The 72089-nt window shown below is 29.0% G+C and overlaps 3 protein-coding genes across 3 annotated transcripts; 2 read left to right on the forward strand and 1 right to left on the reverse strand.

The window, feature by feature from the left end:
• The first annotated feature begins 34475 nt into the window (after positions 1 to 34475).
• LOC127279588 (uncharacterized) lies at positions 34476 to 36202 on the forward strand. The gene is made up of 5 exons (XM_051302029.1): positions 34476 to 34656; positions 34922 to 35158; positions 35264 to 35392; positions 35555 to 35706; positions 36092 to 36202. The coding sequence occupies exons 1-4, from the start codon at positions 34584 to 34586 to the stop codon at positions 35623 to 35625; spliced, it is 510 nt and encodes a 169-aa protein (XP_051157986.1). The 5' UTR covers positions 34476 to 34583; the 3' UTR covers positions 35626 to 35706; positions 36092 to 36202.
• Positions 36203 to 38842: 2640 nt separating this feature from the next.
• Positions 38843 to 41518, forward strand: LOC127279594 (uncharacterized). Its single transcript, XM_051302033.1, has 4 exons — positions 38843 to 38923; positions 39312 to 39474; positions 40920 to 41019; positions 41422 to 41518. The coding sequence occupies exons 1-4, from the start codon at positions 38843 to 38845 to the stop codon at positions 41516 to 41518; spliced, it is 441 nt and encodes a 146-aa protein (XP_051157990.1).
• Positions 41519 to 52039: 10521 nt separating this feature from the next.
• On the reverse strand, positions 52040 to 53139 carry LOC127279595 (uncharacterized). Its single transcript, XM_051302034.1, has 2 exons — positions 52891 to 53139; positions 52040 to 52720 (listed from the first exon to the last, which is right to left on the reverse strand). Exons 1-2 carry the CDS (start codon positions 53137 to 53139, stop codon positions 52040 to 52042), a joined length of 930 nt encoding a protein of 309 aa, XP_051157991.1.
• Between the last annotated feature and the right edge of the window lie 18950 nt (positions 53140 to 72089).

Here is a 72089-nt window from a genome sequence, read left to right on the forward strand (position 1 = left end):
GTCATTAATTACTATTCCCAAATAAAATTTTAACAATTTCAAAAGATTAGATTTAATATAGCAAAATTGTTTCGAACAATTATTTTATAAGTGAACATTAATTTTTGAAATTTACTGTCTGACATATTGGATCCGCCATTTTGAATTTTTGAAAACTGATCTCAGATTCGTAATCAGCGACCCAATAAACTTTCAAGTACCGTGTTTTATTAAAATCCGTTTACTTTTTAAACTTTCTGTCCGCCATATTGGATCCGCCATTTTGAATTTTTGAAAACTGATCTCAGATTCGTAATCAGCGACCCAAAAAACCTTTAAGTACCGTGTTTCATTAAAATCCGTTAATTTTTTAAACTTTCTGTCCGCCATATTGAATCCGCTATTTTCAATTTTTTAAAACTGACCTCAGATTCGTAATCAGCGACCCAAAAAACCTTCAAGTACCGTGTTTCATTAAAATCCGTTAACTTTTTAAACTTTCTGTCCGCCATATTGGATCCGCCATTTTGAATTTTTGAAAACTGACTTTAGATTTGTAATTATTGACTCTAATAACTCTTAAACAGTAATCAATGTTAGTCTTTAAATTTATTATGGAATGTTTGTACACATTTTTGTATTTTTTAAGCGTTTTCCTCCATTTTGTGTCACTCAATTGAAGTTTCAGAACAAAGTTGCAAAAAGTAGCAGCCAAACTTGCTTTTATATGATTCTGTAACTATTTACCTTCATTTTTATCAAGGGTAGAAAGCGGAGAACCATGGAGCAAAAAACTTTTTGAAATATTACGATAAAATAATTTATCGCTTGCATCGATCTTATCTTAATTCTTGGAAGTATTAAAAATAATTATAAAAACCAATTAAATCTGCTTAAACGAGAAATTCGTTAAGTATATACTTCTAGTAACAACCTCCATTTTACACAAATGCCAAAAAAAATTCCAGACAAAAGTAATGGACCCTTTAACAGAAGTCAATTTTTCTGTGCTTTATACAGTTTTTCCAGTTGTGCTGACATGACAACTTTGACGTTCTGTTACAACGAAAGTATGCAGTTTAGTGATCTGTCCTTTTATAACTAAATGCATCAAGTACCCAACTAACTAATCTTCAAGTAAAAATAGTATTTTTTAAACTTTTTTTTTGAGGTTTTGTCCAGCTAAATCCGGGTTTCAGACCACTGTGGCAATCAAATGAACAAAATTTTTTTTTTCATTTACTAATAAAAACCCAATAACATCACTCAGAGTAGTTAATAATACAATAATTATCAATAAAAAACCAAAACTTTTCACATTAAGGGTGAAAACAACCCTTGATCATATTATGTCTATTGTGAAAAAAAGAATATCCAAATTCAACAATTTAATGTTCGACTTTTTCTCAAAAATACCGCCAAAAATTCTGTAAAAATATATCCAACCAAAATCCATTATCCAGATGCGGCGCTCGCACCCCTAAGAGCCACCCCTATAGATGGTGCAAAATAAAAGTGTCATTTTTCACCCTTTGGTGTTCGGCTTTTTTCTTAAAAATACCGGCAAAAATTCTCTAAAAATAAACCCAACCAAAATCCATTATCCACATGCGGCGCTCCCACCCGTAAAAGCCACCCCTATAGATGGTGAAAAATTTATTTATTATTTATTAAAAATATCTCCAAAAATTCTTTAAAAATATATCCAACCAAAATCCATTATCCAGATGCGGCGCTCGCACCCCTAAGAGCCACCCCTATAGATGGTGCAAAATAAAAGTGTCATTTTTCACCCTTTGGTGTTCGGCTTTTTTCTTAAAAATACCGGCAAAAATTCTCTAAAAATATACCCAACCAAAATCCATTATCCACATGCGGCGCTCCCACCCGTAAAAGCCACCCCTATAGATGGTGAAAAATAAAAGTGTCATTTTTCACCCTTTGGTGTTCGACTTTTTACTCAAAAATATCGCCAAAAATTCTCTAAAAATACATTCAACCAAAATCCATTATCCACACGGAAAAAAATTCTCCTGCAGCAAAAACACTATAAATTTCAGAAAAGATAATTCTATAGATTGTCTTGTAGACTGTAAGAAAATTGCATTTCGAACTCATAAATTGGGAACAGCATAACTTGAGTTGCGTTAGTACGGAGACATAGCGCATGCGAAACGGATTGTACTTTGTCACACTCTAGGAAATTTGTTTGTTTCCCCAAACATCAGCGTTTGCCTTTTTGTGAATACTCTAACCGGGTTTTATAGATGGCGGTAGAGATCCAGTTGATAACACTAGAAATTTTTTTCGTGCACATGCGGCGCTGACACCCCTAAAACCGACCCTTATAGGTGGTGAAAATTAAAAGTGTCAATATTTAACCATTGGTGTTTGGCAATTGCATGCAGTTGCGGATAGATACTGACATTGGCTGCATAGCGTGCGAGTACACATTAAATTAGAATATAACCGACATTATAGTATAATTATAATTATATTATAGTATAACAGTTCTGACTGTTGTACTGGGTCAGCAGTGGGCCAACCCTAGCTGGTAACGCTGTTCAGTACTGATTTTGTCCCGCTCACTAGTACTATTGTAGTACATACTGGAATAATACTAACATAGTACTCATCGGGAGTTAAAATCTCAATTTTTTTTTCAAATTCATATATACATATGAATATAGCCGCGGGGTCTGAACCTCCATAGTGAGAGGTTGTATGGGAAGTGGTTTTTCGTTTGCAATTTTGATTTAACGCGCGTTTTATTGTGTCATTAGTTCATTGTGGTTCCTTTTGAGGCCCATTTCTTTCCATATTTAACTTTATTGGTGTAAATACCAAAATATAGTGAATTCTGCGACAAGGGAAGCAGATCGCCGGCGCGCAAGCGCGCGCTTGGCTCGTTCTCGATTTTTTCGACAAGACATGTCACAGGACGATATTTCCACTGATAAGCAGATTGATTCTGCTCACAGTGATGAATTAAATGATGTCATGGAGACTGAGACTGAAGAGGACGATGCTGCATGTGCTTTACTTGCAATGCAAGATTCCAAAAGACTGAAAACGATTACAACACAAACTTCAAATGCTTTAGGAGAAACAGGATCTGTCTCTCGCATTCCTTCCTCCGAAGTTGAATGAGACAAGAACACAACAAACGAGGCCTTCAATCCAAAAAATCAAACAAAGACTCGCGGACCTAATACGTCCCTCAGATACCCATTATCCGAAAAAGGCCATTGCAAGGTCCTTATCCAACTCCACCCAAACAGCGAAAAAATCCTAAAAAAGGTGAAACTTCATAAGGTTTCTTTCGGTCGTCTTCTGCATGCGCGGGATTCGATCCACAGGAATTCTGTCGTAAATGTTAATTCTAATGGCATTGGTAAGTTGTGCGTTGTAATGAAATCGGGTGCTGAAGCCAACAATTTGCTAAATGATGAGCAAATAAAAAGCAAAGGTTATTTAGCTTTCATTCCTGCCAGTTTTTGCAGATGTCAGGGTGTCATTCGCGATGTCCCTACAAACATCTCAGTCGACGAAATTAAACAAAATCTAGAAATTTTAGGTCACATGAGAGGAAGAACTTCTGTCATAGAGGTTCGACGTCTCAATAGAAAATTGAAAAATAGTGAAACTGGTTCTTTCGAATATAGAGAATCCCTTTCTGACCTCGTTACGTTTGCCGGTACAGAACTACCAGACAAAGTGGCGCTTTATAAAGCCTCGTCGTCAGTTTTTCCTTACACACAGCAAGTAAGAATGTGCCTTAAATGCCTCCGCTACGGCCATATTGCCTCTCAATGCCGCTCAAGTGTTCGCTGTGTCCATTGCACTGAATAACATTCTCACTCTCCTCCCACTCCTTGTCCCAATCTTGAAAAATATCCAATCTGTGTGCACTGTCCTGAACAATCTCGAAAACATCGTTCTGACTGCAAGGACTGCCCCGAACTGATTTTTCAGAAACAGTTTAGAACTTACGCCGCTGTCAACAATGTCACCTTCCCGGAAGCTAAAAAAGCTATCAGACCGAGAAAAGAGAACTCAAAAAATGATCAACCCCAAAATCATATTCCAAAACCAAGTTTCAACTTTTCTCAAAAATCAACTCTCACACCCAATTAATCTTAAACGACTAACGCTCCCTTTCAATTTACTGCATCTGCTAATTAATTTACAGACAAAAGAACTTTTTCTAACGCTACAAAATCATCAAATGATCAAATTGACAGAAAAATTTCACCACAAAATAAACGGAAACACATGAGTCAAAGTAATCCTTTGACCACAAGTTTTTTTTTAACAATGGTAGATCGAACATTGATCTTCCTAATGGTTTTGCTTTAAGTAATTCAAAATCAGTAAATTCTAATCCCATTACAACCTTTTCTCAGAATAAAAACATTCCCAATCTCTCGAATACAGATTTATCCGGAGCAATATCATTCTTAATCCCAACATTGTCGACTAGTCCTCAAACGGCTATTAATGAAAGCCTCAACTTGCTTAGTAACCTCTCATCTGTGATTGCTTCACTATCTGCTTTTTTCAAATTCAAAATCAAAATGAACTTAACGAATAAAATCCGAATTGTGCAATGGAACTGTCAAGGCATTCGAAACAAATCTGGCGAACTACGCAATTTGTCTTCTCATTTTGACATCTTGCTACTGTCAGAAACTTTCTTGAAACCTTCTCAAAGATTTTATTTTAGAAATTATAATATCATTAGAGCTGACAGAATAGCGAATAGAGGCGGCGGTTTAGCAATTTTAATCCGTCAGGGCATAAGATTCTCTAGAATAACTTCCGTATTAAATATTGATAATAGTCTTGAGACACTTTCCATTTCCATCCAATCAACTATAGGAAACATTTTAATTACTACCTTATATAGGGTCCCTTCCAGCGACAATAACATTTCTAAAATTACCTGGTCTAACCTTTTTAATTCTATATTTAACCTTAACGCAAATAATGTTATCATTGCTGGTGACTTCAATTGTCACCATAGCTTATGGGATAGCGCAAACATTTGCCATAACGGTTCAGAGTTATGTGATTCACATGGACTATTGCCAAATTCATATACAACTCTACAGCGTGTAAAAATTTATTTTTTAAAATTGATGGCGAAATAATAGGTCCACGAATCAGTACAGATGGTTTACCGCAGGGAAGTATTCTTAGTCCTTCTCTCTACTCTGTCTACACAAGAAAATTGCAATCACTTTTACCACCTAACTGCATATTAGTTAAATTTGCGGACGACTTATGTGTTATTTGCAGAGGAATTGACCCTGTCTTATGTATTGATATACTTCAGAATTGCCTTAACATTTTCTCAGACTACTTATAAAGTAAAAATCTTGAACTCTGCCCTGAAAAAACTCAACTTTTATTATTTACAAGACAAAATCTGGATCTTGAGAATCGCCAATTCTCTCTGACACTCTCTGACATTCTAAAGGTTTTCACTACCACTTGGTGGAGTGCAGATCCCTCAATACTTTTAAAAGTTTTTGATTCTATGATGAGAAGCAATTTTGACTACGGATCCCACACTTATACTTTTAAACGTTACAAATTTTTCGATAAACTGGAAAAGATCAGGAATGAAGCTCTCAGGAGATCTGTCGGTTACCGAAGAAGCACAGCCATAAATGTCATGCTCGCAGAAACTTGTGAACCTCCTCTAAGGAAACGCTTTTGTTTCTTAGCAAAAAAATATCTCGCTAAAGTTTTTTCCAACGTCAACCACCCTCTTCCAAATATATTACATAGACTTTGGAACTCTATACAAGGAAAAAATCCCTACTCTATCAGAAACACATTTGTTCTTATTACCGCGTTCGAAAAAGTCAAAGACTTTAAGTATCAAATCCGTAGTTCAAATCGTCAACCCTTCTATGAACTTCCATACAAAGATCAAATGTTTACCCCAGAAATTGATATTCAGACAGGAAAGACGATTCAGATTAGTCCACATCCTAATATAAAGTTTCAGGAGCTAACAGTTGAGAAATACTCTGATTATTCACGCTTCTACACCGATGGCTCAAAAGATGAAAAAAATAATACAGCAGGCTGCTCATCAATAAACACGCAAGAAGAATTGGAAATAATAGCTTGGAAACTTTCACAACACGCTTCTAACTTCTCTATCGAGGCAATAGCCATAATACGAACACTGGATATTATTTTACAACGCAATCTCCATAAGAGCGTTATTTTTTCTGACGCGCTAAGTGTCATCATTAGTATTGCTTCAAATAATCCCAATACTATTCAATCATACCTAATATTTCTAATTAGAAATCGTCTGTCTACTATTTTCAACCTGAACCATACAGTCTTGCCTGTTTGGATCCCAGGACATAGGGGTATCATGGGCAATGAATTGGCTGATGCTGCGGCCAAAGATGCGGCAACTAATGGCAACCTCTTAAACCTCCCCTTACCTTGCTCAGATTTTTTCTCCTCAGCACGATTCGAATTAAATATCAGTTGTCAAGAATATTTCAAAGATTTAGGAAGAATAAAAGGAAAACATTATACAGACTTATTTTACAAGAAACAAACAAAACCGTGGTTTAGAACATTTAAAGCAAAAAGAGAATGGATAGTTTCTATCTGTAGGATGAGAAGCAACCACTACTCGCTCAACTGGAGTTTGGCTAGGAAAAATATTGTAAATTCACCCGGTTGCACATGTGACCCTAACATCGATCAGGATATTGATCATATTCTCTGGGCCTGTCTTCTCTACGATCAAGAAAGAATACAGTTACTGAAGTCTTTATCAAGAGCACTTAAGTGTGGCCCACCATTTAGCAGTGTCCAAATTTTGTCAAATCCGTCATTAAGAATATGCTCGCATGTTTTTCGACTTCTCAAAAAGTGCAATCTTAAAATTTGAAACGAATTGAACTATTGAATGAAGTCATATTCAAACTTTAAAATACCAGGTAATGGCTGTATGTACGCACCTTAAAGGACGGTACAGTGTCAATGTAAACCTTGTGTACACGACACAAGGAAATCTAAAGTGAAGTGAAGTGAATATAGCCGCAAGTCCCCCCTCTCATCTCCCCTCCCTTGCAAAAATGACCTAAATTTTTAGGTTATGTTCGTTCAAGACTGTGAATATTGTCGCAAGCCCCCACCTTCCTTACGTTGAAGGGGAGGTTGATTTTTCGCCGAAATGGAACTAAATTTTACAGTTAAGTTATTTTGGCAGGAAACGGCCAAGAAACAAACATAACCTAAAAATTTAGGCCAAAATTTGGCGCAAAAATCCAAGAAACAATCATAACCTCAAAATTTAGGTCAAACTTTGAAGGAAAATTACCAAAAAAACTAACATAACCTTAAATGTAGGTCAAGTTTTAGCATGAAAATTTAAAAAATTAAGTAAATTTTGTTTTAAATATTGAAAATAATAAAAATTATTATTAATAAAAATCATAAATAACATTAAAAAAAATAAATAATAAAATATTAATAATAGTTTTAAATTCCAGAAATTGGCCAAACATTAACTCAAAATAGGTCATAAGGCCATTTACAAAAACAATAAAAAACAGGGGGTTGGCGTGCGAAGCCCCCTAGTATATATATATATATATGTATATATAATAATAATAATGCATTACAATTACATCAAAATTTTTGAGAGATAGTATTGGAAAGAAATTATTAAACATATTTTTTAATAAAAAAAATCATCGTTTTCTACCTATTGGAATAATTGAAAGACTTTTCTATTTAATGTTTTTTACCACCGACATAGTACTAATAAGGTATGAATGACAGTGTCCTGCCAGTACTCGTTTTAATATTTTTTTACCTCCGACAGAATACTGATTCGGTGTATGAGTCAGTACACTGGCAGTACTGAAAGTCAATACCGACGGCCAGTATTGGATCAGTACCATGCCGGTGTTTAATTACGGCGAGCTACGGACATTTATACTTGGTTTGGTAGACAATTTACGGAAAATTAAATTTACCAAAAAAAAGACAATTACAAAATATTTAACTAAAATTGAATTTCCCGCTATAGAGGCTGTTCTTTGGGCTTAAAAGCCCGATTGTCTTTTTTCCGTAAATTGTCTACCAAGTTTAATAATAAGAAAGCGTTATTCAGGAAATTCAAAAATGTTTTCAATATTGAGTTTTTGTTTGTTATTTATATTGCTTCGTGATAAAAAAATATTAATTTCCTAAATGTACTTAATTATGTATAAATAATAATGATAATATAAATAATTTTATTATATTAATATAATTACTGTCATTATTTTTTATAAAATCTATAATGTATTATTCTTATTATCAATTTAATATTTATTAATTAATTATGTAATATATTCTTTATAATTAATTAAATAATAATAATAATTTATTTAAAAAATGATAATAATAATAGATTAATATAATAAAAAACTATTAATATTATTATAATTGTACACTTAAGTACATTAAGAAAATTATTTTTTTTATTAAATAGCAATATAATTAACAAAAATTAAATCAATTTAATAGTAAAAATATTTTCATATTGCTTGATTATCCTTTTCTTATTATTAAGCATTTTTATATAAGCGCGCTTTTTTCGATTTACAAGAGTTGTCGTAACGCAAGCGCAGTAGCCGCCAAGACAGCATGTCTATCGCGCATGCCTGATAAATGGCAGACCTTCCGGCATTGTTTACCGTCCTACGTTCTTCCCTCGCATTCCTGGAATTCCTCATTTTGTGTGCAGCGTGACCGGTTAACCAGCGACAGCCCACGTGAACGAATTCAAAAACATTTTCCTGAAATTATCTAAAGGGAACGATGTCGAACAGTGATTATGAAGGTACCACTAATTTCAAATAAAATGATAATAAGTAATCTATTATTATAATTTAATATCGCCCTTCAATTTATAACCTACAAGCACGTGTTCACAAAAATAATTATGCATTTTTCAAAATTTCTTCTTACATAGACATATATTAATTAAATTTAAACCTATTATTCTATTGTTATTATTATTTCTATTTTAAATAACCCTTCAAAAATTGAGATAGAAAATTTCTGCTTTCTTCTCTTACCCAAGAAGCAAGTAATATTACAGTTACTTTACAATAATATTACTGTAATATTACGTGCTACATGGGTACCATATATTTACATTCTCGAAGGAAGAGTTTAATTAAGATTATTTTCGCAGATAATTATGCCATCAACTTGTGCCGCTGTTGGATGCAAAAATGTACAGGACAAAAGAAACCCTATGTTCAGGTTCTTTAGATTTCAGAAAAATGAGCTGTGTTGTAAAAAGTGGCTAAACGTTTGCAAAAATAAAACATTAAATATAAAGAACGGTGAGTTAAAATAAATTTATTAGATGGAGATAAGTACTATAAATTTGTATATTGAATTAATTTATTTTTCAGCTAGGATTTGTTCAATGCACTTTCGGGCTGATTCTTATAAGCCAATCTCATTCGTGGATGAAATTTTGCAAACATATAAAACAACTGTGAGGACACTTTGTGATGATGCTATTCCCAGTGAAAATCTTTGTTTTCCGGATGCAATTGTTTGTGAAAATAATAATATCAAATCTTCACAAAATGCGAAAAGAACTTCTCCTATCACATCTTCGCCAATAGCATCTTCGATAATAGAATCTTCGCCAATAGCATCTTCGTCAATAGAATCTTCGCCAAAAGCATCTTCGCCAATAGCATCTTCGCAAATAGCATCTTCGATAATAGAAGCTTCGCCAATAGCATCTTTCTCAATAGCATCTTCGCCAATAGCATCTTCTTCTATCACATCTTTGCCAATAGCATCACAACTTCTCGATAATGATTTATTAAATTCATTCCAAATGTTAATAAATGAAATATTTGTAGATTTTCGTAAACCAGAGTATCGCGAAGATTTGCAAAAACATTTGCACATTTAAAAAAAAGACTTTGAAACAGAAATAGAAAACGAATTAAAAAATGAAAGCTTTTTCGAAATGATAGTTCAACGTTTAGATAAGTCAGAAGAGAAAGTAAAAAAAGTTCAAGAAAGTATGGAAAAGATGGAAAAAAAGTTGAAAGTAGAAGCAAATAATTTAAAATTTAAATTAAAAAAACGGGCCGAAGAATATTTTAAAGATTTATCAAAGAGAAAAGAAAAGGAAGGAGTTTCAAAGACACACAGTAATTATTACAAACAAAGAACAAGTTATGCCGAAACCAAATTAAAATTAGCTGCAAAAGAAAAAAGTGACATTATTCATAAATTAAAAAAAATATTCACTCCTGGACAAGTCAGTAAATTTTTGAATCCAGGTAAACGAGTTAATTGGGCTCCTGAGGATATTGCTGAAACAATTTCACTTCGAGCCCTGTTACGATGTAAAAGAGTTTGTTAAACTGGAATATTTAAACATTATTAATCTGCTCTTCGGAGTTTCTCTCGCAACAACCCAAATGATAATAATATCATTTAGTTTATAATTTTATGGGAAGGTATTCCTCTCCAATCGGTATATCTCATCAGGAACAAGGGATTTAAACAAAGGGTAGCAAAATGAATAAGTCTTCTTATTCCGATTAATAGTTAATTTGATAACAATATGTTTATTTACTCGACTTTTAATCTTTCACACAACCAACTACAGTGCATTTAAAAATGTTAACTCAAGTCAAGGCTCGACTTTATTTTATGAAGTTTCATGAATGATAATTTTTGTTCGGTTATTCATTGAAACGATACAATTTTACTTACGTAACCGCCTTAATTCCTACCGCACTGAAGGAGTAGAGAAAAGTCATCTGGTCTTTTTCCTTCCTATCAGAACGGGCTTTTAGTAGATGATTGTTTATTAGAGAACTATATTTGTCCTCTCTGTTATCTGTGTTGTGTCTGTGTATCGAACAACACGACGTGATACGATTCCCTTCGATTATAATGCATTATTATAATTCTACGTATGGAAATTATTCACTTTCGGGTTGTGTTCTTTAAATCACGATTGGTTACTTAATTCGTCAACAACTATATCGAAGTCAACTCCCACGACACCTTGGCACCTTTATGTGAAATATTCGAATATAGTTACGCGTTAACGAAAACACCTCGATCATAAAAGACACGGAAATTCCTGGTAAAATAATTACAATTTGAATTTGATTTAAGTAAAAGGAATTTCTTAAATCGGTATCAGAGATAATTAAGGTAATTATCTCTTTTATATTTAACGTCTGCCTAAATCTAGTTGCCCGTGGCGAACCCTTTTGAATCGGCCGAATCTCACAGACGGTCGACTTCGCGATGAACCGATTAGCACGAAGAACTACCGCGAAGAAGCAAAATGTCAACGGTTCACACAAGTTTTAATACAAACAATTGAGGTCGGGGTGTGGTAAATTTGGAAGAGGTGGAATCGAAAAATGAAGAAATGAATTATAATTTCTTAATCATTTCTGATGAATCCCAGAATTTCTTTAATGCTATTGAACTCTGTTACAGTGCAACAGAGCTTAGCTCATCATTTTAGTTACCAGGTTGGATTGGCAACTTGACTTTTATAAGTAATATTTTTACAGAAACGTTGACGTTTCTTATTTCCTTCAACAAACTCATATTTGGTCATTGACGCAATAAGAGTCTTGAAGCTTCTATTATCAAGCTAATTTATGAGCATTCTTTTAATTCTCTTTTAATTCATCATTTTTGAAATGATTCTATTGTAATGAATGATTCGAATCAATAGGGAATAATAGGAAAGGGATAATACTCTTTGAATGTAGTAAAACCAACGTGAACACAATGCAACTGTATTTTTCGAACCGTATGCTAGATTCTTACCGTTATAATTTAATACTCATAAAAATTTAATACTATTTCTGGAATAGAATTGTAATGATTTTATCAGGAATTAATTAATAATAATTTGGACTAATTAATAATGCTGAACCTGTATTTTTGAAAGAACTTGCGAAATGCTTTTTTTAAAATAAAAGGCCATTCAACAAAAAGGAAATGTTGACGCAATAACTTTTCTCATCCTTATTTCGAAATCACAAATTGGCAATAGTTGAAAAACTTGTTTCAACACTTTCTTAAAACAGCACTTTTTATAACATGAATGGGGTTAATAATTGCGTGATATATATATATATATATATATATTTACAGAAATGAGTACAAATACGTGTACGCAGGTATTCACGCAAAAATTAATGGGGATCCGAATTTCCAAAATATGGGCTTAAAATGAAAAATATTACGGTACCCAAATGGTTCGTAACAGCCCTAAGTGCAAAGAGTTATGAACACATGAGAAAAAATATAGGTATTCCTTTACCAGGATTGGCCTCCATAAGGCGGTGGATCCAAAAATTCGATGTATCACCAGGTATACTCTAAAGCGTTTTAGAAATTATGAAAAAAGGAACACAATTAAGAACGAATGCTAAGCTGACAATACTCAGTTTGGACGAAGTTCATTTAAGTCAACAATTTTGTCTTGACAAAAGTGAGCAAAAAATCATTGGTCCTCATAGAGCGTGCAAAACGGTTATTGCTCGAGGCTTAATTTCGTTAATTTCGTCCATGACGAAAGAAGTCTTGTTAGATATAATACAACAACTAGAAGCAACTGGCTATACAGTTGTCGGAATTGTTTCAGACTTGCATGCCTCCAATACAAAATTGTGGACAAAACTGGGTATTGACACAGAGACATTTGAAAAAGTATATTTTCAGCATTCTTCTCGTCCAGAAATAAAAGTGCACGTATTTGCAGATATTCCTCATTTGATAAAATTAATTAGAAATTGGTTCTTAGATTTATTCTTTGTGTTTGAAAATAAGAAAACAGATGTTTGTTATTTGTATAAACTTTTAAATATTAACAAGGGAGAGCTGAAATGTGCTTTTTCACTAACAGAAGGACATGACCGACCAACATGTTTAGAAGTAAAGCACCGACTTCGATGGTATATTTTGGGCAAACATGCAATGATAGCTCTGTCACAAGGTTGTAATACGGAGAAAGTATTTGATGAAAGTCTTTTAAATACAAGTGACATACCTGAAGCAGGAAAAGAGAGTGATATCATAGGTGAAATAAATATTATTTCAAACGAAGATAACGATCTTGTAACTGTGAGAGAAATTTGTGAATCTCTGTATGATGGTAGCAATGAAGATGTTATTGATAACGAATGTGAATTTAACGACAATGAAGATGATATTATTTTGAATCTTCCGAATCATGTGGTTAATTTTCCAGAACATGAAGAAGAGGAAATATCAGGTTAGTATCTCATAATATATTTTTTCATTCTAATTACAATTAATTTCATTTTTTTGCTTTCTATATATGTCTCATTTTTACAGTTCAATGTCCAATAAATTATCAACCACAGAGGGTGGATATGGATCTCCTTAATGAACTTGAAAAGGAAACAGCGATTGAAAAAATGTCTGAAGAAGGTTTGAAATATATAGCAGGATACGTTGCGTACCGATTTCCAACTGATGACACACTTGGTTGCCACACTTCAATCTTGCCTGAAATATCTGACAACGATTGGATTTGCCATTTATCGAAAGGATATCTAAAATATCCGTCCGATAAATTACTTCAAGCTGCAATTATCATGGAAAAAGAGTTCATGGATTTTCATGGCCCAACTTTTTCAAAGGAAAACATGATTTATGAAAAAGTAGCTACAAGAGTAAACGACAAGTTAGTCAACAAATTGGACGTAAAAGTATTATTATGTCTAGTGCGTACGAGAACACTGAACCTGAAAAAAATATTTTTTAACCTGGAAAACCTGAAATTTTATTTGGCAAAAGCGCTAGACACCTTCATTTCAAAAAACGTTCTTATAACTTCTTTTAGAACGTTCCATGTCCGCCAAATAATGTTCTAAAACATTTTTGAAGTCAGGGAATCTAGAGATTTTGCCAAATAAAATTCCATGTTTTTTAGGTTAAAAATTAACAAATTTTAACAATATTTCAGAGGTTGCTTCCAACGTTACGTCTACTGAACCAAAAAACAAAAAGCTAAAAACATACGCAGAGATGGCTGCGTGTAATTGGGCCTCGGAGGAAGAGGATGAAAATGAATTCTATCATGATGCTGATAAAAGGACAAAAAAATATAAAGGTATTTTAACATTAAATATTTATTAAAGAAAAGTTGGAAAAAGGTTAGGAAAAAGTCTGGGAATTTGTGGGAAAAGTCAGGAAATTTTTTTTGTACTTCTTGCTGGACAACCTGATTGTATACCTGAAAAAAATATTTTTTAACCTGGAAAACCTGGAATTTTATTTGGCAAAAGCGCTAGACACCTTGATTTCAAAAAACGTACTTATAACTTCTTTTAGAACGTTCCATGTCCGCCAAATAATGTTCTAAAACATTTTAAGAACAACGATGTTCAAATAATGTTCTGAAATATTTTTTGGCTAACATGAAACGTTCTAAAAAAGTTATAAGAAGGAGGATGAAAATGAATTCCATCATGTTGCTGATAAGAGGACAAAAAAATACGAAGGTATTTAATTTTTCATAATTTCAGGGAGCAAAAAATGAACATTTTTATAAATTTTTTAAAATTTTTTGGGGAAAGAAAAAGTTTTATAATGCTAATAAATAAAATAAATTTTTATTTTCTTAAAAATACTTTAATATTTGATACTTTTCATTTTTTTTTAATATTAAATATTTATTAAAGAAAAGATAGAAAAAGGTTAGGAAAAAGTCAGGGAATTCGTCGGAGAAGTCAGGAAATTTTTTTTGTACTTCTTGTTTTAAGAATTCTGTAAAATAAAAATTCAATACATAAGAATTCTTTTTAGTAAAAAGTTTAAAAAGAAATTCTGAAAAATGGTAATTCGAAAAATGAAAATTCTATCTCACATAATTCTTTAAAATGAAAATTTTAACAATTAATTTTTATGATATGTGCCCTAAAAAATGTAATTCATGTTATTTGATTTACAGAAGTAAATGACCTCTTGGTGGGAACCTTGTACCGGAGAAGAAAGGAAGCGTGGGACAAACTTAAAAAAATAAATACTTCATTAAAAATGTGTGCTCACTGTCAACAGCTTTTTTCGGAAAGAAAGAAATGGATTAAAACCCGAGACTCAGCTGACAAACAATTGCAAAAAATCAATCGATATTGATATCATTTTCTCTTTTTATATTTAATTTTTTTTTGTAATATACCTGGTATTCCAAACGTTCAAATGAACAAAATCATTCATTAATCTATAAACTTTTTCAAAAAATACATAAGTGTAAAATTAAATAGTATATTAAACATTAAAATATTTTTGAATTTATTTTTAGAACAATAGACAATATTTGAAATAAAAATTTCTTAACAAATTAGTAAAACACATTTTTTGTTCATTTGGACGTTTGGAATACAGGCAAAATTATTTTTTGTTTTATTAAGACTGGAAATGCCGTTGACCAGAAATTGCACAACGCAAATGATATTGATGAGAATATCATTTTCTCCTTTCATATTTAATCTGTTTTGTAATATACCTGAAATTCCAAACGTTCAAATAAACAAAATCATTCATTAATCTATAAACTTTTTCAAAAAAACTACATAAGTGTAAAATCAAATAGCATATTAAACATTAAAAATGTTAGAATTTATTTTTAGAACAATAGACAATATTTGAAATAAAATTTGCTTATCCAATTAGTAAAACACATTTTTTGTTCATTTGAACGTTTGGAATACAGGCACTTTTTCGTAAAAATGTAAAGTTTTTTTCATTACATTGTATTATTTAAAGGTACATTGACTTTTGAATCCTGTCCTTTTTATGCTGACCATTCTGTCCTCTTCCAACTCGTGCATCATTGTATGCGCTAGATAAGGACAGAGCGATCAGCATGAAAAAGTCTATTTTCTTTTTCGCTAACACTCATGTCGCCCCCTTGTCTCATCTTCTCGCTAGCTGGCAGGATGTAGAAGTCAATGTATCTTCTCATTAGACAGCTAATCAAACGCTGCAACACAGTCTGAAGTTGTTAACATTTAATGTGACATTATAATGTGATACTAGTTAATGTAAGAAAATAATTATAACTATAATAATTGTAATTATTAAAGACTGAAGAGACCCCTGTCGATTGGGAAATTAAAATGCGTTTATTTTAATGGCCTACATTTCTTTATATATTTATCAATTTTTCAATCTTTTGTTTCTGGTTTTAACCATACATCAATTTTTTTAATTTGAATTTCCTAAATTCCGTATTTTTTAATTAATTCATTTGTTACATTACTCATTTGCTTGCATCATTCCAAAAGTCTAAATTTTTTCCCATAATTATTTTTTAAAATTTAATTTTTTTGGTGCAATTTTCTATTTTTCCAAGTTCGCTTTTTTAGTTATTTTTAAAATTTTCAATTTTTTTCTTAAATTTTTGGTCTTAACATTTCTTTGAATATTTTCATATTTTTTCATTCTTAAAAAAATTGCTATCCCAATTTTGAAATAGAAAAAAAAATGAAATTGCCCTGGTGCCCCAATTGGTATCCGGTCTAATTCGTCTCAGGTGCGCAAGTCCTCTACGGTCGGTTTGTTCGGCCAAGGTCGACTTTCTTCGTTAAAGCCATTTTTATTGCAACTTGAGCCTCGAGTTGACTGTTGTGCGCTTCTTTATATTTTTTACTAAAAATAACACAGGCACACAAAAAATAAAAAGCTGTTTGGCCGAGACACTACAGTAGTCTATTTCAATGTATTTTTTCACGCTGAATACGAATCCTAAGTCAAAATTATCAGATTGGCTTTTATTTTTGAGATAAACTCAAAAAACTGCTCAGAATGGAAAATAAAATCAAAAAGTTAAAAAATTTTTGAATGTCACGGCGATAGTGTAATTCCATGTATTTCTTGTCGCTGAATCCGAATCCAAAGTCAGAATTGTTAGATTCGCTCAAATTTTTGAGATAATTGCAAAAAAACGCAAGTACCAAAAAACTCAAAATACTCAAAATCAGTTTTTTGGAATTATCTTCAAAATTTGAGCCAATCTGTCAATTCTGACTTCGAATTCGGATTCAGCGTGAAAAAATACATGAAAATGCACGATCGTAGTGTTTCGTCAAAAAAAATTTCTTTGTGCAAAAATCGCCAAAAACTGATAAAAATTCTGAATTAGGGGCACAGATAATATTTTTTTCCGAAACACTACGATAGTGCATTTTCATGTATTTTTTCACGCTGAATCCGAATTCGAAGTCAGAATTGACAGATTGGCTCAAATTTTGAAGATAATTTCAAAGAACTGATTTTGAGTATTTTGAGTTTTTTGTTACTTGCGTTTTTTTGCAATTATCTCAAAAATTTGAGCGAATCTAACAATTCTGACTTTGGATTCGGATTCAGCGACAAGAAATACATGGAATTACACTATCGCCGTGACATTCAAAAATTTTTTAACTTTTTGATTTTATTTTCCATTCTGAGCAGTTTTTTGAGTTTATCTCAAAAATAAAAGCCAATCTGATAATTTTGACTTCGAATTCGGATTCAGCGTGAAAAAATACATGAAAATGCACTATCGTAGTGTTTCGGAAAAAAATATTATCTGTGCCCCTAATTCAGAATTTTTATCAGTTTTTGGCGATTTTTGCACAAAGAAATTTTTTTTGACGAAACACTACGATCGTGCATTTTCATGTATTTTTTCACGCTGAATCCGAATTCGAAGTCAGAATTGACAGATTGGCTCAAATTTTGAAGATAATTCCAAAAAACTGATTTTGAGTATTTTGAGTTTTTGGTACTTGCGTTTTTTGTCAATTATCTCAAAAATTTGAGCGAATCTAAAAATTCTGAATTTGGATTCGGATTCAGCGACAAAAAATACATGGAATTACTCTATCGCCGTGACATTCAAAAATTTTTTAACTTTTTGATTTTATTTTCCTTTCTGAGCAGTTTTTTTTAGTTTATCTCAAAAATAAAAGCTAATCTGATAATTCTGACTTCGGATTCGCATTCAGCGTGAAAAAATACATTGAAATAGACTAGTGTAGTGTCTCGGCCAAACAGCTTTTTATTTTTTGTGTGCCTGTGTAATTTAAGTTATTTAATATCATTAAATTATTACTGCTAATATTGTTGTTGAACTGATTGTTCATTGTGTGCGAAAAAATAACGGACAAGGACGAAAAGATTAAAGCGCCTGTTATAACCATCACCAAAGAGTCACCTTTCCTTGGCTATTGGGCAGTTGCTAAAAAAGTAAGCCATTTCTTGTATGTGTGACTGGATCTGAGAAAATGGTGCGGTGCTATCAACCAAAATCAACTTTTTCAGAAAAACGCGTTTAAAGTTTTACTACCAATTAAAAATTTTTTTGTTTAAACAAATGAAAATTTTTTTTCAACAATTTGGAATTAGTTGCGCTGTATTTTTAGAACCTTAAAATACAGGAAACCGTCATAAAATAAAATGGATTTTTTTATTGACAACACCGTTCTTTCAGATTCGGTCACATATATATAAAACGTAAATTAATTTTATCATTCACGTATATGGGTGATTCTCCGCGTAGCGCACATGTTTTTTTTCATGTTGTGAAAAAAAAATAACAAATATGTTTAAATAATATTTCAATTCCAATGTAATAAGGTAATTTCTGTGATTACATACAAAAACCAATAGTTACTTTTGTATTTAACATTATAATTTTTCGTGAAAAGTGGTTTTTAAGGTTGTAAACGTCAAAATTTGACCTGTCCCCACAGGAGGTTTAAACATGAAAGTTAATATTATGGAGTACCTGGTTATAAAATTTGTTAATCAGTTATTTTATTGTTTTACCTCCTGAATTTGATTCTTCAGATTAGGGGTAGTTTTTTCGATTAAAAAAATTCAGGGGGTGCTGGATCAATGCTGGCTTTGTTTTTTTGAGTTAGTAGAGCAAAACTACAAACATGTAAGGTTCTGTTTTTAAAAAAAGCCGGTAATTTAATATTTTTTTACTTCTTAAATTTGAATTTTTCTATTTAAGGGTGGTTTTTTCGATTTAAAAAAATTTTAGAGGGTGAGGGAGCATTTCTGGCTTTGTTTCTGCATTGCTGGAGTAAAAATATCTCGTTATGAAATTTTTTAATCAGTTATTTTATTGTTTTACCTCCTGAATTTGATTCTTCAGATTAGGGGTAGTTTTTTCGATTAAAAAAATTCAGGGGGTGCTGGATCAATGCTGGCTTTGTTTTTGAGTTAGTGGAGCAAAGTTTCGTAGATGTAAAATTTGGTTTTTTTAAAAAATAAGTTGATTTATTTTTTATCTCCGAAGTGTGAATTTGTCCGTTTAAGGGTGGTTTTGGTCGATTAAAAAAAACTGAGTGTGATGGAGCAATTCTGAGGTCAGATTCGGTTTCAGCGGGCCAAAATACTATAGGAAATATATGTGTAGTTCAAGAAACAGACAACTTTTTTTTTGTGTGCCTGTGTTATTGTAAGTAGCAAGGTGTCACATTTTTTTCCACTTAGAATCTTAGTAAGTTCTTTAAAATAACTTAAAAATTCATAGATTTCCGACAAAAATAACCATTCGCACTCCAAAAAATTTTATATTTCTCAAGACTTTCGTTCGTGTCACACAGATAACTAAACTCTCGTTTCATTTTGAAAGTAGATTCTATTATTGTGAAAGTAGAATTCCATTTGGTTTAAATATCCATTTTGGGAAGATACATTTTTTTCTGTTATATTACAATATGAAGAATATTTTTTTTTAATTTTGGGCGGAATGCCTGAAACTTGTTACCGTGGGGTTTTCGGGGTCGCTGATTACGAATATGACGTCAGAATTTAAAAATTCAAAATGGCGGATCCAATATGGGAGATATTTTTTTTAAATTTCGGGCGGAATACGTGAAACTTGTTACCGTGGGGTTTTCGGGGTGGCTGCTTACGAATATGACGTCAGAATTTTAAAATTCAAAATGTCGGTTCCTATATGGCGGATATTTTTTTTAAATTTCGTGCGGAATGCCTGAAATTTGTTATGGTGGGGTTTTCAGGGTCGCTGATTACGAATATGAAGTCAGAATTTTAAAATTCAAAATAGCATAGTCATTGAGCCATTACCAATGAGGAGAGGGAGGGGGAGAACAAACGCACCATACATGATAGCGGCCTCGCGAAAGCGTTAGGTTTTTTTTAATATTTATATATAATTTTAGTTTTTTAAATATTTTTTTTATGTTATATATATATATATATTTTTTTCTTTTTTAATCGTTTTTATTTTTTTTATATATATGTATACAAATTATACTGTTTTTTTAAATATTTTTTTTCGTAAAAATAACGATTTAAGTTTTATTTTTTGCATATATATATATTTTTTCTAAAAATTTTTTTTGCATGATTTTTTTAACCTTCGCGCTACCGGGAGCCACCCGTGGTGACCCAAACGTTTTTTTACCAGTAATGTATTTTAGTAATTTTTAGAAATTGATGAAAACTCAAGTAAATTTTAAACATTTTTTATCGCCGGGTCACCCTGGGTGGCTCCAGGTAGCGCGAAGGTTAAATGTTTCTTATGTATATATAAGTAAAGACTAGACGATATCTGAGAAAATAAAAACAAAATGAGCTAGATTCAAATTCTAGTTTAACATCCAAAGAAGCTTGTTTAAGAAATTCATTTTGCTTGGAGCAATCTATGACAGCTAATGGTGCATAATCTTTAAATTTATTCCTGGACAGTAAAGGCTCAGGATCTTTACCATAGTATGATGATTGAAAATTACAATACATCTCATAGAGAATTGAAAATTGATTTTGATTAAAATTCAAATTTAAATTACTATAAGGATAGTATTATGAATTTAAGAAAAGTTTTACATTTATGAGATTACAGATATCAAAAATATTTGCATACCTGCCAGGATGATCTTTTCGATTTATTTGTAATCCAAGGATTACATATCTAGGTTTCTCAACCTGCGTTGAAGTTTTTACATTCCAAACATGTTTTTGAGTGGTAGGTAACAATGGGTATTCATACATATCCAACAATCTGAAGCTCATAGATATAAGAGGGTCTTTTTCAATAAATTTTAATAATTCAATTTTTTGACGATCTCCAAGGAATAGATATAGTATCAACCATTCCACTTTATTAATTATAATATTAAATTGCTCATGCTCTTCAGTTGCCGTAATATCAACTATAGCATTAAGGTCTGTACGAGACCATGTTCATGTTTTGCTTTAACAACAATCTTTCGATAGTCTTCAGCAAATCCAAAAATCATGTTTAATGGTATGTTTACATCAAAATAACCATTCTCATTGGTTATTCTAAGATCTTCATCGAATTCAAGATAGCTAGAATTTTCATCCTAAATTAATTGATTAAGTGTGTGAGAAACATAGGCTTTCATAGTGATTGTGAGACCAACATTTTTAAAGCGATCAATTTCCACTCCACTCAATTCATAACAAATCTCGTTGAATAAAAAACTAACGCTATTACTAATTAACTTTGTGTTAGTCACATTAGTATTATTAGCTTTTACTAATCTTCCTGTTACGTGTAATGTACTTTTTGAGGGTACAATGTATTGATCTTGATTTTGAACTGGAATTCGAATTTCATCACTTCATATTATTAATTGCTGATGAATTGTAGGCTTGGTGAGAATGAATCTCATAGTGTGCTAGAGAATCATTAAATTTAACTAGTCTAAGAATGTTTAGAATATCTTCCATTTCTTTTATAGAAACAACAGCAAATGAAAAATATTTTAATGATTAGTTTTCTTTTCTTCGTTTGTTTTCTTGATAAACTCGTAGACCGAGCTGCTTTAGGAAACGTATGTTCTGAGGTGTTAGCCTCTTGCCAACTGATTGCTTTTTGACAAGGTAGCTCGTTTATATAGCTTCCACCAGTTTTTCTGTGAAATACTATACCCATTACGTTGACTTAACGTGTAATCTAATTGTTATAGTTTCACCACGAAAATTAATTAAATTTCCTTCTTGATCAACGATTCGCACTTGAATTTTATGTATTGACTTTACGGCGATTGCATGATAAATGACTTGAGATGGTACTTACACTATCTTATATCCAGCTAGAACAATTGGAAAAAATTCATGAATTGTATGTACTGCGCATGTGAAAAGTTCAATTGACCCTACTGCGCCTGTATTAAGTGCACTTAACCCCAATGCGCAACTCCAAAAATCAACAGAGTCTACTGCGCATGTGAAAACTTTAATTGATCTCACTGTGCATGTCTAAAGTGCAATCTACTCTACTGCGCATTTTTAGAAAAGATTTAACAGGAGTATCATTTCTGTCTGAACGTGTGTGCGCTTTTTTGATGCCCTCATTTTGCGCGCACTTTCGTGAAGTCGCATAAAATGCGAGGCGTATGTATCTCCATGGAGGACACATCTGCGTGCTTATGTGCATTCACCAAGTGAGGGTAACTCGCACGTCATGAGTTACTTTTGCTGTCAATTTGAACTCACTATTGCTATCTGGGTGGCTTCGTAGTCATTGATAAAGACTGCAATCTAAATGAGGGGAGATATAGGAATGGTTTTGACTGCTTCATAACACTATAAATAGAAGGTGATTGGTTACGTGAGTATTAGTCTAGTGTACGTCTTAGAACTAACAACATGTTTCGTAAGGAGAAAGAGTATCTTCGCCAAATTGCCAAAGCTAGTGAGGTCTTTAGACGGAAACATCGCATGTTAAAAATTGGAAAAGAAGCTGTTGAAAATGTGTTGAGTGAAACTTTTAAAACTATAGTTCAACCCTTAGAGAAAATTGTTAACCTCTCTGATGTTAAACATGAAAATCATAAGATAGAAAAGAAGGAGGAGGTAATTAAAAGTAAAGATGAATTAGATGATAGTATGAATTTTTTGTGTGCTGATGAAGATGAAACTTTAGTAATTCCAGGCTTTGAATATGATAAAGTAGTTAATAAATATATATACTGGCTAGATCATAATAGAAAGCAATGTTTAGATATGTTGTACGGAGTATATAAGGTTAAAAATAGTTCTCTCAAGATTGGTAATGCGCCAATAAGTTTTAAAGATCACTTTATAAATGTTGGTTATAAACGTTTTAATAATACTTCCGGTTTATTGGAACTGTTATTTAAAAATAAACCTGAAATGTCATACATTAGCGATGATGATATGAATAATTATAAAAAAATTCTCATCATCTCCAATGCTCACAGAAAAAATTATAGTTCTTCTGAACCTATACGTACAAGTAAAATTTTTAAATATGTCAATATTATTTTAAAACATTTTCCTCATAATGAAACACCAAAAAGACGATCGAAAACTGGCACTTCACTACCTAGAATTGGTTTTAAAATTAACTCAGAAGGTCACTTTGACTTACAGGGTAGAAAAATTTCCAATGTTGCTGATGCAAAAGAAAAAACTGACGTAGTTAATTTACAACTTGCACAACGTTTAGTCGAAAACGAGTTAAGACAAATATATCAAGTAACGTCTTCACTGCGAAAAAAAATTGACAATAACTATATATTATTAAAAATTCTCGAAGACTCTATAAACTAAAAATTAAAAGTCTTCGAAAGAGAAATAAATACTGATTTATCATATCGAAACGTTGAAATTATCAGTCAATTGGATGCTCGTTTGAGTACTCTAGAAAATGAACAACAAAAAGAAAACAGTAGTGACTGAACTTCATAGTCAGGCAAGGAGGAATTATCATCGCTGCCGAGTCGACATGCGTGATATTGATGAGACTTGGCAAGCAGATTTAGCAGAAGTGTTACCTTATTCTAAAGTAAATAAAGGTTTTAAATATTTACTAACAGTTATAGATATATTTTCCAAATACGCTTGGGCTGTTCCTTTAAAAAGTAAAAATGAAAAAGATGTCACTAACGCTATGAAATTTATATTCATAGAAGGACGTATTCCAAAAAATCTACATTCTGAAAAAGGTAAAGAATTCTATAATTCTCAGTTTGAAGCTTTAATGAAAAAGTATAAAATTAATTTCTACTCAACATTCAGTAATTTGAAATCATTTATTGTTGAACGATTTAATTGAACTTTAAAACCAAACATGTGGATGCAATTCAGTCTACGTGGAAATTATAAATGGTATGATATATTACCTAATCTCATTTCCAATTATAATAACACTAAACATCGGACTATTGGAATGATGCCGAAAGATGTTACTGCAGAAGATGTTGAGATTTTGAAAGAACGATTTTTGAAGCTAAGAAAAATACCTTTAAAGAAAGCAAAGTTTAAAATTGGTGACAAAGTTCGAGTCAGCAAGTATAAAAGCAACATACTTTCATGATATGCAAGTTGTAATTTTACGTTATTTAATGTTAAATCAACAATGAATCAATAATGATTTAACCTTAAATTACGTAAAATTACTACGTGCATATCATGAAAGTATGTTGCACTTTGTTGAAGATCTTATTCCAGGAATAGAGTTCTACAATAATGTTTAAATTATATTATATTAAACAGTTACATTATAGAGAGTATTAAATTCACTTTGTGATAATTGTTTCAAATTGATTTCTGCTTGTTTCAATTTTGAGGTTAATATTTAAATTTGGCATTGTCAATATTTATTATTAGAACAAAATTATAAAAAGCAAATTTTAATTTTTTTATTAATATTTAAATTAAATCAATTTTAATTATGAGTTATGTATTTAAGGGAGTTAAAGTGTGAAGGCAGTTAGAAAAATTCCAATTTTGATTAATTTTTCCTGTAATGTGAGCATGAAAACACATAGATAGAAACATAGTCACATATATGGAAAATTATCAGTTTTTCCTTGAAAACGCTTTATTTTTTTGTAATCTACACGTAAAAATACGTTAAAATGTATAAATTTGAATCCCTTGAGATAAAATTTTCTTCTTTTTTTATTCGAAAAATCAATGATTTTTTCTAAAAATATGAGTTTTCCTTAAAAACAATATGATCAAATATGACCAAATATGAACTGTCTTGGTCAAATAGTATGTGAGCTAGGAGGATTAAACGCTTTTTTCAAAATTTTTGATTTTTGCTTGACAACGCTATGTAAATTGATACGAATCATGTTCACTATATTTTTCCTGTAATTTTAACGTAAAAATACATAAGTGTACCAAATTTGAGCTCTCTATGTGAAAAAATGTGGCCACCAGGGGGGGGGCACATAGTCATTTTTAGGGATTTTTTGTGAAAATTCATGGTTTTTCCTTGACAACGCTATGATAATCAATTCGTATGAGATTCGCTGTATTTTTCCTGTAAGCTACACGCCAAAATACATATGAGAGATTCTTTTTAAATCGCCCCAGCCCAAAAAGTCAATGTTCTGGGATTGGCTTCATACTTTGGTAAATTGTTGTCCTATATGATAGTAATAAATCCCTAAAATATAAACTCATTAAAAAAATATTTGTAGAAAGTAGAGGGGGTTGAAGTTTTGACGTTAAGGGTAACATTGTCATTTTCAAATCCGTATAACTATGACAAAAGTTACTGGATTTTAATTTATCTATAATGAATTTTAATGCCTTTTTCACGTACTTTTCAAAAATGTATACAAAATTTAAAAAAAAATTTTTTGACCCCTATTTTTTCAAAATCAACCCTTATTTTTCGATTTTCACCCCTTCGGGTTTTTTTTTTTTTTATTTTCATTGGAAAGCTGAGGTTTTTTTCCATGAGCTATGTAAATATGAAAATGGGACAACAATAATTTTGTGAGAAACAGAATATTAAAGTAGGCGGTGCCGATAAGGGGTATACCTGGAGATCATCTTTGAGGATTTAGGTAGGCACCGCCTAATTTAATATTATGTTTCTCACAAAATTATTGTTGTCCCACTTTCGTATTTACATAGCTCATGGGAAAAAACCTCAGCTATCCAATGAAAATAAAAAAAATGTATAAATTTGAATCCCTTATGATAAAATTTTCTTGTTTTTTTATTCGAAAAATCCATGATTTTTTCAAAAAATATGTGTTTTCCTTAAAAACAATATGATCATCAACTCCATTCGTGCTCGCTATATTTTTTCTGTAATCTATACGCAAAAATACGTATGTATACCAAATATTAACTGTCTTGGTCAAATAGTGTGTGCGCTAGGAGGATTAAACGCTTTTTTTCAAAATTTTTGATTTTTCCTTGACAACGCTATGTAAATTGATCCGAATCATGTTCGCTATATTTTTCCTATAATTTTCACGTAACAATACATAAGTGTACCAAATTTGAGATCTCTATGTGAAAAAATGTGGCCACAAGAGGGGGGGTACATAGTCATTTTTAGGTATTTTTCGTAAAAATTCATGGTTTTTCCTTGACAACGCTATGATAATCAATTCCTATGAGATTTGTTATATTTTTCCTGCAATCTGCACGTCAAAATACATATGTGTACCAAATTTCAGCCCTCTAGATAAATTCGTGTGGCTGCTAGGGGGGGGGTACATGCCTTGCTTCACTAGTCTCATTAATAGGGTTCCCCCTTCGGGTACGGAACCCTAAAAAAACAAGGAGGGGGTCCTTTATGTTTATTTCATAAACATTATGCTTCCTCATTGTGTGAAGCAAAAAATTCGCTTCCTCGTGAAGGAAGCAATGAATTTGTCCAATTCAATTGATTGATTTAAAAAATTTCGAGTTAAAAATGTTTTAAATTAATTAAATTTTTTGAAAAATAAAGAAAATTTTAATTAATTTTGAGTGAACATAAACTTTATATATACGAATCGATTCGTTTTAATGCAAGGAATACAATTATTTTATTCATCAACTTGAATTTTAAAAAAACACAAAATTTTTTAGCTAAAATATGAATTTTCGATTTTTCAATTTTTATTAATTCTCAAATTTTAAATCAAATCTATACTTTATATATACCAACCAATTCGTTTCAATGCAGGGAATAAAATTATTTCATATATAAACATGAATTTAAATAAACACATCATTTTTTAGCTAAAATGAGAATTTTTGATTTTTTAACTTTCTTTAATTCTTTAAATTTCAATCAAATCTATACTTTATATATATCAATCGATTCATCTTGACATAAAGAAGACGATTATATTATATATTACCTTAAATTTTTCGATTTAAAAAATTTTTCAATTAAAAAAAAATTTTTGGAAAAAAGACGTTAAAATTTTTTTTTTGGGTATTTTTAAAAATCCTCTCATCATTTTTGACAGATTAATGTGTTAAATAAGCCTACCAAATTTTATCCAAATCCATTAAAACCTGTTAAAGATATCGTGTTCACAAAAACGATTCACACACACATACACACACACATACATACATCCGGACAATTGATCAGGATCTCATATAACATGTTTCTATATAGAGGAAAATTTGTTTTCACCATTTTTAAAAAGTTTATAAACGAAAGGACTACATAGCTTCCTCCACGAGGAAGCAAAAAAAATTTCCGAAGGGGTGAAAATCGAAAAATAAGGGTTGATTTTGAAAAAAAGGGGTCAAAATTTTTCTCGTTAATAATTTAATTTTTTCGCGATCTGTCACCGTACTGGCAAATACGAATTCAACAATTTTATATTCGTCAAGATATGACGCTATTTTTTCTAGAGATACTGCCATGAATCTAAACGAGTCAATGAAGCGTAATTTAACCACACTCCCCTTGATATTTTTCGTAAAGGAGATATATTTCTCCTTGTTCAAGGGGAGGAGGTCAACTCGACCTTCAAAGCTCGTCGATACAGAATGAATTATAAAGTGAGCATCGTACCCACTTAATTTATGAAATACAATGAGTACGATTTGGCACTCATTATAATTCAAGTTGCATGATTCATGCGCAGCACCTCTATATTTGTCAGTAAGATGACAATGATCGCGAACCTTTTTAACATTAGCTGGTATATTCTTACGGCAAATATGGCATACGCTCGCTTTTTTAAAATCAGCGATTTTCTGAAGAGTTAAGGCATCCATAGAAATAGGATTCTTAAATACATTATCAATTTTCTCATAAAATCTATATCTTCTTCAACGGGAAGAAGTAAACTTTCACAGTCGGCATAGATGACACTTTCATCTATATAATAATCTACTACATGTAACAGGTTTACATGCTGATGTACATGCTGATCTCTGCGGTCAGATAAAGAGGGTGAACGGAGAAATTACCATACCTTTTCGTAAGGCCGTAGACATTTATCGAGATATTGTTGAGCATTTCAAATTTAGGTATACTTTTCAGCGCTACAGAAAATTCAATACCATCAAAATTTAATTCATTTTCAATATCAGTGCAACTAGACACACGTTCGGGATGTGACACGTCATGTAAAGCGGAAAGTATAGCCCATTTAAAACACTACTTATCTTTTTCATTTTGTATATTAATACACGCATGTTTGGCTCTTATTTTTGGGGGTAAACCTATATATGAACTCGCACGCATAGGGTTATATTTATTAACATTAATTTCTAACTTAACTGTAGACTGTAGATTCCAGCTGGACCTCTTCTCATGGAACTCCTCCACATTCCTCAGGATTGGCTGCTTCAAATTGGTTTCGAACCAGTCCTCCAATGAAGTTGTGGGGAAGATGCTGCTAGATTTAGAAGAGAATGAAATTGGCTGCAATACCTTCACTTCATTCTGCACTTTTTTAAAATTTACAGTTAAAACACCATATACGATAATGGGACCATTTTAATTTAAGGCATCTTGAATGTGCTCTTGAAACAAAATGGCCGCGTCGTTAAAAAGCGCACCTATATCTACATGTACAATATTTATATGCCTGCAAACTTTTGTTTACCAGGTATTGTCGCGTAAAAATAAATAAAAAACAATAGAAATTAATAATATAAAAATAGAACAAAAAATTTATAAACAAAAAAATAATAAAAAAGGACAATAAATACAGTAATAAATAAAGAAAAAAATGAACACAAAATAAATTAATAAAAAAAGAAAAAACGCACTTATAAACTAATCCTTAATCTAATAACACACAAAAAAACTTATAAACTAAAATTAAATATCGAAACGCAATAAAAAATATAATAAATAAAAGATCGCTCTATTACAGTTTGCTTTGCTGCGACTAAGCTGCACTAGTTCACAGAATGGAATGAGTTTCACTGCTCGAAATCCTTGTATTTATAGCTAAATATAACCGCGCACGCGCAATAGCAAATATATATATATATATTTAATATTCTAAACTTGTCAAGCATGCGTAGATGGGGACTAACTCTTTCTGCGCATGCACAGAGATGAATCAAGTAAATTTTTTTTTATTCTTTCCCACATAACACGCAATATTGCTGCAATGCTGCAGCAATGTTACATTGCAATGTTTGAAATATTTCAAGTAAATGTTGCTGCAATATTTCAGGAACATTACTATGTCCGACTTAAGGAATATTCCAATAGAATATTCCTGAAATATTACAAAAAAAATTTTCATAGAAAATGCATTAAAAGTTGCGGAAATGTTATTCGTAATGTTGCTGTAATATTTCATTGAAATATTGAAGTAATATTTCAAAAAAATTATTACAATAATTGAGTAAAAATTTTATAATTTTTAAAAGATGACTGCACGAAAACTCAAATTTTAAGACGAATTTAAGAAAAATTAATTTATCCTTAAAAAGTGCGTAAACTGCACTAAAAATTGTTTGATACAATAATAAGAGGTGAGTGGGATAAATTATATTTTTATTTGACTCAGATACATTTATGAGCGTATATAATGCAAATCTATCAAAACGAAATATCAAAAAAATAAAAAATGATATTTATGATATTTATAATAAAATACATTAAAAATCTGAGCAAAGTTTAAATTTTTTTATTTCCTTAATCAGCGATATCGTTAAGTTTTTTTGCTGCCCACATTTTCTTTACGTTGTGCAGAATCTACTTTTGCAATTTGATTTTTTCTACTCTAGATAATCCAGATTCTTATAATAAGTCGTAATTGGACGGAACAAATACAGTCGTTGTTCTTGCTTGGGTCAAGTTAAATCTTATGCCAAATTGACAAAATTATCTAAAAATATAAAACACGGAATTAAGTAGAGACGAAACTTGTTTGCCTTGAGTTCATGCATGGAAGTGAAAAGTGAAAAGTGTGATGTGAAAAGTAGAATCTTTATTTTTGCACCAAACTAAAGCTAAGTAAATATTTTTGACACATAGAATTTTAGATCAAATGATATTATTGAAAATTCAATATTGCTCCAGTGTAAATTTTTTGATGTAATGAAAATTATATTTTATTTAGTTTAATCAACTTTGTGAATCGACCATTTCATTTACCCTTTGAACACAATAAAATAAGTTTCTATAGATATCTCTTTCCGACAATATTGAAACCGGACCAAGTCATATAAAAATCCGAATCATAATGCTACATTTTTATAATTTTTTTATAAATAATAACATAATGTTATTTTCCATAATATGAAAAGTGCACTTCATCCAAATCTGGACACCCTCTGCTGCATATTGCATGGAAAATGTTAAATTTTCAAAGAATTTTTCTGAAATTTTAATATTTAAAATTATTTTATTTATTAACTGTAATTAATTTTTCCTAAAATTGATGTTTACAGTAAATGATTTTATAGAAAAATTTGACTTAAGTATTCATGTTGTACTTACGCATTTAGTGTTCATTTCTAATAATTCGTGATTATTTGATGACTTTTCAAAGTACAAATTTAAATAAAGTCTCTGTGAGTAACAGCTTTGTTAATGCAATAACTCTTTACGTTATATTTGTGTGAAGTATTGGAAATACTACTGATTTTTTGTTTTTTCCAGGTATTTTCCAAAATTTTGCCTGTAATTCGGATATTTTCCAAGAAAAAAGTTCATTACTGCTTTCAAGAATTTCGTGAATGTTATATTCACTGGAATTACATGGAATTTCGTAAACGTCGCCTTGAGGAATACATTTTTTTCCAATTAAGTAGATATTATTTTTTCCACATTCTACAATGTTTAGGACAATTGAGATGCAGCCATCTTTAAAAAGAACACAATTATTTCTTATGCTGTCGCTATCAATGGAAAATGGTCCATAATTAAGACATTTGTACTGATGAGTGATTTTCATATCATTGTTCATCAATGGACCTGCAAAGTGAGATTGCTTTAAATTAACATACTCTTTTGTCTGTGAACACTTAATTTTTTCAGCAGCTTTAATTTCAGCATATCTTCTGCTCAATTGCTGTAAAGGTTTATTCTTTTTTCTTAATTTTTTCTTAATAGTTGTCATGAAATTTTCGAATTTAAAGGCAGAAAATGTATCTACATGGCCATAGACCTTAGCATCTTTCGAAAGGTGCAATAAATTGTGGAAGTTATAAGACATGAATTCCTCGCCATATGTATGTTGAAAGCTTTGAATGAAATAGACAATGAGTTCTTGAGCGTAATTCAAGTTTTCTGAAATTTTAATAAAAACAGGGCTCACTAGAATTGTCATTGCTACATGAAGAGACATGAAATTTCTATTCATATCTTCTGTCAAGACATTTTTTAGGACAATTGGACCACTATACAATAAGAAATTCCTAAACTCTGTCGCTTTCCAAAATTTCACGTCTCTTAAAGACCTTGGACGCTTGCAAAAATCTGTTGGTTGACTTTTTCTTAATTCGATTAATTTTGCTGAGATTTTATCAATACTATTTTCTGCAAGTCTAATTTTTGAAGTACCGCATAACCAAAGAAGATTAATTTTTTTTAGAACTCCCAACAATACGAGGTGCATGTAATCAAGAAGAACATTAGAAACAGCCCCAAATCTAGGAATTTGTGTCATAATGGTTGCTTCATTCTTCTGGTAAGTTCCTAAGTAGAAATTATTTTTAAATTCTTCATCAGTTCTTTCTTCAAATGGTCCTATTCCCGGAAAACAAACTCGTCGCTTTTTTTTCTTTGTGTGCCTGCTTGTTTAGGTCGAATACCTACTCCTTTATACTTGCATTTAGGACAACAGTTATATCCCGTATGACCTTTAACATTTAAAACAAGACTTTTTGCTGGCGCATCGCAAATTAACCCAAAAACGTTAATTTCAATTTTTCCAATTTATACCTTCATTACAATATAATTTTGCATCCTCTACAAATCTTGATAAAAATTCGTTCACGTTTTGTGGATGATGACATGATGCATAAGCTCCTATTATATAAACTTTTTCCGAATCTACTTCAAAACACAAGATTAGCCATAAAGAAGTTTTAGATGATTTGTAAATTGGTAAACCGTCGATATTTATCATTAAATCAATACTATTTCTTCTAATTCCTTTATCTTCCCAATAATATATAATTAAATTCAAAGCTCGCTCTAAACCTAAGTGAAAATATTCTCCTCCATCAGACAGAGTATCTATAGGCGCAGTGTTCCTTGGAGTCCGTAATAATGTTCGAGCTGTTCGAGGTAAGGAAAAATTCGTAAATATTCCTAAAATTATTAGCAATGCCGTTACAGCAACAAGGGGAATGTTATACAAAAGTGCCCAATTAGACAGAGCAGTTTTAAATTTATTATTCTTTTCCTTCTCATTTTTTTTCATTTTCTTCTTTTTCTTCTTCTTCTTCCGAATTCGCATCAATATTTCTATCAGAATCACTATCTGATAAATTTAATTCAATGTTATGATCTTTAAAATCAAAATTCAGCGAATATTCTGAATCATCACTAGCAGTACTGACTTCGTCATAAAATTCTCGTTTTTCATTTTCAATCAAATTCTCAGTATTATTTGAATAATCGCTAACAGTACTAACAGTATCATAATATTCATCTCTTTCAAATGTAACATTTTTTTGTTAAATCGATATTAAAAATGTCGTCCTCACTATCAGAATCGGAAATTTGAAAATAGAAATCATCATTTTCAATAGACATATCAGAATTGTCATAACTACTTATATTGGAATCATCAACTTCGTCAGATATTTTATTTACACGTAAATTCTGACGAGATAGTCCCTGAAATTCTAATGTTGTTTGTTTATGACTTGAACGTCTAAAATGTCTATTCGTGAACGATCGTGTGTTGCTTATTTTCGGCATAATTTTCAAAATTGTGTCAAAGTCATGATGTGAAAAAATCTACAAAATTTAAAATAATTAGCTTTTTTCACTATTTAAAATTCTTTCTGTCATATGAAAATTAACTACTGTTATAAAATAAGATTGCTGAACTCTTACCTTATTCTAATTCTCAATATCGTAATTAAAATTCGTTTTTCAAAAAAGCAACTTTTTTCCTCTATATTGTCTTTATATATTTTCTGACTGAAAAGAATACACTTTTTGCCATCCATTCTTGATTTTTATTTTGTTACAAAAAAATAGATTTGATAAATTTGCAATCTGAATTTGACATTTTTTAAATAAATAATTAATAAATCAAAATTTTTAGGATACTGATAAAAACTGGAAAATTTAATTGGTCATTTACTTGTTTCAAAATTGAAAGTTTGGATCTGAATCTATTTTAAAATTAATTAGAGTTGTAGCAAGTAGTTACTTTAATTAAATATTTTTCCGACTTATGAGAGTGTAATATTAATTTACTAACTATTTAAGAAATTGGTTAAATTTGAGAGAAGGCGTTATATTTCGTTTTTTAAAGTGATTAATTACTCCAAATAATAAAAAAATTATTTTTACAAATATTCAACCAATCAATAGGAACCTTTCAGTTTTAATTGTATATTTAATAAAATATTTAATAAAATTATTCATAATACCTTTGTGAAACGTCAGGACTCAATACAAAATACAAAAATCTTAGAATTTTTTTTTAATTATTTTATTATTAATATTGAAGAAAAGAAAAGAAAATTATTTGAAATTAAATTTTATCAAGTTAGTAGGAAGAAAAGTAAGAATACCTTTTAAAATCGAAATAATTTTTAAGTCATATAAAAATACGTAGGATATTTCACACGTAGAATATTATCGACATGTCTCAGAATGTATTTTCAAAATTTATTTTAAATAAAAATACCACATTTTTACATTCGTAGAAATTTTTTTTTTTAAACAAATTTGAAAAATTGTCACATTTAATTAAAATTGACTTAAATGAATAACCAATCAACAACATTCTTTTTTTATTATATGTCAAACTTCAGTAAGCAGAATTCAGTTGTCCAATACAATTCGAAACAGATCTGTCAAAATTAAAACCTAAATCGAAAAACTGTTTAACCGCTATGCAGAATGTTTTAGGTAACAAATACTATTACAATCAGAATGCAAAACATTATTTTAAATTACTATGTTTTGAATACAAAAATTTTACATCAAAATTTTAGACAAAGCGGATGTAAACCCACCGTTCTCAGTAGTGGAATTAAAAGATGGTGTTGTGTTGATACCGACGAAGTGGATTTTCACTCGAGAAAAAGATAATGCATATTTTTGCTATTATCCACCAACAAAAGAATCTTCAAAATTTAATGAAATGGTTTCCAAATTAATAAATCCAGTAATGACATGGAGACAATATGATATTTTGAAATATTTAAAAAAAACCAGTAAGCATATATATTTAAATAATTTTCCTTTTATCTTACGAATAAAATTAAAAATTTTCTGGTGGATTTCCCTAATGGATTTGTTTCGAATCGACGCAAGGATTTCTGTGAATAAATATTTACAAGAAAATTTTTTCAGATAGGAATAATATAACCTAAGTGTGATAAAGGTTATAAAATTAGAATTTAAAAATTACAAAACCTCCCTTGTATTTTTATCTTATTTTATCGAGAATATAATCAAATATATTAATTTATTGTTTAGACACTCTAGAGAAAGGAAAAGAAAAATTGCTAGAAGCGCTTGTCATGTCTGAAATAGATAGTGAAATTAATGAAGATTATGCGGATAAGTATAAAAAGTCAAGACAACATCGAGCGAAAACTAATACTCTGACAGAAAATTCGAAATTAAATGAAAATCCAATGAAAAAACAAGAAAATATTCAAACACCAGAACCGATTAATCAATTTGTAACGAACAAGGTTGACGGAGTTTTAGGTATATAAAAACAATACATATTTATATAAGGTATAACATAAATATTAAATTAACAATTTCAAAAATGATTATTCTATATAATGTATAAAATTTCTCTTTTATCAGAAAACGATCGCTGTAAAGTTAAGCTACAGCCAAAAATAATCGATAACAAAATATTGAAAACAAAATTTCTACTTCCTTTGCCACCAGCAAAAAGAGTTCGGACCGATTCTGAAACCGAAAATAATTTGGGTAAATATTTTACAACGTTAACAATATAATATAACAATAATGTCAATACAAATATTATTATGATATAATTATTATAATTCATATTAATTAATAATCAATTAATTATTAAATGAAAAATAAAAAAATTAATAAAACAGTAATAAAAATAATAATTTTATATAGTGCATGAAGTATCTCCTTCATTTGAATATGGTCCCTCTAAAAGGAACCTAGAAACAAAAAATATTGATTAGAAAATATTGGAATCAAATTTGGAACCATCTTTACTCCCAGCAAAAAAAATCGAACCGATTCTGAAGCTGAAAACAATTTTGGTAAAAATAATAATAATTTTTTCCTATTTATAAGAATTACTTATTTCAATTATTCAGCTTTAAAAAATTATTTCCTTCTTTCATAAATATTATTAGTATTTATTTCTACTTTCATCATTTTACAAAGCATATTTGACTAATATTTAAACTCCTAAAACACCTTTAAGAAGATAAAATTTTAAATACTGAATTGTTTTTTAAAAAAATTTTCTCCTAATAAATAAAACTTAAAAACAACTTACATTAAATCCGAATAAAGAGATGTTTCTTTTTAAAATGACATGTTAAATGGAAATTTGATCTTTATAGTGCATTTCACAACAAAAAATGTTTACTTTTCATTTCAATTTTTCATACATATAAACAATTTTTTGTTTATTTAAAGATACAAGCTTTGAAATGGAACCAATCCCGTCAACATCAGCAAATAATAATGGATTGAACGATTCTTCTATCAAACATTCACAAAAAAGGAAAGACACTCCTGCAAATTTTCAAAATTGCATGTCAAGCTTATCTTATCACGATAGAAAATCAGGTATTTTTACAAATATTCCTACCATAACAATAAATATTATTAATTTTGCCACTCAAAATGAAGTGCGAAATATTATGCATCTTATCTATCATCTTTCAAAATATATGGGACGTTTCATGTCAACAGGCCCAGAGCTCCATCCAAAATTCTAGTCAACGAAAATCAACTTATTACGGCTCAAAATAATCGTCAGCTCATACTACTTCGAATAAAAAGTGGCGAATTAAAAAATTCAAAATGGCGTCCTTAGTGTACCATGTTTTGCAAATTTTTTTACTAACTCAGCAAACAAATGTATTAATTACCTTGAGAAAATAATTGCAACTTGTTGGATAATGGGTTACTCTTATGTTTTTGGGGTCGATGATTACGAATCTGAAGTCAGATTTAAAAAATTTTCAAAATTCAAGATGGCGGATCCAATATGGCGGACATTTTTATTAAAATTTGATCAGATTCGCTTGAAACTTGCTACTCGGGGGTTTTTGGGGTCGCTGATTACGAATATAAAGTCAGATTTTAAAAATTCAAAATGGCGGATCCAATATGGCGACCAAATTTTTTTTAAATTATGAGATTTGCTTGAAACTTGTTACTCGGGGGTTTTTGGGGTCGATGATTACGAATCTGAAGTCAGATTTTAAAAATTTTCAAAATTCAAGATGGCTGATCGAATATGGCGGACATTTTTATTAAAATTTGATCAGATTCGCTTGAAAGTAGCTACTCGAGGGTTTTTGGGGTCGCTGATTACGAATATAAAGTCAGATTTTAAAAATGTTCAAAATTCAAAATGGTGACCCAATATGGCGACCAAAAATTTTTTAAAAATTATCAGATTTGCTTGAAACTTGTTACTCGGGGATTTTTGGGGTCGATGATCACGAATCTTACGTCAACTTTTAAAAATCAGGTCACAGATCACGATTCTGATGTAAAAGTTGTTAAAAATTCAAAATGGTGGAGCAAATATGGCGGTTGAAATTGTAAAATTTGTTTGCATTTATAAACTTAAATGTAATGAGGCTGATTTTTGAGGTTAAGGTTTTTAGAGTGAAGGACAGTTTTTGAAATTCAATTTGAGAATATTTGAAAGTTTCAGTTGTGCTTAAATTGTAAAAAAATGATATAGAGGAAATTTTTATAAAGGAAAGGAAAAATTTAAAAAAATTAATTTAAATATTTAAAGGACGAAGTTCTTGGAGTTAAGGGTAGATTTTTCAAAATTTAATTTAAGGCTATTTAAAAGCCTCAAATTAGCAAAAATTATAAAAGATTTATGTAGAGTAAATTTTAAAAAATATTAAATTTCTATATTAAGGTGTAGTTTTGGGGATTAAGGGTAGTATTTTGAAAAATTACTTTTATGATATTTAAGATCCTTTAAATGAAGCCTAAATTTGTATGGAAGAAAAATTTAAAACAACTAATTGAATAATGTGAAAGGGGTGGTTTATGGAGTTAAGGGTGGCGAATCCATCCAATTTTTAAATACTTTATTAACCATTTTAAAACCACCAATCTTATTTTATAATATCCAGTTTCAAATTCGCAATCACCGACCCCAAAAATCCCCGAGTAACAAGTTTCAAGCAAATCTGATAATTTTTAAAAAAATTTTGGTCGCCATATTGGATCCACCATTTTGAATTTTGAACATTTTTAAAATCTGACTTTAGATTCGTAATGAGCGACTCCAAAAACCCCCGAGTAACAAGTTTCAAGCAAATCTGATAATTTAAAAAAAATTTGGTCGCCATATTGGATCCGCCATTTTGAATTTTTAAAATCTGACTTTATATTCGTAATCAGCGACCCCAAAAATCCCCGAGTAGCAAGTTTCAATCGAATCTGATCAAATTTTAATAAAAATGTCAGCCATATTGGATCCGCCATCTTGAATTTTGAAAATTTTTAAATCTGACTTCTGATTCGTAATCATCGACCCCAAAAACATAAGAGTGACCCATTATAAAACAAGTTGCAATTATTTTCTCAAGGTAATTAATAATATTGTTTGCTGAGTTAGTAAAAAAATTTGCAAAACATGGTACAGTAAGGACGCCATTTTGAATTTTTTAATTATTATTTTATATTATTATTATTTTGAGCCGTAATAAGTTGATTTTCGTTGATTAAAATTTTGGATGGAGCTCTGGGCCGGTTGACGTGAAACGTCCCATATATTTTCAAAAAGCTCTAAAAATCAAGATGAGTATTTGAATATATACAAGAACTCAAAAACTTTACAATTTCGAACACCCACAAGTTCTTGATACTATTCGAGTGAAAATTTAAATTATTTTATTTTATTCAAAATTTATTTAAGAAAGTAAAATAAAGTTGTCGATTTACAAAATGTACTAAATAATTTTTATAAGTGTTCTGCTTTCTTCAAATGATTTTTTAAAATTATGGCCTATATTTTTTTACAATTAATAGTTATTTTCTTACATATTTTTTATGAATAATTATTATGATCATTATGATTATTATTATATTAAATGTTATTTTCTAGGACTTTCTTATGAAGAACTTTCTTTACAAAAGTTAAATGAAATAATACTTCTATTACGACACCAAAAAAAAACAACAACAATGCAACAATCCCAGTACAGTAAATATCAGTCGATCCTTCTTCGATTCCGTCAAGTGCCCAAAATTACCCATTTCTTCAAAGTCAGATCTAGAGAAAATTTCTAACAAATTAAAGAAAAATTCTCTAAAACTGATAATGGTATTAAGTGACAAAGTTTTTATGCTTAAAAGCCTCTTTTAATACATAAAAAGTAATTTTTACACTAAAGAATGATTAACTTCTTATCTGATCCATAAATCTTGTTTAAAGACAAATAATTTATGAATTTAAAGCATAAACTGGATACGTAAAGTGTTAATTTTTATTAATTTTCATTTTTGGTAACGATTGGCACAAAAGTTGCTTTTGGATTTTGATATTCAGTTTCAAAATATTTTAATTAAATGCCCATAGTAAATAAATAAAAACATTTAATACTTTTAGGTTATAAGAATTAAAATTGTTCATATGCTATAAAATTTATTTCAGATTGAAGCCCTAGGATCTATTGGTGGACGCGATTTAAAAAATACCGTTGCTAATATTTGCTCAAAATTATTCACAAACTCCGTGGCTAAAGCGTACAGTTGGTCAGGAAGAAAGAGTGGAAAAGATTCACTGGAGAATACTGTCTTTGCAGATCTTATCATAGGTAATTTAAAAAGCACAAAATTAAATTTAAATTAAAGTAATTACATTAAAAGTAATTAATTATTTATTCAATTATTTAATTAAAAATAAAATAATTAAAGTAAATTGAAATTAAATTTAAAGAAAATTTTTTTCAAAAGTTTGAGTGCATTTAGTTCAATTTTGAAGCTGTAGGTAGCGACTTCCAATAGGTACAATTTTTGGTACAATTGATTCCGGCGAACCTGTAATATATGAATTCAAAATTCAAACGAGAATCTCTTATACGGGTTTATTCTAAACAATAAACCTTTAAAATTTCTTATTTCTACCCCCTGTTTTTTTATAAATGGTAAATTCCCCTAAAACACTGCGATTTGCAAATTTTTAGAAAAATGTACATAAAAAACCTAAATATTAAAAACCTTTGAAAAATCGTTTTTTAGGTTTGTTGTGTAGAATAAACCCTTACGAAGAGATTCTTGTTTGAATTTATATATTACAGGTTGCCCGTAATCAAGTGTACCAAAAAAGTACCTTTTGGAAGACGCCATCTACAGCTAAGAAATTGAACTAAATACACTCACATATTTTTTTAAAATTTGTTCTGCGTAATTATTTTATCTTTCCGAATGTGAGATATTATTACAAGCACATTATTTAATCCAGGACATGAAAATTTGACAGAAAATCAGGTCCAAGTTAGTAATTAAAAATATAAAATAACTTAATTTACTGTCATTTTTAACTAACTTTTAAAAGCATTTAATATGTTTTGTGATTAGAAAGAAAATTTTTATTATATTATTTTTTGTATTATTAATTATATTATAGTATATTATAATATATAATTATAATATATATTATAATATATTATATTATAATTTTTGCGTTTCGCTGCCAGACAAACTGGTTTGCCGTTAGACTATAATAGTCATGATTATAGTGAAATTAGACGTAAACTTAAAATACCACTAATGTCTGAAAGATTTTTGTTTTCTGATCTTCTTTTTTTATTTAAAATCATCAATGATCGAATTAACTGCTCAGACCTGTTGTTTTTATTTGATTTCTACGTTCCGCAAAGATCGCCTAGATACCCTCCGTTATTTAAATTACCTTTCATTAAAGAAAATTACACTATAAATTCAGTGATCAACAGACTGAGCAGTGAGGCAAATCAGTTTAACAACAGCATTGATTTTTTCTGTAATTCACTCACAACTTTCATTAAAAATTTGCGTATCTTAATTTTCAATGATTATAATAACAATGCAGCCAATTAATATACAATAATCATAATGTATCTTTATAGTACTCTGTACGAATGGGCTCTGCCCGTATATTTTCAATAAATAAATAAATAAATAAATAATATATATACATGTAATAAAATATAATATATTATATAACAATATACATATATAGAAAAGATAAAAAGAGTTAACAAGAATATTTTATCTACAGGTAGCGTTAAAGTCACTTTTCTGAATGAAACTGATGTTATGATTAAAGATGCTGGTTCAAAGTGGATGGCTCAAGCTACAACTAGATTTCAGAGAGCACTGTAAGGTTTCATTTATATACTTAACTAAAATTTTGCATAAAATGTAATTTTGAATATTTCGTAACACAAAAAAAGTTTTTTTTATCACTTTTTGGGGAAAATATTAAAACACAATTTTGCGAGAACTTACTGATAATATCACAAAAAAACCTAGGCTCAAATTGAGCCTCACATGAGGCTTATTTTAAAGTGCAACAAAAATGAGCCTCTTAGGTGGCACCACGTTATAGGGCGTTTAACATGTGCTCATTTTGAAATGCAACAAAAATGAGCCCAGGTTTTTTCTTCGATTCTGCATATATTTTAAAATTTTAGATATATACATAAAATCCAACCAGATAAATTCCTTGTTTTGAATTGAGCTATATGAAAACTCGTTATTGAATTCTGATGTTTTTTCAGAGCAAAGGAAAGTACAGAAACTGATGATTTAGTGAGTGAAGAAGAAACTGAAGATGCAAATCTGCAGGACGAAGCTGATGACGAAGAAGAATTTTAATTCTATTTAATTTTTATGAATCTTTCTTATTATTATCAGTAACTCATTAGTTTATTAATTATTATTTTTATTATTTTATAATTATTAAACTATTACTCTTTGATGATTTTCTATAATAAAAATACAATTTATTTCATTTATATAACTCTTAATAATTTTATTACACGATTGTTAAAATAGTTTGTAAAATTTTTGAAACAATAAAGTGCTATTTTTGATTTTAATTTTAAAAAATTTTTAAATTCATATTGAAATTCCAGTTTTAGTTTTCATGCAGTCATCTTTTAAAAATTTTATGTTTTTACAAAATTATTGTAGGATATTTTGTGGAAAATTATTGCAATATTACAGCGAAATAATAGAGCATTAATAATAACATTACGAGCATAATATATAGCATAATAAGCATAGGAGCATAATAATATTACGAATAACATGTCCACAATATTCACAGCAACGTTCCAGCAACATTCACTGCATTTTTCATATAAATTTTGTTGTAATATTTCTGTATTATTCCATTGGAATATTCCTTGAGTCGGACATAGTAATGTTCCTGAAACATTTCAGCAACATTTACTTGAAATATTTCAAACATTGCAATGCAAAATTGCTGGAGCATTGCAGCAATATTGCGTGTTATGTCGGTTTGTTAATTTTTTTTCCCAAAAAACTATGAAGCCATCGTCGTAGTCACGACCGCCGTCACCCTCACCATCTTGGTAGTAAGAATATACCCACCGCTGGGAAGGTGATGGCGGTGGCGATGAGTTTGCCGGTAGTGGAAGCTACGACAATGGTGGTGGCGCCTCGGGATTGCCACGACCGGCAACTCCATGTGAGTCACCCACTTACTGCCGGCGGTGGCTCCTCATTATCTTCAATTGGGGGGAGTTTCTAGAAGCTCATATTCTCTTTAAAAAAAATATTATATTTTATATTATACACTACCGTCCGAAATTGTGCGAACGCTTACACCGCGAGTCATTGAAAAACATACTCGCGTGAAAATAAAGATAACTCTGAGAGAAATTAACGTAGAGACTTTTCCCTTATAGCGTTGGAAAGCTTATTAAATTTCGAAAAAAATGATACCTATTTGAATGAGATTGCTTAAATAGGTTTAAATATATCATGTTACAAAGTTGAAAAAATAATTGTAATTTTTTGCTTATTTCCTACCTTGACTTTAACCTCTTGCATGGTCCAGGAAAATCGACGAAAAAAATTGTCCTTTAACACAATTATTCTTTGAAATCTAAGCTTTCAGTAGATATGTAAGGGGGCTTCTGGATAAAGCGTTGACTTTAGCTATATCCAGAAGCCCCCTTACATATTTTTGATTGCGCAATTCTATTTTTGCAATAAAGAATGTTGAATTGAACACCCAAGGAATTTATTTGCACTATATTGTTTTTTACTCAGGAATGTTTATGCAAATAAGACCTGAAAATGAATCCTTTAAACAGATAAGATAGAAACTTTAGATAATTTTTGCAAGTTGAAACTTTTTAACAGTTTCGTTTATAACAATTGGAATTTAAAAATTGTTATTTAAGCTTTGTTTATCAAGGGATATTATTGTCACATGGAATTTTTATTAGCAATCTGGTGCGTATAAAAGGTAAGTCAAGTTCAGCATTGTTTATTAGTTTCTTACATAGCTTCAACTTGACAACCTCGAATGAGTAACTGTGAAGTGAAACAAAATTTTGAATTTTATCGGAACGAATTCAAGAGTCTCGAGATTTTAAAGATTTATTAGAAATATTTGAAAAATTAAGTCTTAACGAAAGTTTGTTTTCATACTCTGAAAAAAAATTACAGAGATTTAACTGACAAATTTGAAAAATTGAATATTTAATAAAAACATGAATTTCCAAAAATTAAATGAAGCAGGTCATGGTAACGTTTATCTTGCAAAGAAAAAATTAAGTGAATTGGAAGTGAATGAAACGTACATTATTTCGGATTTACATCTCGTAAAAACCAGATTTGGTTATCGAATTGTAGTGGACATTGGTAAAGAATTTTCAGTGTTTTTACCCAAGAGAATTTTCGATGTCATTAATGAGGATGAAAATCTATTAGCTCATTTAAAAGAATTGTCTGCAAACAAAAAATTGGGCCTTAAATATCTTGGAGGAGTTTATAATCATATTGAATTTCTGGAATTGTAAAAAAAACAACAATGTCTTATATGCCGAGAAATCAACTGATTCTTTCAAGTACATTTAATTTAAATTCATCATTTACTAAACAAGTTACGATAGGAGTACAAATTGTCAATAAAGGGGAATTAAATAGTGTTTTAAAATTTGATTCGAGCCATCCAAGAAGCAGTGTATTTTTCAATCTGAAGGAGTGGACAATTTTTAAAAGTCATATGAAAACGATCACATCATATTTTAATGGAAATGAAACCTCGACGGATATTATTAAGTTTGGAAATTTTCAAATACGTTTTGGAATTTTTTTGAAGGAAAATACAGTTGCCCTGGAAGATAGAAGAAATGAAAAATCATGTTATCCATTTATTATGAAAGAACCATCTTTTAAAATTTTGGAAGATCTTATTTCGTGTGTTGATCAGCGATTTGAAGATTTATCGTCTATACGTTTGAAGAAAATGTGTAATTTAATTGTGAAATTTATTACAGAAGTTTTGTGGCGTAAAAATGTTTTCAGTGAAAAAGAAATTGAAAATTTTATTCAAAAAAATTATAAAAAGTTAATCATAAAAATGGAAAGAAAATATGATTTTACATGTTTAGAATTTAAGACATTATTTATTGACATTATTACTTTTGATTTAAAAAATTTATGCAAAATATTGTGTGAAATGGTTACTAAGATTAATAGAATTGGATCTACATTAATGTGAACACATTGTACATAGAAATAAATATGCTTTTATTATAAATAAAAATTATTACATATCAGATTCATTTACCCAACTGTTATGTGTACTATCAAAACCTAACCATTTTACAAATAATTGAGAACCTCTCCTTTTAAGTATTTTTTCAACTAAATAAATATCAGAATATTTAACATTAGAAAGTTCTTGCTCGTAAAAACATCCACTGATTGGATTTTGTTGATAATCTTTTAAAAGATATGTTACTGGATTCGTATTCTTTACATGGCTAACAGTAAATATTTCTGTTGTCCAATTTGGAGTATAACCTTTTTCAAAAATGTGTTTAAATTTACTTATACGAACTTTATCTCCAACTTGAAATTTCCTTAATTGTCTATTAATTGTAACATTTTTCTTAAAAATATTTAACAATAAATGTCTTTCATTTTGATTATTTACATCTTTTGGTTTCATTTTAATAGTACGATGTTTAGTATTATTATATAAAGATATTAAATCACTTAAAATGTCAATCCACTTATAACTACCACGCAAAGTAAATTTCATCCACATTTTAGTTTTCAAAGTACGATTAAATCGCTCACAAATTGATGCCTTTAAATTACTAAAAGTAGAATACAGATTAATATTATAACGTATCATTAAATTCTGAAAATAAGAATTATAAAATTCTTTTCCTTTATCCACTTGTAAGTTTTTTGGTACGCGTCCTTTGATTAGAACCGATTCCATAGCTTTGGCTACAACTTCGCCTTTTTTAGTCATTACAGGAACAGCCCATGCAAACTTGGAAAATACATCGATGATTGTTAACATGTATTTGTAACCTTTATTTTCTCGCGCATAAGGTTGCATTTCAACGAGATCAGCTTGCCAAGTTTCATCAATGCCTCGAATGTCAACCTTTCTTCGTTTATAGTTCCTTCTAGCTGGTTTATGCAACTCTTTCACCAATTGTAGTTTTTCAGCAGACATTTTTAATCTTACTACTCTCGATTAGCTTCAAGTGCGCTCAGTCTGCTGTCCAATCGAGAAATAATCTCCTTGATGGAAAATATGTCCATATTTTTTTCAAAATTCATTTTTAGATTTTCAAACAAATTTTGCATAGAATTTTCTAATGTTGTAATTTTTACATTATTGTCAAGTATGTTGTTTTCCAATAATCCTGTTACTTTATAGATGTCGTTTGATTCAGTTTTTACAATTTTCTTAACAAGTTTCAAGTTGACTGCATCGTTTTCATTATTAGCATCAGCAACATTACATAGTTTTTTATTTTCCACATTAAAATTTCCTTCATATGTAAACTTAAAACCAAGTCCTGGAGGCCCGCGATTTGGAGTTTCTGTACTCTTAAACTGACGACCGAATATGTCGATACTCATCTTGTAAATGAGGTTGACTTACATAAAACTGAGTTAATAAATAATTCTCGCTTCACGTAATTCCTCAATTATAGATATAATTTCATTATTATGACTAGGATTTCCTGCAGTTTGAGAAGATAAAAGTAATCGCAAGCGGTCTACCAATTCATTTGGATCATCCCAATAAATTAAGTCAATATTTGCATTTTCTTTATCAATCATATACTGTGGTATTAATCCTCCACCAAGTCTCTTTTTTTCAGATTTTGGAGATGATAATTTTTTTGCAATAAAATTTTGAAATTTAAAACTTTTATTTTCCCGAATATTTTCTTCAGATTTATAATATTTTTTGTGCGCATTAGTTGAAATGACAATATTTACATAATTTGCTTGATCATATAAACTAATAAAATTTTCTTCTGGTATTTTTTTAAATAAAAGTTCAAGTAAACCCCTCGTTGCTGGATAAATTGCCTTGTTTATTATGATATTATTTTCTTGAAAACTTATAGGTGAATCACCAATCATTAACCTTCCTTTAGCTAATTTTCGAACACCATATATAATATCTAAGTCTTTTTTCTTTTTGTCCAATAAATGCAAATAATCACTTATAATTGTTTCCTCCACACTATCTGCTGAATTTATAGTTTTTGAACTATGTATACTGTTATCTAAAGATGCAGTTTTAAATGACATGTCATTATCATCAATGTCATTTTGACTTATGTCAAAAATGTCTATTTCTTTCAATTCTTCTTTCAATCCTTGTTCATTTTGTATTTCTTTTTTGTTTTGGTGAATATTATTTTTAACTACTTCAAATTCGTCAGCTAATTTTTGAATTGGAGTCACTATTGGTTTAAATGTATTATTTAGTGATTGTTCAATTTCTTCTTTACCTAATTTAATCAATTTATGTTTGCGTCGAATCGCATCACTTGCTTTAGCGATTTCACTCAAAATATGTTTTTGCTTTCGCAAATTTTCTACATGTGAAGGAGTCATGTTGCTTCTTCAAAGAATGCAAAGATACTGTCTTTTTATTATATTAGTCCTCTAATTTTATGAAACAATCAAAACACTTTCTATATCTACCCTGATTAATTTCACTATCTTTATCAATAACCAAAAAATCATGCTTATTTTTCCAACAAGAAATACACATGTCTCTAAATTTTGTAAATGACATATCTGTATTAACATGATCATCATATATATGTTTGAGGTTCATTTCATCTTGTCTAAATAAAATTAATAAATTTACATTGTCTCGTATCAAATGTTTTGGAATTCGAGCATATGTCTGGCATAAGTAGAAACAATCAACCGTCTTGTGCCGACCCATTGAAAAGAATGCTTTAATGTTATCTTGCTTCTCGCACGCGACATCATCAAATATAAATATTGAGTTAGGTCGTGCTTCACTAGGCGCCACAACATTTGCATGCTCATTATATGGAAAATATTCTACACCTTTTATTGGCTGTAAAACATTTTCTAAAAATTTATATTTTGGTTGATTTAAAGATTTTGAAAAAACATAAACATTTTTAAATCTTAATCCATTTGGATGTATTAAAAGTGCAAGTAAAGCATTTGTTTTTCCACAATTGGATGGCCCACAAAATATTGCTCGAACACTATTTGGCAATAAATTACCATGTCGCTGTTTTTTTTCACTTTTTTCTACTACTGTATCAAAATTTATGACAGGTAGTTTTACATGTTGTGTTTCAAACTCCATCTTTTTACAAACTAAAACAAATTCTATAAATACTTTGTTTATATAGGAAAATATGTTAGTTTACTTCCAATTCTTATAAGAATATGATTGTGCACACAGATAAAAAACGAGCCAGTTGCAAAAGAACTTTGAAAGGGATAAGACGTGGTAAAGGATTTCTTAATAAAGTTATAAACAATTTACCAGTTGAATTACACATTCCTGGGTATCAGTATTGTGGTCCAGGAACAAACTTAGAAAAACGTCTAGCCCGTGGTGACCAAGGAATCAATCCTTTGGACACAGCGTGTAAAGAACACGATATTAGTTATTCTAAAAATAGTGAAAATATTGAAGCTCGAAACGCTGCTGATAAAGTACTTGCAGAAAAAGCTTGGAATCGCGTTTTTGCACCAGATTCTGGAATTGGTGAAAAACTTGCAGCTTACGCAATAACAAATACAATGAAAGTGAAATCTAAATTAGGCATGGGTTTAAAAGAAAAAAAGAAAAGTATAAGACCATTAACTACATTAAGAAATATTGTATCAGCAGCTAAAAAAACCATGAAATCAAAAGATAATAATGTGAATGCTGTTATTAAATCGGCTTTGCTTGGAGCACGCGTAGCTGTAAAAAGAGCTGGTGGAAAAGGAAAAGTAAAACAGCCACGTATTTTACCAGTTACACCTAAAGTAGGAGGTGTTTTACCTTTGCTTATTCCCATTTTTGCGGGTTTAAGTGCGACAGGTGCACTTGCAGGAGGAGTTGCTGGTGTTGCAAAAGCTGTGAATGATGCAAATGCTGCAAAACAACAACTTGAAGAAAAAAAACGTCATAATGAAGTAATGGAAGCTATTACATTAGGTAAAGGACTTTATTTAAAACCTCACAAGGAAGGATTAGGGCTTCATTTAAAACCAAACAAGAAGGGACGAGGACTAAAGAAAAAAAAAGCTCAGAAAGATCTAAAGTGAAGCTACCACATCGTGCATTAACCAATGTTGATTTACTTAAATTAACAAAACGATTAAAAATTCTGAATTTTCGAGGAGTTTTTATGCGTAATGAACTGCCATTAACTGGTCCTAAAAAATGTGAATCAGGAATAATAAATTTGGATGACAAGGATGGTCCTGGAACTCATTGGTGTGCTTATAAAAAAACTGAAAATAACGTTATTTATTTTGACAGTTTTGGTAATCTTCGTCCACCTTTAGATTTAAGACAATATTTTGGTGTTGATTACATAATGTATAATCATAAAAAATATCAAAACTATGACACATTTATCTGTGGACATTTATGTCTTAAATTTTTATCTAATCAATTAAATACTCGGGACATGTTTTTACTCCATATAAAAACGTAGAAATTTATTTTATATGGTCAGTTATTAATGTAAATTGATCATGAACGAATCAATTATAGTAACTTTGACAGGAAACTCTTCTGTGTTGGAATCACAATTTTTTCCACCGATTGAATTGTCGCCTATTAAAAATTATGTTCTTGGTCTGGTTGAATTTTTAACTTATAATTCAATTCCTAATATTGATATTGGTAAAAATAAATTTTACGCAGGTGGAATTGAAGTTACTATACCAACAGGAAGTTATGAAATAAGTGATATTGATAAAACTTTGAGTTTTATGCTAAAAGATAAAGGCATTAATTTTAAAATTAAACCTAACAATAATACCTTAAAAAGTATAATTTACTGTGACAAAGAAATTAATTTCATACCTAACGACTCTATTGGCAGCTTGTTGGGATTTTCTTCACGAAAATTAAATGCTCAAGAATACCATGAATCTGATCAACCAGTATCAATAATTAAAATTAATTCCTTGCGAGTGGAGTGCAGCATAACTACAGGGGCATACATTAATGGTGAAAAAGTACATACAATTCACCAATTTTTTCCTGTTGTTCCACCAGGATATAAAATAGTAGAAGTACCAAATCACGTCATTTATCTGCCAGTCTCTGTCAAGACAATAGGTCATATTCAATTGCGAATTGTTGATCAAAACGGTCATTTGGTTAATTTTCGAGGAGAAACCATAACAATTAGATTACACATCAAGTCCCTTGGGTGATGGGTATTGTTTTTAATAACAAAAATAAGATTGGTTACGGTTATAAAACGAAAACGCAATGTCAAAAACAATTCAGTCAACGGAAAATTCTGAAGAGATTAACACCTCAAAATCTGCAGCTCCTGAAAAATCTGGGACTAAAGGTTGTAAAAAGAAGAGAACGAGTAAATTAAAGTTATTCTGTACGTGTGTATGTGTATTTATATATCGCACTATTATTATTTGCTATGGAAGAGGAAATATTAAGTATTGAAAAACCAATCATTTTCGATGAGTCTATTGCGCATTACGAAGTGCATGCGCAGCAACCATATACATCATCAACATATAATAATAGTGACGAAATTCGAATCACTGTCCAAAATCAAGACCATTGTCTACATCCAAGCAAAAGTTCGCTTCATATAAGTGGAAGACTTTTAAAAAATGATGGAACAGCTGTAGCAAACACTTCTATAATTTCCAATGGGATCTGTCATTTATTTGAAGAAATAAAATATGAACTTAATGGTGTAGAGATTGATAAAAATAAAAATGTAGGTCTTACAAGTTTAATGAAAAATTACGTTTCATTTGATGTTAGTCAAAGCAAATTTCTTGAAAATGTTGGTTGGTTGGAATTTAATAATGATAATAGCACATTGACTAATCCGCAAGGTTACTTTGATATTTGCGTACCATTAAATATGCTTTTCGGTTTTGCGGAAGATTATCAAAAAATTATTGTTAACGCTAAACATGAGCTAATTATTATAAGATCGAGAATTGACTCAAATGCAGTTTTTCAAGTTGCACCTGTTGAAGAATTCAATATAGTTATTGAAAAAATTGAATGGTTGTTGCCTTATATCAAATTGTCTGATGCTCGAAAATATAAATTATTAAAGTATATTGAAAAGGATCCATCTATTCCAATTAGTTTTAGAACTTGGGAATTATATGAGTATCCTTTACTACCGTTGACACAGAAGCATATCTGGAGTGTAAAAACTTCAACACAGTTAGAAAAACCTAGATTCATTGTATTAGGATTTCAGAAAAACAGGAAAAATAATACTCTATTAAATTCAAGTTACTTTGACCATTGTCAAATATCAGATGTAAAATTATTTTTAAATTCACAAAGTTATCCATATGGTAATATGAATCTTAATATTAATAGAAATCAATATTCTATGCTTTATGAAATGTATACGAATTTCCAAGCTGTATACTATGGCAAAGAATCTCAGCCACTTTTAACAAAAAAGGAATTTTTGCAATTTGCCCCCTTAGTTGTAATTGATTGTTCTAAACAAAATGAATCGTTAAAAAGTGGTCCAGTTGATATTCGTTTAGAAATTGAGTTAAGAGAAAACTTTCAAGGCAACACTTCAGCATATTGTTTAATTTTGCATGATCGCATCGTTGAGTATAAACCATTAAGTGGTATTGTAAAAAAGATTATATAATTTTGTTAAATTAAATAATTAATTAAAATTTTAAATAATTGTAATTTTAATTATTACTGTAATTTTATTATGAATAAAAAATAGAAGAAATTCTTTTATAATTTCAAATTAATTAATTTTTTAAATAATTGTAATTTTTAATTAAATTAAAAAAATTAATTACTTATATTAAAAATACTTGTTAAAATGAAAAGAAAGATCAAAAAGTACTCTTCATATGTAACTAATTCAATACTACGTTATGTGAATGAATTTAATCTGATGTTTACGTATTAAGTCGCACTCGGCCTTGTGTAAAATTTGTCGTAGGTCGTGTATACTTATAAGACATATATGTATATCACATACAATTAGTTTGCTTTATAATATCTTCTAATCATTTTTTATTATGATTTTATATTTAATTAGTAAGAAAAAATGTTATTATTATTTTATTAATAAAAACAGTAATTTTAATTATAATTGTACCTAAAATGAAGAAAAATAAAAAGATAAATAAAACTTGCAAGTTTTTAATTTTATTTTACACGGATATCCAAATTTTTTTTTATAAAGTTATTTTTATAACATATAATTTAATAAATTATTAATATGAATTATTATTTTTAAAATTTTTTTTAAAAATATAGTAAAGTAAGCATAAATTTTATTTAAAAAATAATTAAATTAATTTTTTAATTCGTTTTGTAATAATTAATGAAATAGTTTCTCAATAGGAAAAAAAGAAATATTTTAAATAAATTGCTTATTATTAAAACTGTACTCTATAAAAAATTATTTTTATTTATAATTAAACACACAGGAATAAAATATTTTTGTATTTTATTTTATTTTATATGTTCTTTACAAATATAAAAAATAAGTGTAAGAATTTTGTATAAGAATGTGTATAATGTGTATAAGAAAAAGAAGAAATAATAAGTAATATATAATTTTATACATATAATAGAGTGTAAAGTCCATTGACTTCTAAATATTATTTCATTTATTCTTTATTCTCCTTTTCTTCTTCTCCTCTCCCCTCTTCAGGCATACGTTGCTCACCTACGCCTTCTACTGTATCACCATCGCCAATGCCTTGAGCCCCCTTCCCTTCTCCCGCCTCTTCTACTTCCATCGGTTGCTCTCCTGTATTAGAAGCAGCTGGTTCTCTCTCGCCATCCTCCACAATATCAATGCCTTCGTCCTCCTCGCCTTCTTCTGTTGTTTTAACGTCCATAGGTTCCTCGCATTCGGACTCTGCATAATTATTTAAGCTGCTTTCTAGTTCCCAAATTAAATTATTATTTTCTTTTTCAGCTTGCGTGACATCTTGTTCTTCATATTCCGCTAAGTGACATTCTTCAATTTGAATTTCTAAATTATTACAATCAAAATCATTTAATCCATCGTCCAAATTTTGAGGTGAAAAATGAGCAGGAACTTCTAAATAAGGTTTTTTTTCTAAATGAAACGATGAAGGTCCTGTTTTTTTAACTTCAACTATTAAATTATTATAACGCAAGTAAACGTTATCATCATCCGTTTTATTACAAAAACAACCATAGTTATGGACAGCTATTGTTATCATTAGAGTGTCCCTTAATTTTGAAATATCAATGTCTTCCGTCATCCATTCTGAAGGAATGTCTACTGACATTTCAAAAGACGAGTAAAAGTCACCACTCTGTAAAAAAAAATATTATTTAATATTAAAATAGAATCAAAAATAATTATTTATATATTTTCAATTAATTTATTTAAAAAATGTTATAGTTGTAACTTTTTATTATTTAATTATTTAATTATTTTATTTTATTATTTATTTATTTTACTTTTTTAAATAACTTTACTTACTAATATATCTTCGACTGTAAATCCACGTCTCTTGATAAAATATCCCTGCGGTGTTTTTATAATTTCGGCTTTAATTCCTTTAAATAATAATGTCGTCTTTCCATCAGGAATTAAAGATCCGGTTATTATTTCTTTCGCTCGCATTGCTATTGGAATTATGCACAATTTCTTAAAAGTTTGATGATTTACACATGAATGAAGCCAAGCTGAAGGAGCAGTAATTCTAATTGATACCCTTGTGTACGCCATTTTTTTTATTTCTGTAAATTAATTATAACAAAAATTTTAAGCCTTAAATAAGCTTTAATTTTAAAAATTCATAATAAAAATTTTGAATATAAATGTTCTTTAAATGAATAATTCAAATAAACAAATTAAAAGTTAATTAAAAAATTAATAAAATCCAACAAATAAATTAAAAACTTCAGTTAAAATATTTAAAAATTTAATGAAAACCAATAAATATAAAGTTAATAAAATGAAATTGTTAAATCAATTGAAGTCAATTAAATAAAAAATTAAGAAACTTATATTTAAAAAATCAAATAAAAAAAATAATACATAAAATTTATTTAATTATGAAGAAATTTATTAAAATTTATGAAAGAATTAAATAGTTTATTAAAATTTTATTTAGTTATTAAATAATTTATTAAAATTTATTTATTGCTTTAATCATATTTATTTAGTACTTTTATTTATTAAATAATTTATTAAAACTTGTTAATTTGAGTATTATTACTTATTGACATTTATTTATTATTTTTGTAACATTTATTTATTAATTTAATAAATAAATTTAAAATAAAAATTTTAAAGGAGGTTTTAATTTGTAAAATAAAATTAATTATTAAATTAATGTATGAAAAATTCTGTTAAATAAAATAAATTTTACTGTTAAAATTAAATAATAAATTCAAATTAATTTGAAATTTTGCTTACAATTTGCGAAAAAGGCACTAGAAAAAATCACAAAAGCACAATATGTTTAGTTCACTCAACTTGAATGCACTTTATGTGATTTAATTTATGTGGTTGTCACTTGTATAATGAAGCTCCCTTGCATCAGCCTTCTTTTTATACCCAAGCCAAATTGTTTATAAAACTTGAGACAAAGATAAGCTGGTAAATTGAAACAAGAAGGTAGAGTGTGATATGATTCTCGCTTTGATGGGGTGTTTCTTTTTTATATTGAGAAACAAAGATAGCTGTATATCATGAATTTCTTTCTTTAAATTAAAATTTTTTAATGTTTTTTGAAACCCCAAGGTAGTGTATCTGTATTTTTAGGTAATAACAGTCTTTTATCATCATGCCAGCTTAAAACTTTTTTTTTTTGTTTCAGAGTATATACATCATGCTTTTTACTTTTTATTAAATGTTGTGTTTTTATCAAATTTTTGAAATTGAAAAGTGATTTTTTATAGTCTTGAATTGTAATTTTTTTTAGTGTTGAACGTTTGACCCCTTTTGCTTTTTTCTTTTCATTTTTTTCACCAAATACTTTATATGTATATAGTTTTGAGCGTAATCCTATAAATTCTGTTATAATTTTTCCATTGCATTCGTCTTTCATTAATCCCAATACTTTTTTGTTTGCTAATGGAATTCCATAAATATTATCTTGTGGGTAATCAGATGTATCAAAAAATTTTAAATCTCGTTTAATAAAATCATAAATATTTGGAACATTAATATGATAAATTAAGCTGTCCGTATCAGTGTAAAGTAATTTGGACTTTTCGCCAAATGTTCTCTTTATATAATTGTAGTGAAAATCATAAGTATATAATTTAGAAACATCTAAAATGCTAAATCCAACATAGATTGGTTTATTAAAATTAACGTGTAGTTTATTGAGCTCTATAATAACCAAGTTTTTATCAAATATATTGCAGCTATGAAAATTTGGTTTACCAATAAGTGCTTTAGCTCCATATCTACCCTCCCATTTTGTAACTATTTTAACATCTTTATGTTTTCTTACATTTTCCATTGTTTTTCCAAAAACTGAGTTATTCATTAACTTATAAAAATTTTTTTCAAATACATTAGTAGATTTCTTTCTCAATTCTGTATTCAAATCAATATACTGTCTCAACCATTGTGATTGCTTAAATTTTAATATTCTATGAATTTTTTTTAATTTCATTCCTAATCGTATATAATATTTAAGATTTTTGTAATGGATAACATATTTTTCTTTAGGATATAAATTAGTTATCAATTTTGGTAATTTGATGTCAGTATTTGGAGGCACAAAATGTTCTGGACATAAAGGCAAATCTTTGTGTAAATCATGCAAATTTTCCGGGTAATCTAGGTCTACTTCTAAAATATAACCATAAGCAGCATCATCCGCAATTTCAGATACATCAAAGTTTATTAAATTTGTTTCCCATTGAAAATCTGAAAGCGGTAGAAATTCACTCATTCCTGCACCGTATAAATTATTTACATCAAAGTACATAATATATGATTCTTCAAGATTTTTGTTAAAATCTGTTTCCATAAATCTGTTATTTGCTTTTGCATATCTGTTTGAACATTGAGAAACTCCACCCCTGATACCCTTTTCCAAAAAAAGCACCATATCTATATCAGTTAATAATTCTAATTCTATTTTTGTTAATTTGAGCATTGCATCAAATGCAAGCCCAGGTGCAGTATAATAATGTAAAGGGTCTAAATTATAAGCAGATAAACAAGTTTTTCGAAAATTTTCAAATATGTCAGCTAAAAGTAAGACATCTGTTTTTAAATACAAGTCTGAATAATCACCCAAACTTTTTAAATTAAAGGTGGTCCAAACTTTACAAGCATGTAGATAATCATCTTCTGAAATATATGAATCATTTAATTTAGAATAAAATGATTCTTTTTGTGGTAATTGATTTTCCTGTAATTTTTCCCAATTATTAATATATTCGTATGGGAAAACACCTTTTCTTGTTAATAAATTAAATTCATTAATATTGTTACAATATTTTTCTGTGATTTTCTTTTCATCATTTTTAAGAAAATTTGCCAATTTATCCAAACTACTGGGCATAAATCTGAAAGAATCTAAAAATCTAAAGCACACATTTTTTCCATCTACATATTTGGTAAAAGATATATATTTTTCTTTATTTATAGGTAAAAGCTTAACACAACCTTCGAAACTCGTACATAATTCTTTTATAAAAAAATGAGCATCATACCCTGATAAATTGTGAAAAATTACTGGAATTACATGCGAACTTTTGTAATTTATATTACATCCCTGATGGGCAGCACCCCTGTATTTTCCTGTGAAATGATTGTGATCTCGACATCTAATATCATTAATTTCAAATGATTTTTCGCAAATGTAACAATTTTCCGAAGTATGAAATTCTAATTCTTGTTGAAAAGTTAAAGGTTCCATTGGAACTATTTTTTTTAGATAAAAGTCAACAGAATTTGCGATATCTTTCAATTTATTTATAAACCAGGTAATGCAATCCTTTCCTCTGTAACTTTCAAATATTGAAATTGTGTCATCAAACTCACATTTTAAATAGAATGCAACACTGTGTGAAACATGTTTATTATATGCACCTGAAACTATTTTATTATCATTAATAGGTTCTAAAATGCTTTCAGTGTCAGCATACACAACAAATGGAACTTTTTCTTTAAATCTAAAATTTTTAAATTTTAAAATGTTGTCGTTTTCATTTGGTAAAATTACTCTACATGTGTTTAATTTGGTACAATCAAATTTATGCTTTTCTAGTGAATATTCATATTTAAAATGACATAAGCATCTATCACAAATCCAAATTTGACATTTACTTTTTGTCATTTGTGATTTAACCAACCGTGACAAGTTACGAATCCATGCAAAATGATAAAAATTTGTCCCATTTTCATCACTATTATCAAAAACAGCATCTAAATTATTAATCATCAATAAGTGAATAGTCGGTTTTTCAGAAAACTGTTTACTTATATATAAAGGAACTATTTCTTGTTTGTTGCTTTTAATACTATCCAATCCATAAATGTTTATTCTTAAACTATTCATTTTTTCAAATTTTGGTATATCTGACAAAGCAATAGGAAAATTAATGCCTTCGTATTTTAATAAACCTTTAAAATCAGGATAAGAACTGGTAAGGTTTGAATTATTGTCAACAGGATATAAAGCTGATATTATTGACCAAAGAAAGCAAAAATTATCTCTATTTTTAATATTAACAACAGCTTTCTTATTTCTTATAAATTTTGGTAATTCTGTAAAAGTACTGAATCCACCTTGTAAAGGTGCATATCTGTTAATATTTACTATTAAATTTATAATTTCTTTCAAAGACCACCCTGATTCTTTTGCATTAAAATCTTCAACTTTTTGTGAAATATATTCAATTGTATTATCAAAGAACAATTCAATGTCTGAAGAATGAAGAATAATTTCATTTTTTGTGTTAAAAAATTTTTTTTCTTCAATAATTTCACCATCGCTCGCGGTTGTAAAATTAGCTGTAAATATAAAATTTACTTTCAAGCCATTGTTTTTCTTCAATGCATTTTTTAAACGATATTTAATTAAAGATCGTGAATCCTCTAAAAATTCAAATAAATCTTTATGTTTTAAATTAATAATAACTCCCGTTCTCACTCTTTTTTCAAACGCTGATTCTAAGTCTTCCCATTTAATTCTGGTAGATTTCTTATTTTTATTTATTTCAATACCTTTACCTTCTTTTTTTGTTTGCTTTAATTTTTGATTTAATGTTTTCAAAATTCCTAGAGTGGCTATTATCTTATTTTTATCACCTACTGTTAGGTCCTTCTTTACTCTTAAAAGTTTATTTAAAACAAGAATATTTTGTGAACCCAGTTTTATCCACTTTTCAATTTCATTTAAAAATTTGTTATTATTTTGAATTGTATTTACAGTCTCCAGAGCACTTTCCATAATTTTAATCATTTTTTGGCAATTAGAATTCATCTTTTTTAAATAAAACAAGAGACACTTGTAACTATTAACAACCACTTTTTAAATGGTAATTTATACAATCTCATACAGAGCTTCGATGAAAAATGACTGCAAAGAACAATAAACAATTTCTTTTTATACTGCCCTTCACGTTGCTGATAAAAAAATAGTTGCCTGGAAAAATTTATTGTTAAAAATATATATATCACATACCTTTCTTTGCATCAATAAATTCCATTACCGTCTTCAAATTTTACACCGCACATAACGCCACGCGGCATTTCAAATTTCAAACCATGCGACAGGCTTCTCATAGTCTGATAAGAAAAAAATAAACATGTGGTACGCGATATATTGAAAACAAGTTCCATATGACATACGCTACCGGCATCTACATTACATTATATGTATATATATATAATGTATTATTACAAGACAAAACATTTGTCTTATAATCAATTAAAAATGATACATTTACTGCAAATTGACCTAACATTTTATCTTTTACATTGCATATTTCTTATAATAAATGCACTCATATTATGCATATTCAACACTGTTTTATCTATCCTCTTTAAATCGGATGCACTTTGATCGCAAGAAAAATTCCATAGAAAGTGTTAAATGACAAAATGCTAAAATAAAAAAAACATTCAACATTCCTAACTTAAATAATATTGCGCAATCAAAGATATGTAAGGGGGCTTCTGGATATAGCTAAAGTCAACGCTTTATCCAGAAGCCCCCTTACATATCTACTGCTTTCCATTGATTCCAAGAACAATAAAAAATGTTGACGGGTTTGCCAGTAATTGAAAAAAAGGACGAGCGTGCACGAAAAAAAATTCGACCGTCAATCGCTCGATTTTCCCGTCTCGCTGCCTCTTTCGTTCGTGCGCCAGGGCCGAAACAGAGGATTTTGATTAGGCGCTTTCCGGGCACCATTAATTTCATTATTTTTGCCTTTTTGTGAACATAAATTATTTGTATAACGCGAAAGATATCATAATTGTCTTATAAGTTAATTATACAGTTATTAAAATTAAATAAATGTAATAAAAATTATATATTTCATTATTAAAATATTTCACATACATAGAGATATTAATTTTTTAATCAATCATAAATAAAATAATTATACAATTAAAGTTTTGTAAAAATTAAAATATATTTATAATCCTTAAACAATTTATTATTAAGAATCAAAAACCTCGTTGGTCAAATTGAATTTTTTAATAATAAAATATATAATTTTTATTACATTTATTTAATTTTAATAACTGTATAATTAACTTATAAGACAATTATGATATCTTTCGCGTTATACAAATAATTTATGTTCACAAAAAGGCAAAAATAATGAAATTAATGGTGCCCGGAAAGCGCCTAATCAAAATCCTCTGTTTCGGCCCTGGCGCACGAACGAAAGAGGCAGCGAGACGGGAAAATCGAGCGATTGACGGTCGAATTTTTTTTCGTGCACGCTCGTCCTTTTTTTTCAATTACTGGCAAACCCGTCAACATTTTTTATTGTTCTTGGAATCAATGGAAAGCTTAGATTTCAAGGAATAATTATGTTAAAGGACAATTTTTTTCGTCGATTTTCCTGGACCATGCAAGAGGTTAAAGTCAAGGTAGGAAATAAGCAAAAAATTACAATTATTTTTTCAACTTTGTAACATGATATATTTAAACCTATTTAAGCAATCTCATTCAAATAGGTATCATTTTTTTCGAAATTTAATAAGCTTTCCAACGCTATAAGGGAAAAGTCTCTACGTTAATTTCTCTCAGAGTTATCTTTATTTTCACGCGAGTATGTTTTTCAATGACTCGCGGTGTAAGCGTTCGCACAATTTCGGACGGTAGTGTATATTATTATAATATAATATATAATATAAAATATATTTAATAAGTAATTATTATTTACTTACATTTCCCAACTACCTCTCAAGACATTGCCAGCAGTGGCTCCATTCCATTTTGGGACTGCTCTCGTGGCTCATCTAGAACAAATTATGTGAACCCACTAGAGCAGTCCGACTCTTATAGGCAGTACCCCACCACTACCGCAGGCACGGAGCGGCGCGTGATATTGAATAAATTTCTAATTTTCAAAATTCATCTTTAACACATATTAATCTTTATTTTCTTTAGACTTTATTTATTATAAGTTATTTCTCTGTTAATTTAAGATACAATATAAGATTTTTCTTTAGAATGTCACTTTCATCCAACATTTTAATGCTCAGTATTAAAATATTTTTCAGACTTTTACTTTCCGTGTACGTTAGCATTCGGATTTAAGTAATGACATAGATCTTGTGTATCAGAATTAGAGAAGAAAGAAAATGGCTTTATTAAAATTTTGTAAATTAAAAATAAATAAGCCATCATTCGTTTATGTAAAACAATTTAAAAAAATTATTATATTAATTAAATAAATAATTATCAAAGTTTGATTTGCTTTTTTATCATTTTAATGACTAAAACTACAAAGAGTAAGTTGTATTTTTACTTCATGAGTTGTTTTTGAAACCAATTTCTTTTCTGGATAGGTTTTGTCAAAAATTTCTTTGTGACTGTCACGAAGATGTTGCATTAAACATATGGTATTATTGTTCTTCATTTTGACAATATCCTCTTTTTCAGGTAAACAATAAATTAATTAATTAACACAATTATTATTAATCTTTAACTTAATGTAATTTAAAAAAATGCTTTTTATTATTAAATCTTAACTGAATAGTTTCCGCTTCTTTATTATAAGAATTATATTTTCGTTTTTCGCCTGCAGACATAATATTTGAAAATCAGAAACATAAGTATTATATTCTTTTTAATTAAATCTGTTCTTTCAAACAAACAGAGACGATCAAAAATAATATAGAATCAAAAATCTCGAGAACTTGTAGTGTTCACGAACCGAGAATAATCGAATGGTGTCGAGCATTTATCGGTTTGACGTGCATCACTAACGTCGGTACACAAATAAACAAATACAATTGCAAAAGATCTTAAATCTTTATATCCTTTTTTCTTTACGACTTTGAGATCGAGACTTGTGAGAAATTGCAGGTTTGGAGATGTTAGCCTCTTCAGGATTCGTCGCTGACTGATTTGCTTTTGGCATGGTGTATTATTTTTAGAACCAAAACCAATCATTTTCTTTTTATTATCAAAAACAATGCCCATTATTTTAAAGATTTGATATGATGTCTAATTGTAATGGTTTCTCTTCGAAAATTATCCAAATGTCCGTCTTGATCAACAATTCTTAGCTGAATAAGATCTATTGTCTTGACAGCGACTGGCAGGTAAATGAAATGATTTATAACTTCTACTATTTTATATTCTGATATTTTCCACATTGATATAAGCCACAGTAGTTATGTTATACTTTGCACTTAAGGAATTTATTTTAATAATGGATACCAGTTGATAAGATTCATGGTATTCTATAGCTTTTAATTTTCGTGCAGAAAATCCAAGCAAACTGCGTATAGAATCTTTAGGTTGAAAATTAATTTCTTTATCACAATAAATTTTACATTTTAAAGTATTATCCTTAGGTTTAATTCTGAAAGTAATTCCTTTATTTTTCAAAATGAAATGAAAAATTTGATCAAGGTCACTAATTTTATAACTTCCTGTAGTAGGGCTATGAGAGTTCTGCGACAGGTTCATATCTCGGTAAGTTACCTACAGTCGGTAATGCAGATTTACCAACTGTCGGTAATGCAGATTTACCAATTGTTGGTAAGGTAGATTTACCAACAGTCGGTAAAGTAGAAATCTGTTTCAAATTTTAGGTCAATCGATAAGGTAGGAATCTGTTTTACCGACCTTTAATTGTTATTAACAAATGTTATTATCATAATTTAATTATTAATGTTAATTAATTAATTCTACTTTATACATATTTAATTGCAATTAATTTTTTCAATGTATTTATTAAGAATTTTTTAAAATTGTCATTAACAAAGGTAAGTTATAATAATATATTTTTACTATTTATTAAAGTAATTGTAAACATATCGTAGTGCAATTTATTTTGCAATATAAAAGTGACTTATCGAAGTATTGACAACATAAAAACGATATCACTTTCAATTAACTATAAATACTTGGTATTCATTCATTCATTCATTCCGTCCGGACCCCTAATGGGTTTCCGGTGACAGAGAAAAGAACAAGTTATGGAGAGAGAAAGATATATCTTTATTTTGCAAATGAGGGTTCGCTTGACCTGCAATCTGTTAAAGAGGATTAATTAATAACTCTGAGGACCCAGGTAATTATTTCTTTCTCCCTTTATCACGTGAAAAAGCTATAAAGAAAGTATAAAACTGAATAGGTAACGCATACCTTTCTTTCTTACACCAAGGAATATAACATAAGTTCTTCTTTGTTTAACATTGCGTTTCTCTATCTAGACGATTGAAAATGTCATAAGAACATCATCGTTTAAAATCTTAATCTTCTTCCTTTTTGTTTTAAAAATAAAAAAAAATATTCATATACTATCTGTATATATGTATATAGGGGAGAGTGACAAACAGTGGGATACTTTTTATTCAAAGACATATTAATATGTCAATTTTATATATTTTTGGACACTTTTTGGTATTACTATAAAGTTTGAACTCTTTTTTACATAATGCATATATTCTATTTAAATTCTGCTTCATACTTTGTAAATATATATGTTTTGCATTAAATAACGTTAACAAATGTTGCAAAACACTCATAGTTTAATAATATTTTACATTTTTATAATACAATGTCAAGTTTCATATGAAAAAATGCTATTATTTTTTTTACGTTTACAGTACTGCTTTACAGTACGTCATAATTTGGTCATAACCTACAAATAATTTGGAGGAAAATTTAAATAGTTGTTCTCTTATCAAGTGTTATTTTTCAAATATTGCTGAACAATAATTGTAATAATTATAAATTTTGAATTTTTTAATGTGTTTTAGCATAAAAAAATCTCATTTTTAGTTGCTGTGTAAGTATAAATGCGCATGCGTATAGCTGACACAACTTATTAGTGTTGGATATTATACTTAAAAACATGAGTAAACGAAGTAACAATTACACTTTTTTTAAAAACTGTCCTATTTATATAAAAATCAGTATTGTATTTCAAGAAAAAATGTACTCCGTAACGTCAAAAACAGTTTTTTTCAATTTTCTTTGTAAATAATGAATCAATGTGCCTAAAATTTTTGGAGATAGTGTGTTGTCATAAACATGCTTTACATTTAAATTTTGGTCGAGTTTCTTTAAGTAGTTTTTCAGAAAATTAAAGTGTCCTACTGTTTAAACTGTCCCACTGTTTATCACTCTCCCCTAGCTGTATTAGAGCCCCAGAAAATTTTAATAAAATAATTTAAAAATTATTACCTGGCCCCTCAGAATTAATCTTCATTAACAAAGGCTCTATTGTCCAAGGATTGGTATTGTTTGTGGTAATTGTTCTGAGAGTCTAATACTGGTATATACATATTTTTTTTATTTTGAAAACAGAAAGAAAGAAGAGTAAGATTTTTAGGCGAAGATATTCTTATGTTATTTTGAATCCTCTAGATAGAGCAATGCTACAGTACATTTCATTATGTACTCAGAGTTAATCTTCATTAACAAAGGTTCTATTGGCCAAGGGTTGGTACATCTTTATTTTTCTATATAATAAATGTGAAAAAAGACATTATTAGCTGGGTCCTCTAGAGTTAATCCTCATTAACAAAGGTTCTATTGTCCAATGGCTGGTTTTTTTATGGTATTTTTTCCGGGGTTTTAATACAGTTATGAATACGTATATATGTTATTTATAATGAACTACTGATTACTCATATAAGAGTGTCCTTTTTGCACTTATTGGCTGATCAGTAGTTACTGATTCATAGTTACACATAGTTCTCTCATTCATTTGGATATATGGTAGTTTTATTGGATAAAAGGCAAAATTGGTTATATTGGATTAAAGTAAAAATTGGTTATAATTAGTAAAAGGTAAAATTAGTTGTATTGAATTAAAGGAAAAATTGGTTATATTTAATAAAAGGTAAAATTGGTTGTATTGAATTAAAGACAAAATTGGTTATATTTAATAAAAGGCAAAATTTGTTATATTAGAGAGAGTGAGCAAAAGGGTTAAAGATATTTAGATTTTCATGAATCAAAAATAAAATTAAACGAAGTATACTATGCCCAACATAAAAGAGTATGTTATTTTAAGTGATAAAGATTTAAAAATTATTGAAAATAGAAATAAATTGTTAAATTACATGCATAAGTACAAATTTGAAGATTTATTAAGAAAAGATTCCAATTCTTTTTTCAATATGCAAAGTGCTTTGTGTGTACAAATGCTTGATTTTATTTTTCCAATTAGAGAAGGTGATAAACATATTCAAATACTTTTTAGAGGTAATAACAATTATGGTCACTGAATTTGTGTCTATTACGATAGAGTAAGGCTTTATATTTTTGATAGCCTTAATGAGGGGTGTTTAAATGTGCATCAAATAAAATATTCAATTAGATTGTTGCCTTTTAAACCTACAGTAGTTTTTGAAGCTGTTGATCAACAACTTTTTGGTAGTGTTGAGTGTGGAGTATATGCAATAGCATTTGCAACATCTATATTATTTAACGTAATGCAAAACCGTGTAAATTATGAAACTGATAATATAAAAATGAGAAACCATTTTAAGTCAATGTTTGAAAATAATCGCTTAAATCATTTTCCGACAGTAAGATCGTCTCACAATAGGAATTCGATAATAGAGAATGATTAGAACCGTCTTTTCTTAAATTGAACTCAGGAACATAAAAATTATATTTTTAGTAATTATATTCCCAGTAATAATATTAACAGAGTTCTATTAACACAAGATTTAAAAATTAAACATTCTCTAAATGACACTAGTGAAAAGAAAATAATTCGTACAACTTATAATACTGTGAACAAAATTTTACCGCATGAAAATTTTGTTTTCTACGGCAACGGAAGATGAAAAGAATGTGCGAAGAAAAGAATTTGACATGTAAAAAGAATAATCGGAATAAAAAAAGTGCAGGAGTTGCAATAATGTCTTTTGAAAATTTCGATGAAAGTAAAGTTCCACAGAATTATTTAGGTTTAATAAATGTAGAATGTAAGTTTTGTAATGCGTTACATTTTTTGTGTGAAAGACCGTCACATAGATACATTCTTGAGGAATGTCCCCGTGAAGAGGACATTATGATATCGCCTGAATGTCACAAAAATATTCCCGGTTGATATCAGCTTGACATTCAAGCAATATTTCGTACTACTTGGGTGGTAGATCCAATATAAAGAAATTTTTTTTTACATTTCTAATATTAAATTTTTTGAAAAAGAAATAAATAAAAAATATGGTTAATGCACACTAGCAACGTAGTCGGCCGCTTGCGGACGACAAAGTTGCTAGTTTATAATAATTTTTATAAGTATTGATAAGTTGACTATATTTATATACTAATTTTATTTGCTTATTAATAAAGGTGAGTTTAATATATTATTTAATATTTTATTGTTTATTTATTTATAACTATTAATTATAAAACTATTAATAGTTGTTTCTTTAAATATTAAATATTATAACTAATTTTATTTACAGTGTTTAACATTATTATTATTATGTGATTATTTATTAAGGTAAGTTAATTTGCAGAAAATGTTTAAAGTTTTACATTTGAATTTGAATTGAATTTCGCGCCTTTCATGAAAACATAATGTTTCAGGAGATATGATTTTGTTTTTGTTATTCCCAGCATTTGTTTATAAATAAATTATGTTGTATACGCGGTAAAATTTAAAATGTAATTAATAATTAGAAACATTTAAGTAATTATAATGTTAAGTTTTTTGGACCTGTTTATACAGTAGCAGAAAGAATTTCATTCAAAAGAGCCTTTAATTCAAAAGATTGTGAAATGAATTAAGAAGCAAAAATGGTATGTGCATATTTTTACTAACTTTTAAATTTAATTTATTTATATATCATATGTTATACTAATATTAATAATATTAATACTGTTTTTTATATATAGGAAGCTAAAAATCTTGAAGTAATGGAAAGTAAAATTGACAATGAAATTTCACTGGAAGTGAATAAAGAAAAGGTATGCTAATTTTTCTATTAAGTTAATAAATATAGTTGTTAATAAATAATATTATTATGTAACTGAATATTAATATATTAATTTTTGCTAATTTATTTATTAAGAGTTAAAGATTTTAAGAGTTCATTAAGATCATTAATTCCAAATAGAAGGTTATACTTAAAGAAGGTGATGCATGTTTATAGTAATTTATAACCATAGCCAAATTTTATCAGTTGATGTAGATATAGAGTAAGTCAGCTTCAAGAAATAATTAAATAGTTTTATTTAAGAAACTTTTAAAGTTTTATATTGAGTAAAATTACTATTGTAAATCAACTTTATTAAAGTAATATTATATAAAACTTTAACATTTTTTAATTAAATAAATTTTATTAAACAAATTTAGTTAAACTATTTTATTTATCCTATTAATGTATTAATTTTTTTAGGATAACATTGAAAAATAATCCAGACCAAATGGAAAAATCTTGGGAAACTGTACAAAGAATAATGTAAGTTAAATTTTACTTTGCAAAAAAATTTCACCAAAAATATAATCACTATTTTTAAATTTATAAAAATAATTACTCTTTAGTAATATTAGTAAAAATGAATTAAGCAAAAATAATTTTTGATAAATCAAAGTTGCAAAAATTATTTTCACTGAATTCAATTATGCTTAAATCAAGATTGCAAACATAAATTCACAAAAAATTAAATTCGCAACAACAATAATTATTTAAACAATAATTAATTAACAATTTCTAAGTTGTAGACTCCAGGCAATGAGGTGCCTCTACCCTCCACACCACCGGGGTCACCTACACCCTGGCATCAGCCATAGACGCCTTCGTGGGTGGAATTGGGGACACCAGAGCGGATGTCCCCACTCCGGACGATCGCCCAACAATATCGGCCGGATTCACCACTCTGGGCGAGGGTGTAGAGACCTTCACCTCTACCGCCACCGCGATCGTCAACGACGTCCCCACCGAAATCGCCGACAGTCGGTAAGTTACCAACCAAGCCATTACCGACTGTAGGTAAATCTGTGTTACCAACTGTTTGTAAGTTACCGACTGTAGGTAAGTTACAGACTGTACATGTCCTCTGCGCATGCGTAAAATAAGAGTGGTGGTTTAACGTCCACTGCGCATGCTCAAGAGTTGGACTTTCGGGATATAAATGGAAGTTTTGCGAGTTGATTTTTCATTCTATTCTGTGAGCTCATGCAGCCTAGTCGCAGCAAAGCTAACAGCGAGTAGAGTGTTCTGATTTTATATTTTTTTAACTTTTCTTATTTTGATATTTTGTAATGGCTTTCAAGTTTGCGTAATGGCGTAGAGAAAAATGAATTTATAGAACTATGGGTTGCGGAATGTTCTCAAAATGAGCTAGTTTTAACAAATGTTTTAATATATATGTATTTTACGCATGAGAAAAGTCGGTGTGAGAACATTGTACAATCCTTTGTGAGATATAGAGTATTGTTTCAATCTAAAGCGGTAGATGGCGCTGGCTTACAAGACTTAGATATTTCTAAGCGTGTACAATATGCAATGTGTGAGAGTGCGTTTGAATGTAGATTGTACACTTATGTTATCATAAATATTGTACATATAGATATAAGTAGGTTTTTAGATGAAGCATCCATTTTCTTTAAAGAGCACATTACAGATGTTTAAAACAAAATGATTCTCTCATTGTCTACAGCGTTCTGACAGCTTATTTCAAAAGGGTGCAAAATGAAGAAGAGGTAGTTATTCAAATACCGTTTACAGCAAAATCTATCAGTATTTCCTAACAACCCCATTGGAGGAATGGTTTGATGTAAACATGAAACAGCGACATGTTGCAGTCCATTTTTTCGTATGCAGTCAAAAATACTTACACGACTTTAACATAATCAGGGCTTTTGTTATTTCCAAGAAACTTTTCACACAATGCCTTGAAACTCTCCCAAGCTCGCCCTTCCACTGCATTCAGCTTGTTCGCCAATTTCTCATCTCTCATAAGTTTTCGAATCTGAGGCTCGACAAGAATCCCTGCAATTAACAGTGACAGATGTTTAGAAAAATATGAGAAAGTCATGAAAATCACCCAACTGCCGACAGACAAGAATCCCTGAAATAAAGAGCGACGGCTGTTTACAAAAATGTAAGAATGTAATTAGAATCATATAGTACCTCCTTTAAGCTTTGCATCACTTCGCGTTTCCAAATATTAAGTGTAGCGGTGGTAGGATGCAATTTTCTGGGCGCACTAATGCACTGTGGGCCAGAATCGACAAAAAGGGGCCAAAATTAGAAAGAATTTTCTTCTCCATCAAAACTTATGTTTTTTTGGTCGCTGATTTCGAATCTGATATCAGATTTTCAAAATTCAAAATGGCGGATCCAAAAAGGCGAACGAATTTTTAAAAAAATTATTGGATTTGCTTGAAACTTGTTACTAGGTATATTTCATGTCGCTGATTACGAATCTAACATCAGATTTTTAAAATTCAAAGTGACGGATCCAAAATGATTGACGATTTGAAGGTTATGGGTAAAAAGTTTGTAATTGCCGGTAAGAAAGTAAAGCTAATATAATACGAATATTGTTATTTTTTATAAAGATTTAAAACTTTTACATAAATAATTACACTTATTATTACAAGATTCTTTTAAAATTGCAGTTTCCGGGATCCACCACGAGAAGGTTATAGGGACAAGACCCCATTTTTATTTTTTTTTTATTTTCTGTTTTTCATTTTTTTTTAATTTTTTAATTTTAATAATTTTTTATTTTTGATAACATTTTTTTTTTAAAGTTAAGCAACATGTTGTTGCTTACAAGACCTAGTCGACCTTTTCATTTTCAAGAACCAAATCGGCCAGTAATTCAAAAGTTCTTATCTAACCAACTTTTACTTAACCACACGGAAAAAACCAACTAACTATTTTAGCACCAAACTGCTTTATCCTTTATTAGTATAAAATTTCGTTTACCTATTAAGGGGACTTTCTGGTTTAGAATTTCAAAAAAATCGATTTTTTTTTTTGCTTAAAAATGTTCCATAGTATCATAGAATTACTGTCCCAAAACGTTTTTTAAAAATTATGTACAAAAACAAAAGTTATAACAATATTTATGACGGTATGTATTTCAACAACAATCTACAGTTATCTTATTTACATATTTGGTGTTCCTATTTTATTGATATTAGCTTGAAACATGTTACTCGAGGGTTTTTGGGGTCGCTGATTACGAATTTGATGTCATTTTTTGAAAATACAAAATGGCGAATCAAATATGGCGGACGAAAAAATAAAAATTCAACCGGATTTGCTTCAACTTGTTACTCGGGGGTTTTTGGGGTCGCTGATTACGAATTTGATGTCAGTTTTTGAAAATACAAAATGGCGGATCTAATATGGCGGACAAAGATTAAGAAATTAATTAATTAATTTCGTTAATTGATGTTGAAGTCAAGAGACCAAAATTAGAAAATTTGATAATATTTTTTCCATCTTTCTCACTCTACAACTCAGAAAATTATTAACGGAATGGCTTCAAACATGGCTTATTTCATTCAAAATTTAATAAGCTTTCTAACCGTTTTTGAGTTTTTTTGTATCTCTTTTTGTTGCAGAAATGAAAAAGTGATGGCATGTTTTTTCAGAGAGTCGCGTGTAATCGTCCTGATACTTCTGGACGGTACTGTATGCTTTTAGAAAATCTTACATACTTTTTTTTGATTTTATTATTTTGCAATTTTATGCAATTTTTTACGAATTTTTGGATATAAACCTTTAAAATTACATATAATAATCGTGAATATCTTTCGTTCATTCTGTCCACACCTGAAGTTAGTATTTGTTATAGGTCTTTTGTTTTTTTTAAATGTGTTGTTTGACATTATTTTGTGTTGGTTAAAATTTTTCAATGTTTTGACATTGTCATTTGTGCGGTCGTATTTTAATTATTAAAAATTATAAAATTGTTAGAATCGTGCAACAAAATTGTGAGGATTGTGAGATAAATTGATTGGATTGCTGTTAGATTAAGCTGCATAAGTTGATGGTAATTTTAATTTAAAATATATAATAATTTTATCAAATTTCAAAAATTTATTTAATTAAATCACGATAATTTAATTAATTTTAAAAATAATAAAAAAAATTTTATATTATTTATTTATTTATATTATATTTATTATTTATATTATATATTACAAATTAATTTTTTTTTATTTTCACAAAATATTTATTTATTTTTGTTATTATAATTAAAAAAATTTATATTATATATATATTTATATTATATATACATACAAATTTTTAATTTTGACTAAATATTAATTTTTTTTAATAATTTTTATTTTTAAATATTAACTTAAAATAAAATTTTTGAAATAATTTTTATTTAAAATAAAATTTAAATTATTATATTTTATATATATTTATATATGTTACATTAATTAATTAATTAGGAATATTGAATAATATATATTAAATTTAATTAATTTATAAATTATTTATTTATTTTAAATTTATTAATAATAATTATTATTATTTATTATTATATAATAATAAAAAATTTCATTTAATAACAAATATTTTTATTATTTTTTGGTTATAATTTTTTTTTGCAAAATATTTTTTTTATTATAGGCAATTGAAAATTTATATATTTCATATAATAGATTAATAATAATAATTATTATTTATTATTATGTAATAAAAAATAACAAATTTTATTTAATGATAAATATTTTGAGGATACGAAATTTTTACAAGACCTTTACCGATATATGTTATATTAAAAATTATCAATTTAAATTTTAAATCGAAAATTTTCTTGAAGAATTTCTGAAAAATTATCGACAGATAATCAAAAAAAATCAATAAACCCGTGTGGAAAAAGCCACGATCTTGCTCTCAAGAGTTCGGGGCCCCCGGCGGGGGCCCATGAGGGCTGATCCATATGGCGAATCCATGAGGGGCCCCGCATGGATCACCCTCATGATCGATTAGCAAAATTTTCTAAGTCCAAAAATCAAATATTTTTTTATCACCAAAAAATTAATGTTTATAATGATTCAGAACAACGAAAAACGCGTTTTTAATAAAAATATATTTACACTTTTTTTGAAAATAACACTCACACTTATGGCAAAATAGATGAGGGCCATCGTAGGGGCCCGCATGGATCGCCCTCATGATCGATTAGCAAAATTTTCTAAGTCCAAAAATCAAATATTTTTTTATCACCAAAAAATTAATGTTTATAATGATTCAGAACAACGAAAAACGCGTTTTTAATAAAAATATATTTACATTTTTTTTGAAAATAACACTTACACTTATGGCAAAATAGATGAGGGCCATCGGAGGGGCCCGCATGGATCGCCCTCATGATCGATTAGCAAAATTTTCTAAGTCCAAAAATCAAATATTTTTTTATCACCAAAAAATTAATGTTTATAATGATTCAGAACAACGAAAAACGCGTTTTTAATAAAAATATATTTACATTTTTTTTGAAAATAACACTTACACTTATGGCAAAATAGATGAGGGCCATCGGAGGGGCCCGCATGGATCGCCCTCATGATCGATTAGCAAAATTTTCTAAGTCCAAAATTCAAATATTTTTTCGTCAACAAAAAATGAATGTTTCCAATGATTCAAAACAACGAAAAACGCGTTTTAATATAAAAATATATTTACACTTTTTTTGAAAATTCACCTGAGATGATTCATGATAATAATCATAAAGCATATAATTAATTATATTTTATAAATTGCATTTGATTGGAAAATATAATTTAATATCTTAACTTTAACTAAATGATGTTAAGCACTTTTCTTTGTTAGGTATTTTTTAAGTTTAAATAGCATCAAGAAGTTAGCATTCGTTTTGAAGTAGCGTGCGTAGCGTAGTTGGTAAAGCGTTAGACTCATAGTCCGTAGGTCGTAGGTTCGATTCCCCCCATGCGTTAGATTTATTTATTTCTCAGGTTTGCGTTTAATCATTAATTCTATGTATGAATTAATTGAAAAATGAAAATATCCGTTAATAGTATACATAAATTACATATTTTTTA

This window comes from Leptopilina boulardi, unplaced genomic scaffold, assembly GCF_019393585.1.
Source record: "Leptopilina boulardi isolate dan_hultmark-lab unplaced genomic scaffold, ZJU_Lbou_2.1 LbouV2_219, whole genome shotgun sequence".
NCBI classification, from domain to species: domain Eukaryota; kingdom Metazoa; phylum Arthropoda; class Insecta; order Hymenoptera; family Figitidae; genus Leptopilina; species Leptopilina boulardi.

Excerpts from the sequence above, each read along its gene's own strand:
- LOC127279588 (XM_051302029.1), top strand. The coding sequence starts at position 34,584 with ATGGTTTCCAAATTAATAAATCCAGTAATGACATGGAGACAATATGAT. Across the intron at positions 34,657-34,921 it reads GAAATATTTAAAAAAAACCA|ACACTCTAGAGAAAGGAAAA; the intron begins GTAAGCATATAT and ends TTTATTGTTTAG. Across the intron at positions 35,159-35,263 it reads CAAGGTTGACGGAGTTTTAG|AAAACGATCGCTGTAAAGTT; the intron begins GTATATAAAAAC and ends CTCTTTTATCAG.
- LOC127279594 (XM_051302033.1), top strand. The coding sequence starts at position 38,843 with ATGCAACAATCCCAGTACAGTAAATATCAGTCGATCCTTCTTCGATTC. Across the intron at positions 38,924-39,311 it reads AAATTACCCATTTCTTCAAA|ATTGAAGCCCTAGGATCTAT; the intron begins GTCAGATCTAGA and ends AATTTATTTCAG. Across the intron at positions 41,020-41,421 it reads ACTAGATTTCAGAGAGCACT|AGCAAAGGAAAGTACAGAAA; the intron begins GTAAGGTTTCAT and ends ATGTTTTTTCAG.
- LOC127279595 (XM_051302034.1), bottom strand. The coding sequence starts at position 53,139 with ATGGCGTACACAAGGGTATCAATTAGAATTACTGCTCCTTCAGCTTGG. Across the intron at positions 52,721-52,890 it reads TTACAGTCGAAGATATATTA|AGTGGTGACTTTTACTCGTC; the intron begins GTAAGTAAAGTT and ends TTTTTTTTACAG.